This window comes from Papaver somniferum, chromosome 9, assembly GCF_003573695.1.
Source record: "Papaver somniferum cultivar HN1 chromosome 9, ASM357369v1, whole genome shotgun sequence".
In the NCBI taxonomy this organism is placed as follows: Eukaryota; Viridiplantae; Streptophyta; class Magnoliopsida; order Ranunculales; family Papaveraceae; genus Papaver; species Papaver somniferum.
This window is the reverse complement of record NC_039366.1, coordinates 139,048,715-139,120,803: the sequence shown is the minus strand read 5'-3', so window position 1 is coordinate 139,120,803 and position 72,089 is coordinate 139,048,715. Positions and strand designations below refer to the sequence as shown.

Here is a 72,089-nt window from a genome sequence, read left to right as displayed (position 1 = left end):
TCTCAATTATTGGAATGAGAGTTTAGATTACATAACCATGTATTCCTAAATCCGAAGTTTTCGAACTTTGTTGATTGAGAGAAACCGGAGGAATTGGATTTGCCAAGTCCGCGAACCCAGTCCGTGAACTGACGGAAGTTCTCTTACCGAGAATTTCTGCTGGGATTTTCCAAAAACTCGTTTGCGTGTTTAGTCCGCGAACTCAGTCCGCGAACTGGCGGAAGTCTCTTTGCCAAGAATTTGTGCTGAGTTTGGAAAACTCTGTTTGTTGCCTTAAGTCCGCGAACTTGTTTGTCTGCTTAAGTGGTTATGAACTAAAGATGTGCTCTGAACATGAAACTGAAATTACTAAGGATTGCTTTATGCAAACCGTGGCTATAAAGTTCATGAGTCGATTCATCGAATCGAATCATCTTTGTTCCAATTGTGTCTTGCGTAGTTACATAAGATCTCATAGCAATTGAACAACTCTCTAACTAGTTCATTTGAGTCAATTGAACTAGTTATGGTGAAGAATAACTAGGTTAATATGAATTGCTCATATGGTTAACCTTTTGGGTTACTATGTTGAACCAACATACACGTACACGTTTGGGCATGGTTTTCCCAAACCCAGTAAACGTCTACCCAAGTGTGTGTGACAAGCTAAGTTTTTGATCTAACGGTTGAGAAATATTAGCTTGAATCTAAATCAGGTTTTCATCTAACGGTGAATATGGATTGCTTTGTAACTAAGGCAAAACCCTGATTTGAAGGCTATATAAAGGAGACATCTAGAATTGTGCAAAACTAATCCCCACACGTATGTGTGATACTAGTGCGCTCGCTAGAGTCGATTCTCCTTTAACCTTTGGTTTTCTTCTCTAAAACCAGGTTAACAACTTAAAGACTTCATTGGGATTGTGAAGACAGACCGATACTACTTTTATCGTAGTTGGGTGATCTGATCTTGCATCTTCTATCGTACGAGTACAATCTTTGATTGGCTTGAGACCGTGAGAGTTCTCCGATAGGCAAGATAAAGAAGTCACAAACATATTCGTCTCACTTTTTGTGATTCCTCGACAAACCGCTTGTGTAGTCAAGAAGGATTGTTGAGAGGTGATTGATTAATCTAGGCTGTTCTTCGGGAATATAATACCAGATTATCAATTGGTTCCTGTTCACCTTGATTTTATATCTTAAGACGGAACAAAACCTAGGGTTTTTCTGTGGGAGACAGATTTATCCTTTGATAGACTTTTCTGTGTGAGACAGATTTGTTTATTATCAAGTCTGTGATTTTGGGTTACAACAACTCTTGGTTGTGGGTGAGATCAGCTAAGGGAATCAAGTGCATAGTATCCTGCTGGGATCAGAGGCGTAGGAGTACAACTGTACCTTGGATCGGTGGGAGACTGAACGGGGTTCAACTATAGTCCAGTCCGAAGTTAGATTGTAGTAGGCTAGTGTCTGTAGCGGCTTAATACAGTGTGTATTCAATCTGGACTAGGTCCCGGGGTTTTTCTGCATTTGCGGTTTCCTCGTTAACAAAACTTCTGGTGTCTGTGTTATTTCTTTTCCGCATTATATTTTATATAATTTAAATAATACAGGTTGTGCGTTAAGATCATCAATTAGAAATCCAACCTTTGGTTGTTGATTGATATTGATTGATCCTTGGATATTGGTCTTTGGTACCGTCCAAGTTATTCCTTGTGTTTGATTAAAGACTCGCTATTGTTTTAGCTTGAGTAAATCAAAACAAGTGAGAGATATTGACTCCTTGAGATACTTTTGTCTAGATTTAGTCTGACTGTCTAGTTGATTCTCTAGAAAAGTATTTCGGAGTTAGTCCATACAGATTGCTAAGCGAAATATTGGGTGGTGGTATTAGACCCCCGCTTTTTCTATAACCTTTCCAACTTTTCTTATTACTCTGGCATACATTTAAAGTCAATAATCAACTTATAATCGTCATTCTTGGGAGATATTTGCATCGTTGTGCATCATCACGATGTGGCTTGGAGTTGTTTTTTCTTAGACGCCTAAGATATATCAAATTATCTTATAATGCGTCTCATCTGCTGTCAATATTATTCCACGCATCATATGCTCCTTGCGCCACTTGCTTTACTCAACAGAATAATAGACAGTAGTGATGCATCTGTCTGTGCCGCTAATCTTGTGTGCTCCGTCCATGATTTGGTCAGGCCTTGGACCAATGCATAGGCCATCTCATGACCTTTTTCATGCACTTATATCGTCCTTGATCTGCGATAACTCTAATTTTAGGACATGCCTTAATGCACCATCTCATGTTGCATATATCATGCCACTGACTAGCTGGTTAATACTTAGCCTCCATATATAGGATGTGGATTTCGCTGTCCCATTAGATAGGCATATATAATCCGATTTCCAAGATAAATTATTTCACGCATACCCTTATTTATAATGTATGGATTGTTATAAACTAAGTTTATTTACTAAGATTCCCTTCGTGTCTAAGTTTAGGGTTTACATATCTTGGACACCAAGTCTTCTATCTATATAAATAGAGGCTTAAACATTGTATTTTATACACACATGAATAAGAATCACTCTCTCTTTTCTCCCTAATTTATGTCTCCTTTTACAAGACGTTATCACGCACGTCGCTCTACTAGCTAATCACACGTTATATCGAACTACTCTTTAAATCAAGAATATACAACCTAAATCGATCAAATGGGTTAAGCTTTCTTCATGGGTTAAGCTTTCTTCGAAACTGCAACACATCACAGAGAAACATCACAGAGAGATATACCTTAACCTTTGCTCTTAAATTTATTTTATACGTGTTAATCCACCGTTTGGTTTTCGATATGCTTATAGTCTTTTGCATACACCCATATGAAATTTATTTTTGATTAACATCAATATTGATGTGCGTACAACACACCATCTACATATAAAGCGTGACTTTGTTATACAAAGGAGTTTCCTTTCTTCTTTCCATCTTTGCATCTTTCACTGTTTGATTAACTACTTGATTTATTTTGTATTATTTCCATCTAACGATTATATTAATTATGGCCAATGACGTCTTCTTTTTCTATGGTTGTTTTTGTGTCTTGGGTGTAATTAAACTCTTTTAGTTTAATCCTAAGACGGGATCATAATTATGGAGCCTTGGTGACGGATTTTTCCAAGCAAGTTGCATTATCTTTCTCTAATTATTTTTATATAGAGAAAACTAATAAATAATCACCAAAATTGGTATTGTCGCAATTTAATTATCTTTACGGTATATAATCACATGCATGGTTGAAAAACCTATGGCCAACTAAATTTGGTATTCTTGTCCGTTAGACAAGAATCATGTGATTTTCCATATGCGATGACTAATGCGACATTCTTTTTGCTTTTTGTCGATGTAATTTTTGTGTGCCGTATAGACCAATCAGTATTGGTTTTTCTCCATCATTTTTATAAGATGAGAGAACATAGACTGACAAATTTTCTAAAATTTTGCCAATAATGGGTTGATTTTTTCGTATTCTGGAAGATTGATCGTTCAAACAATTTTTTTACGATCAAATATGTATGATTTTATCTAATAATAAACCATTGGTTTCCATTTTCATTTACATGAAACCATTCATCAACTAGAAAGAGCGGATTTTATCTCTTCAAAGAAAAATAACGATAATGATTTCTTCTTTATATTCTTAAAAAGAAACATATAATTCAGTCAGAATTTATTTCATCTATATCGATCCCTAAATGACGAAATATCGTTATTACGGTGGTATAAGCCAATCGTTAAATACCGATGAACGAGAATTTGCTGGATTCTTTAAAGATATTGAGCAATTTCAATTTATTTTTATTTATTTCTGTTTTTCTCGGTAATAATCTCCAATATTCAGATTTGTTCCACTTATAGTTGGATTATGGTCGGACATTAAAGATCAATGGGTGCGCACCCGGCATGTTAGCCAATATTATTAGTCCTTGTAGTGACTATGTTGATCTTAATTTAATTTTCTTTTGATAAAGAAAGTCCATAATTTTATTCTGAAAAACTTAACTTTTGGAGATTTATTTGCGTATTCTATATGTTTTAATTGCTACTACCAGCAAAATCCATGATGGATGGTAAATGTATAATGACTATTCAAAAGTATATGTCTTCAAAATATTATAAGTATATGTCTTCGAATTAATCGGATAATACTTTACGAAACTTGTTTTCGTTTTATGAGATGAAAATATTTTCGCCACAATCAGGGGGAGACTATACACTACCAACAAAAGTTGGTGTTAATTAACTTCAATATTATATCAGTTTCTCTCCCATCATGACTAAATCAAAAAAGGCTGCTATTAACTAGGCGTAAAATGTCTCATTTGTTTTTATATAAGCGTTTGCCTCTTTAAGAGGAAAATCCAGTCACATCTCTTAAAATAAGTAGCGCTCCATGAGAGGCTACTGGTAGTGCTCTGATAGACGCATTTATGTGTCTAATATAGCTCATTTGTATATATTGTTAGTACTCAATATTGTACTTATTCGGTTATTTTATGTATTTGTAGGTGTTTTTGGAAGAATAAAGCTTTTGCGGCGAAATTGGCTAAAAAATGGTTTTTGCGCCCGTGGGAGAAAATTACTATACGGACTCTCATTTTGGATAAGGGGTAACCTAATTACTAAGGGGTGACCCATTTCCAGGCATCTGCTAAAGGGAGACCGGAACTGGATAGGGGGAGGTCATCTTCAAAGTTTCAAAACTGGATTTTGGAGGGAAAAAAGGCAGCAGCGTCAACAGTTTTGGATCAAGGATTTGAGCGACCTAGCAGGCGATTCAATGGGCAAATTTGGTACCCACTGACTCTACAAGACATAAGGGACCTGTTAGAAGCGATTAGACCCATCTAATTGGGCTGGATAAGTCAGAAAATACACACAAAGTCAAGACAGTGCACACGGTCCCTGTGTCGCTATTTACAGCACTTTAGTTCTATCGTTTCTTCTCAGCACTTACAAATGGGTCTAATCGCTTCTAACAGGGACCGTGTGCACTGTCTTGACTTTGTGTGGATTTTCTGACTTATCCAGCCCAATTAGATGGGTCTAATCGCTTCTAACAGGTCCCTTATGTCTTGTAGAGTCCGTGGGTACCAAATTTGCCCATTGAATCGCCTGCTAGGTCGCTCAAATCCTTGATCCAAAAATGTTGACGCTGCTGCCTTTTTTCCCGCCAAAATCCAGTTTTGAAACTTTGAAGATGACCTCCCCCTATCCAGTTCCGGTCTCCCTTTAGCAGATGCCTGGAAATGGGTCACCCCTTAGTAATTAGGTTACCCCTTATCCAAAATGAGAGTCTGTATAGTAATTTTCTCCCACGGGCGCAAAAACCATTTTTTAGCCAATTTCGCCGCAAAAGCTTTATTCTTCCAAAAACACTTACAAATACATAAAATAACCGAATAAGTACAATATCGAGTACTAACAATATATACAAATGAGCTATATTAGACACATAAATGCGTCTATCAAATACCCCCAAACTTATTATTTGCTAGTCCCGAGCAAATCAAAACTACAAAATAAAATCCTAACTCACTGTCGCAGGCATCGTCGATTGCATTTAGCGTATGCAATAAGCCTTTAAACCCCTAGGTGGCCCTAGTGGCCGAGTTATAGTCTCGGGAGGGCTTACCAGAGATATACCCACAAAACCTGTACTCCAGACCTTAGCTATCTACGCAGAACCTTGGAAGGCACTAAAGAATCTCCTTGGTTGGCATACTTATTGACTACAGGAAGAAGTACCCTGATGCGAAATTCCAATTGATGTACACGAGTTTGCACTCAAGCATACTAAAATTCATATAAAGTGACAGAGCTCTACTCAGATAGTTGCACTATGGACATCATATTCGGAGTCAAAACTAATCACATGGATAGATCAAGAAGATGGATATAGAAAAACATGTATGGTTTTGATGTTTACTAAGTGAACGGCGTTTCCCATATCTGTCTGAAGGCCTCCGCCAAAATGAACCTATCCTAATGGATTGAGATACTAGTCTGACTAATATCAACACACTGGCATATACAAGGGTACCAGTGGTCGATAACCTAACTCTAGGTCAACACAACTGGCATATACAAGGGTACCAGTGGTCGACTTTATTGAATTTATTCCTTTTGGTCAAATGGTCTGGTCTCAATTTTTTTTTTTTTTTTTTTTTTTTTTTTTTTTTTTTTTTTTTTTTTATTTTTTTTTATGGTATCTCAATCACTCTAATTCACCCTAGCATTGGTAACAACTTGAATCGTGGGCCCCACCTATCACTTAGAGAAACATAGTTTAAAAACAAAATAAAATAAAATAGAAGTGAAAAGGACTCAACGAGATATGGTGAAACTATCATGTTATTTCTAACACCTGAGCTCTGTGCTTTTATGAATAGACTCTTTAGATGTTTCCATCTAATCAGATTGGTTCCTCAACTCCTACAACCAAAATGCTTCCATCCACTTAGATTAGTTAGTGCAATCCTCAATAGCATAAATTTCTAGGCTCTGGAGTTTATTTATTGCAACTAAAAGCTAACAAAAAGTTTCTTCCCCACCCCCAAACTTAAATCTAACATTGTCCTCAATGTTTCTCATGAAAGAACAGTACCAAAATATAAGTAACATGAGGAAATAGTAAAGAGAGAGTTCGGAAAGATAGTACCTGAGTGAAGTGAAACCAAAAACTGAATACAAAAATTATACAACATACAAATCGCCTCGATGGTCAATCAAGGGTAAACAGGGTCCTCCAGAGGGACCTCCTCAACATCACCTGTAGGAAAAGGCTCTAAAAAGGGCTTCAATCGCTGACCGTTAACCTTTGAAGAACTACTACCATCCAGTGTCTCGATCTCAACAGCTCCATGAGGAAAAACAGTACGGACCACAAAAGGACCGGTCCACCGAGAGCGCAGTTTCCCGGGGAATAGATGCAAACGAGTGTCATACAGAAGAACTTTTTGACCTGGAGAAAATGACTTCCGTAATATGTTTCTATCATGCACAAGTTTCATTTTGTTCTTATACTCCTTCGCACTATCGTAAGCATCTATACGAATCTCGTCCAACTCATTGAGCTGGAGTTTCCTATGGGCTCCTGCCTTGTCAAGTGAAAAATTTAGCTGCTTAACAGCCCAATAAGCTCTGTGTTCTAACTCAACAGGTAAGTGACATGCCTTGCCATAAACAAGCCGATAAGGCGACATTCCAATGGGGTCTTAAACGCAGTACGGTAAGCCCATAAGGCATCAGTAAGCCTAGACGACCAGTCTTTCCGATTAGGATTAACTGTTTTCTCTAATATACGTTTTATCTCCCTATTGGAAACCTCTACCTGACCACTAGTCTGTGGATGATACGGGGTAGCTACCTTATGTGTAATACCATATTTCTTCATCAGAAGTCTAAAAGTCCCATTACAAAAGTGCGACCCTCCATCACTAATTATAGCTCGCGGTGTACCAAAACGTGTAAGTATATTATTTTTCAAGAACTCAATCACAACCCTATGGTCATTGGTTTTACACGCAACCGCCTCAATCCACTTAGAGACATAGTCTACGGCGACAAGGATGTATAGGTTACCAAAAGAATTAGGAAACGGACCCATAAAGTCAATACCCCACACATCAAAGACCTCAACAATTAAAATAGGGTTCAAGGGCATCATGTTCCTACGGGAAATGGTTCCTAATTTCTGGCATCGTTCACAAGTAACGCAGTAACTGTGGGAGTCTTTAAAAACGAAGGCCAATAGAATCCACACTGCAATATCTTAGCAGCAGTTTTCTTAGCACTAAAGTGACCCCCACAAGCATGATCATGACAAAAGGAAATAATACTGGACTGGTCACTCTCAGGTATACATCTCCTAATAATCTGGTCTGGCAATACTTAAACAAATAAGGATCATCCCAAAAAAGTGCTTAACCTCAGCTAAAAATCTAGAACGATCTTGTTTACCCCAATGTTGGGGCATTCGACCAGTAACAAGATAGTTCACTATATTCGCATACCAAGGTAATTGGGTAACAAAGAACAATTGTTCATCAGGAAAGCTATCCCTTATAGGAAGGGAATCATCTGGGGAACTAACAACTAGCCTAGACAAGTGATCTGCTACAACATTTTCGGCACCCTTTTTGTCTCTAATGTCTGGAGAAAACTCTTGCAACAACAGAATCCACCTAATCAATCTAGGTTTAGTATCCTTCTTAGACAAAAGATATTTTAAAGCAGCATGATCAGTATATATGATGATCTTAGAACCTAAGAGATAGGGTCTAAACTTGTCTAAGGCAAACACAATGGCTAATAGTTCCTTCTCGGTAGTGGTATAGTTCAACTGGGCATCATTCAGAGTTTTGCTAGCATAGTAAATCACATGAAGTAACTTATTTTCTCGCTGACCTAGCACAACACCAATAGCATAATCTGAAGCATCACACATGATCTCAAAGGGTAGGTTCCAGTTGGGTGCCTGGACTATGGGGGCGGTAGTGAGTAATGACTTAAGCTTCTCAAAAGCCTCTAAACAAGCATCATCAAAACAAACTTAACATCTTTTGCAAGCAAATTGCAAAGAGGTCTAGACATCAAGCTAAAATCCTTAATGAAACGACGATAAAAACCAGCATGTCCTAAGAATGACCTAATATCTCTTACGGTTTTTGGGACCGGTAAAGTTTTAATAAGGTCAACTTTGCTCTATCCACCTCTATACCCTTTGAAGATACAATATGCCCTAGAACAATTCCTGAACGAACCATAAAGTGACATTTCTCCCAATTAAGCACTAAATTCTTTTCCTTACACCTAGTCAAAACTAATGACAAATGATGCAAGCACTCATCGAAAGACGAACCAAACACTGAAAAATCATCCATAAAGACCTCTAAAAACCGTTCTACCATGTCAGAAAATATGCTCATCATGCAACGCTGAAAAGTCGCAGGGGCATTACATAGCCCGAAAGGCATGCGTCTATACGCAAAGGTACCAAAGGGACAGGTAAAAGTGGTTTTCTCCTGGTCTTCTGGGGAAATAACGATCTGATTATATCCAGAGTAGCCATCTAAAAAGCAGTAGTGACTATGTCCAGCTAATCTCTCTAGCATCTGGTCAATGAAGGGAAGGGGAAAGTGGTCCTTCCTAGTGACCTTGTTCAATTTCCTATAGTCAATACAAACACGCCAACCCGTGGTCATTCGGGTCGGGATTAACTCATTGTTATTATTCTGGACTACAGTAATACCAGATTTCTTGGGAACAACCTGAACGGGGCTGACCCACTTACTGTCTGAAATAGGGTAGATAATTCCTGCATCTAATAGCTTAAGAACCTCAGTTCGAACTACTTCTTTCATATTGGGGTTTAGTCGACGTTGCATCTCCCTAGAAGGTTTGGTGTCTTCCTCTAAATAGATCTGATGCATACAAACAGTAGGACTTATACCCTTAATGTCTGCTATGGTCCACCCTAAAGCTTCCTTGTTGTTTTGAATGACGGTTACTAGCCTACTTTCTTGATCTCTATCCAAGTCGGAAGAAACAATCACAGGTAAAGTCTCAGACGGGCCTAAAAACACATACTTCAGGGTATCTGGCAATGGTTTTAGGTCCAACTTAGGAGGATTTTCTAAAGAAGGAACTAGGGTAGACTTAGAAACTGGTAGTGGTTCGAACTTAGGTTTCCATCCATTACTAGTATCTAACAAAGGGCTTGAATCTAACAAAGCATTCACCTCATTAATTACATTATCATCATCAAAATCAATCCCAAAGTGAGCTAGGCATTTTTCTAATGGATCTTCTAACAAAGTGTTTGGTAATGACTCCTCGACTAATGTTCCTATCATGTTCACCTCTTCTATATTCGAGTCATCTAGTTCAGAGGGTAGCTTACTAATATTAAAAATATTCAGCTCAATAGTCATATTACCAAAAGACAAATTCATAATACCATTTCGACAGTTAATGATCGCATTGGATGTAGCTAAAAACGGGCGACCTAAAATCACTGGTATTTGGTTCTCTGGGTCAGGGACAGGTTGGGTATCTAGGATAACAAAATCCACTGGATAAATAAACTTGTCAACCTCTATGAGAACATCCTCGATCACACCACGAGGAATTTTAACGGACCTATCAGCTAACTGAAGTGTTATCTGGGTAGGTTTCATCTCACCAAGTCCTAGCTTAAGGTACACATGATATGGAAGTAAATTCACACTGGCTCCTAAGTCAAGCAAAGCTTTCTCAACACGGTACTTACCTATTGTACAAGCAATGGTAGGGGACCCTGGGTCTTTATACTTAGGATTAGTGTATTCTGAATAATAGAACTCACATGACTAGCTATGAAGGCTTTCTTCTGGACACTGAGCTTACGCTTTCGCGTACACAAGTCCTTAAGGAACTTGGCATAAGAGGGAATCTGCCTAATTGCATCTAATAATGGAAGGTTGATATTAACCTGCTTAAAAAACTCCAATATATCGTTAAAGTTGGACTCCCTCTTAGTCGGAACTAGCAGCTGGGGAAACGGGGCTCTGGGAACAAAGCCGGGCTCAACAGGACCCTCATTGGTCTCCTTGGAGACTCTATCAGTCTCCTCATTTTCTGGCTCAGCAGGGTGAACTACAACATGTTCACTATCAGGCATGGCAACCTTGTTGTCAACTTTCTTTCCACTCCTAAGGGTTGTGACAGCATTCACATGATTGTACGATTTGTCTCCTTTTGGGTTAGGATCAGTACGACTAGGGAACCTTCCATCTTCTCTCTCATTGATAAACTTAGCTATTTGGCCGACTTGAAGCTCTAATTTAGCAAAAAACTGGGCACTATTCTTAAAATTCTGTTTGGTTTCCTCTTGAAAATTACCCTGGCTTTTTACTAACATTTCCTGGCTTTGTGATAGCATCTCCTGGCTCTTCCTTAATATATTAAGGGTTTCCTCTAAGCTAGCTATTCTATTCTCAGATGGGTTCTGGGTCTGACCTGAAGAGTTCTTAGTATAACCAAAACCTGGGGGAGGCTGAGAATTACTAGACTGACCTTGATTCTGGCCTTTAGACCAAGAGAAATTAGGATGGTTTCTCCAACCAGGGTTGTAGGTTTCTGAGTATGGGTCAAACTTCTGACGGTTCTCAAACCTAGAGTTGTTATAGACAGCATGGGCTTGTTCTTCACTAACTTGACCTTCCCAAAATGAATTATCGGGCTCTATTCCACAACTAGAGACTTGAGAGGCTCTATTAGGTTCAACAAGGGACCTATTTTTAGACTGACCCATTTCTAAAGCTTCTAACCTTCTGGACAAAGCAGCAAACTTAGCATCTGACGCAAAACTCGTATCTACCATATTGGTGCTACTCCTATTGACCAAGAGTCTTTTAGGGGGTTCAACACAAGATTCCCACTGTTGGGATTTTTCAGCGATAGCTCCTAAGAAGGTAAAAGCATCATCAGCATTTTTACTAGTGAACTCACCAGCGCACATAGACTCAACCATGGCTTTGGTCGAATAGTCTAAACCATCATAAATAATCTGTACAAGTTTCATATTATCAAATCCATGGTGAGGACACTGAGATAGGAGATCATTGAATCGCTCTAAAAACCTATAAAGAGACTCTCCCTCTTGTTGTACACTAGCACTAATTTTCTGCCTAATGGTGTGGCAATGGAAAACACACAGAAAAAGCTTGCAAGTATACAAGGCCAAGTTATGATATAGAAGGTAAGCAGGGGAAAGTCCACAGGGAGTGGGAGCAAACTAGAGAGAAACCTAAGCTAACAATGGAGACAGGGCACTATGGCAGTGAGCAAAGCAAGGTAATGTGGCAGATTCAAAGAACTAAAACAGTTACACAACAAAGCAGCACAGTAGAATAACAATAGCAGGGAACCAAGGCTATAAGCCAAGGGCAAGGTGAGGATTGTGCACTGATTTCAGTGCACAACAGCTACAAATTGCAGGAATTTAAACAAGAAAAACAGGCAAGGAGAATAACTGATCAGGAAGCAAAATAGAACTGAATAGAGGTGACTGCAAAGGGATTGGTGGTTAAGCCAAGGCTTAGGATCCACCTTGTGTCCTAATCAAATGACATGTTTCTAGGTTGAGTTTGATCCTATGCATACATCTAGAAATAGAAGAATACTAAATTGCTCAATAGTTTGCCCCTAGCATTGGCTGTCTTTTGACAGCACAGCCAATCACAGGCACTATGAGCATTGGTATCTCCCATTTGCTCAAGCAAAACAGTGCATGGAAGTAACTATCCTAGCTTCTAGTCACTTGACAGTGCACAAGGCTTCAGCTGAGCCTTGGCCTGATGCTGTTTAGCTCATGCTAACCATGGATAAAGCAATAACATTCATCATATGTGATAATTTAGACACAATTAACAACATTTAAGATAACTAAAACATATGCAACTTTCAACTGTCAACAGTGATGCTAAAATCAGAAATTGGAATTGCAAAATTAAAATTGTTCTCAATTCTCTACTGGCTAATCCAGAGAGATACACAGTGTCTTTCACACACACCACATAATACCAATTTATACCCCCCAATTATCAGTTTAGGGTTCACAGCCCCTTTTCCCCAAAAACAGAAAATTAGGTAAATTTGGTTTACCTAATTTTGATGAGATACTCACTCCATCTCGTCGACCCACTCTCCAATTACTTCTTCTCGTTCATCTCCTGCTCCAATTGCTGCTCTAACATCAACTTATATCTTCAATTTCTCACCTAGGGTTTCAGTGATGAGAGATGAGAAATTGAGGAGATTAGTTGATGAAAAAGAGGTAAAACGTGATAGTGATGATGGGTTTTTGGTTATAGGTAGAGTAGAGTGATTTGGTGGCGTAGATGGTGGAGTGATTTGGGGAGAAGATGGTGGTGATGGAGACGGACATGGTGGTACTGTTGCAGAGGGGGGGGGGGGGGAAAGATGGTGTCGATGGGGTTTGAGGAAGGGTGTGTTTGGCAATGGGTATAGGTATTAGGTACTAGGGTGTTGAGCAAGTGTAGAGGATTTTGATGTTTCGCGAAGCTGGACCGATGGATGGGAAGATGGTAGGTGGATCCAATGGCGATACGGAGGTAAGCGTGGAGCGACCGTCGGATGAAGGGATGTAGCAAAACGGACGACCCAAGATGGAGATGGGCGTTGTGATGTAAAGCGGGGGCTTCGGAGTTTGATGTGCGATGATGGAGCGACCGTAGGATGCTGAAATGCTTCGATCTGACGGCTGAAATCCGAGACGGGCTTGGATATAGAAAATGGGTTTGGGTAAGGGTTTTGGGCCTTGGGTATGCCAAGCCCATATCTTCTTTAAGAACAATTCTTCCTTCTTGAGCCCATTCCTAGCTTTTTGGTCTTGTGCGCACCATTCTTTGCGGCTTCCTTGCGTAATTTCTCCGGCTTTTCACACTTCAGCTCTTTTCCGCTCCGCAATCATCCAGACTTTATTTATTACCTAAAAATGCAAAATTAATAATAAAAATATTTATTCTTGAAAACAATGAAAATACAGAATATGGGATAAAATGTAGAATTAATGCAAAAAGATGAGTTAAATGCCAACAAAAAGGGATAAATATATACAATATTTGGCACTCATCAAAATACCCCCAAACCTGAATTTTACTTGTCCTCAAGTAAAACAAAACTAAGGAAATCCTAACTATACCACTGTCGCTGGTCTCTCGAATGCATTTAGCGTATGCACTAAGCCTTTTAAACCACTAAGTGTCCCTAGTGGACGAGTTGAAGTCTCGTGAAGGTTTGCTTAGAACGTACCTACAAAGTTCTAGGTCAAAATATAAGCTCAGATTCCATCAAATGTGACATGTGCAAAACAGTTTAAGCTCACAGCAAAATGGAGATGTCAATCTAGCTATCGAAGGCACAATCCTAGCACTGATAACAAAAAAAGACATGTGATAAGAGTGTAAAGTGTATCTACACATGTGTAAAGAAAGATCTGAAGTTGACTACTAATCACCAAGAGATAGTTTCTCAGGCTAAGAACTGAGGTCGAAATCTAGCTAGCTGTCCGGACTTTACGAGAATTGTGAATGAGTTGGAGGTATTTCACAATTACTCGCGTTGTACATCAATGGCATACACCCTCCTTGCTTATTACAATAAAACACAAAAGATGACTCTTTACATGACTCTTATTTACATTGACTACTCTCTTTTATTTTTGGAACAAGAGAGATGGAATTGATAAATACTTGATTATTTTTTTTTTTTTTTTTTTTTTTTTTTTTGAACAAGGAAACACTTTTGATACATATACAAAAGGAAACAAAAATTACATGACACTTTGCAAGAGGTAGCCCTTTTTGATGCACCCAGTTAAATTCGATGGTTGTCTTTCTTAATGTAACCTCCACCTTCTATCCCAACCAACCAAAGAACAAGCTAGTCAAGTTTCGTTCAGTATTCTAAAGTGATTGGCAATCGTAACTTCCTATCAAACACCTTGAAGATCGAGGCCATACATGTATTGGTAGATCGTGCGCGTGCAAATTTCTTATCACTATGTGAATTGTGCTAGAATCAGGGTGCCTAAATATCTAGACTAAGACTCCTAATAAAAATACATATTTGCACAAGAGTCAACATTTCAAGGTAAATGAGCTCCATTTTTATGATTTTTTTTTTTTATTTTTTTTTTTGAATTTTTTTTTTGATTTTTCAATTTTTTTTGGAATTTTTCAATTTTTTCAAAAAGAAGAGGAGTTCGTTTTCAATTATGCAAATTATCATGGTATCTACTCTATACCCCCAAACCTAAACTAAACATTGTCCTCAATGTTTCAAAATATGGAAAGAATTATAAAACAATATATGAAGAGGAACATGCTGAGTAGAGTAAAAGGAGAGAGAATACCCGATTGTACGGCGAGCTCGATTAAAACTCCGTTATTCAAGGCAAAAATCCATCATATTAGGAGTCACAATGGATGAGCACAAAATATACACAAAAGGAAATTTAACTAACACATTATCTACAAGAAAATTTGGTTTTTAATGGGATTGGACTTTTTGGAAAAAAAATTTGGTTTTTAGGGAAAGATTTGGAAAACTTTTTGGTTATTTAGGGAAAGAGTGGACCAGTTTAGTCCACATAGACTGGGTCCTCCAGGTTGGTTGTTTCAATGTCGGGTGGAAATGGCTCAAGGAATGGCTTTAATCTCTGCCCGTTGACTTTGAAAACGTTCTTGTTGGAGACATCCTCCAGCTCTACAGCTCCATGAGGAAAAACTGTGCGTACTAGGTACGGACCCTTCCATCTGGAACGCAGTTTTCCTGGAAAAAGATGTAATCGGGAGTCATACAGCAAGACTTTCTGACCAGGAGTGAAGGATTTGCGCAGAATACGCTTATCATGAAACATCTTCATCTTCTGCTTTATAACTTGGCACTCATAAGCCTCATTTCTCAATTCTTCCAACTCGTTGAGTTGAAGTTTCCTTGAATTCCAGCTTCGTCCAGAGAAAAGTTCAGCTCTTTGATTGCCCAGTAGGCACGATGTTCTAATTCCACAGGTAGATGGCACGGCTTTCCATACACTAGACGATAGGGGGACATGCCAATTGGTGTCTTATAAGCTGTTCTATAGGCCCACAAAGCATCATTCAATCTCAATGACCAATCTTTCCTGACGGGTTGACCGTCTTCTCCAGAATGTGCTTAATTTCCCTATTAGACACTTCCACTTCCACTCCACTGTCTGAGGGTGGTACGGAGTAGCAACCTTGTGAGTTATGCCATACTTGCGTACTAAAGACTCAAAGTACTTTTACGAAAATGTGAACCGTCACTGATGATAGCTCTAGGGGTACCAAAACGTGAAAATATGTTCCTTTAGAAATGAAAGTACCACCTTGTGGTCATTTGTTCTGGTTGCTATGGCTTCTACCCACTTAGAAACGTAATCAACTGCGACTAGGATGTACAACTTGCTGTCAGACATGGGAAATGGACCCATGAAGTCTATCCCCCAAACATCAAAAATCTCCACAATCAAAATGGGGTTCAATGGCATCATGTTTCTCCTCGAAATGCTTCCTAGCTTTTGACAGCGTTCACAAGCAACACAATAATCATGGCAATCCTTGAACAATGATGGCCAATAGAATCCACACTGCAAGATCTTTGCAGCGGTTTTCTTGGCACTGAAATGGCCTCCACATGCTTGGTCATGACAGAAAGATATCACATCTTTCTGTTCAGTGTTGGGGACACATCTCCTAATGATTTGGTCTGGGCAGTACTTAAACAAATATGGGTCATCCCAAAGGAAATGTTTACTTCAGCCAGGAATTTAGAGCGGTCTTGTCTCGACCAACGTGAGGGCATCCTACCTGTAGCGAGGTAGTTAACAATATCAGCAAACCAAGGAAGGTCTGAGATAGACATCAGCTGTTCATCTGGGAATGATTCTCTAATCAGCTCAATTCATCAATAGACTCTAAAGTTAATCTAGACAAATGATCAGCAACCACATTCTCACAACCTTTCTTATCACGGATTTCGAGATCGAATTCCTGTAATAAGAGTATCCATCGAATAAGGCGAGCTTTAGCATCCTTCTTGGAAAGAAGATACTTCAAAGCCGCATGGTCTGTGTATATGATGATCTTAGACCCTATCAGATAAGATCTAAACTTGTCTAATGCGAAAACGACGGCAAGCAATTCCTTCTCGGTAGTTGAATAATTGAGTTGGGCATCATTAAGGGTTTTGCTAGCATAGTATATCACATATGGTAGTCTATCAACTCGCTGTCCTAAAACAGCACCAACAGCATAATCAGAGGCATCACACATAAGTTCGAACGGAAGCTTCCAATCGGGTGGTCGGACTATAGGAGCGGTGGTGAGAAGGGTTTTTAATTCCTCCCATGCCTTCACACAAGCAGCATCGAAATTGAAGGCAACATCTTTGGAGAGAAGACTGCACAGAGGTCTGGAGATTTTGCTGAAATCTTTGATGAATCGCCGGTAAAAACCAGCATGACCTAGAAATGATCTGATCTCCTTCACAGAGCAAGGTTGTGGTAGATGTTGAATGAGGTCAACTTTAGCTTTATCCACTTCAATTCCTTTTTCTGAGATGATGTGTCCTAGAACTATTCCTGAATTCACCATAAAATGGCATTTTTCCCAATTTAGAACAAGGTTCTTTTCTTTACATCTGGATATCACGAGGGCAAGATGCTTCAAACATTCGTCAAACGAGGAACCAAAAACAGAGAAATCATCCATAAAGATCTCGAGAAAACTATCTATCATGTCAGAAAAAATGCTCATCATGCAACGCTGAAAAGTAGCAGGTGCATTACACAACCCGAAGGGCATACGTCTATAAGCAAACGTCCCAAATGGACACGTGAATGTAGTTTTTTCCTGATCTTCCGGAGCAATGTGAATTTGGTTATAACCGGAAAAGCCATCTAGAAAACAGTAGTGACTGTGTCCAGACACACGTTCTAGCATTTGGTCAATGAAAGGGAGCGGGAAGTGATCCTTCCTTGTTACTGTGTTCAACTTCCTGTAGTCGATGCATACTCGCCATCCTGTGGTTGTACGAGTAGGGACTAATTCATTCTTGTCGTTCTGAACTACAGTAATGCCTGACTTCTTAGGCACAACTTGAATGGGACTAACCCATTTGCTATCGGGAATTGGGTATATGATACCCGCATCAAGTAGTTTCAGGATCTCTCCTTTGACTACATCTCTCATGTTAGGATTAAGTCTCCTTTGCATTTCCCTCGATGGTTTGGCATTCTCTTCAAGGTTAATGTGGTGCATGCAAATGGTGGGACTAATTCCTTTGAGATCTGAGATGGTCCATCCTAAGGCCTCTTTGTGTTCCTTAAGTACTTCTAAAAGCTTACTTTCCTGTTCCGTGTCTAAACATGATGAAATAATGACGGTAAAGTATCAGAAGAACCTAGGAATGCGTACTTCAACGTACTAGGCAATGTTTTCAATTCAAGCTTGGGTGGCTCAACAATGGATGGAATAAGCTTGGAATCAGAGAGTAAGGGTGGTTCCACTTCATATTTCCTTTCAGTGATGTCCATTTGAGGTACAGATTCGAGCAGAGATAGGACGTCACTACAGTATGCATCATCATAGGAATCTGGGTTAAAGTTCTCCATACATGCTTGAAAGGGGTCGACGGATAGAATGTTAGTCAACGAATCTTGCATTAATCCTTCAATCATATTAACTTCATGCACATCATCATCATCAAGATTCACAGGTTGTTGACTAATATCGAACACATTCAATTCTACCGTCATGTTACCAAAAGACAGTTTCAACACTCCATTACGACAATTATGATCGCGTTGGACGTAGCCAAGAAAGGACGTCCTAAGATGACAGGAATGTGACAGTCTGGGTTTTGTACAGGTTGAGTGTCTAAGACAATGAAGTCTACGGGAAAATAGAATTTGTCAACCTTGATCAAAACGTCTTCGACCACTCCACGAGGAATCTTGACAGATCGGTCTGCCAGTTGTAGAGTGATAGATGTTGGTTTCAACTCCCCAAGACCTAACTGCTCATAAACAGAATATGGCAGTAGGTTAACACTTGCACCTAGGTCTAATAACGCTTTATTGACCGTGTGTTCTCCTATAGTGCAAGAAATTGTTGGACATCCTGGATCCCTAAACTTGGGTGGAGTTTTGTTCAGAATGATGGAACTCACCTGCTCAGCTAAGAAAGCACGTTTTTGCACATTGAGCTTGCGCTTTTGAGTACACAAGTCTTTGAGGAATTTGGCATAAGCAGGGATTTGCTTGATTGCTTCAAGAAAAGGAATGTTGATGTTGACTCTCTTGAACAGATCTAACATCTCATTGTAATGGGTACTTTTCTGTTGATAGATCAATCTTTGAGGAAATGGGGCAACAGGAGAATGAGTTGGCAAAGGGACATTCACAGCAGTAGAATTGTCAGATTTCCAACTTGCTCAGATTCTTTGGTTTTCTGGGGTTGTGGAGACAGCGTGGAATTTGTATCAGATTCATTAGGTTCGCCCACGTTGTTCTCGATGACTTTACCACTTCGGAGGGTGGTAATGGCATGGATTGATCGGGTGAGGTTTCAGTGCAGGATGTTGTGCCTGTTTGAAATATCCTCTTTGGATTTTGTTGGGGTTGGCTCGGAAGTTTACCCTTTTCTCTCTCACACATTTGATCCATCTTTTGATCTAGATTTTTCTGACTTTGCATCAAACTCTGGAACATTTCCTCTAGGGTGGATAATCTCTTGTCGGTATTGTGTTGAGGATATGATTGTTGTTGAGAGTTTGATTGTTGTTGAGGGTTTCTCGGGTGTTGATAACCTTGATTGTTCTGATATCCCTGATTGTTTTGATAGCTCTGATTGGGTTGAGATGGTCCTCCTGAGTGGGTCCTTTTGACCATGAAAAGTTAGGGTGGTTTCTCCATCCTGGATTGTAGGTCTGTGAATAAGGGTTATGCTCTGGTTTTTGAAACATGGCATGTGCCTGTTCAAGCCTAGACTCCTGGACTGCAAGCAAATCGGGACAATTTTGGAATTGATGGTTGGGGTCGTTACAAGCAGCACAAATGACGAAGCGACATGTTCTCGGAGAGTAGTGGTGGAAGGTTTTGAATTTTTATGTAGTTCTAACTCTTCTAATCTCCTAACTATTGATGCCATGTTTGCTCTTCCCTCAAATCCGCTTCAATCCTAAAAGCCTTTGCTTCGGATGTAGTCTTTCTGGTTTCACGGATGGATTCCCACTGTTGCGTCTTTTCAGCTACTTCAATCAAGAAGTCCCAAGACGCGTCAGCAGTTTTATCTACGAATAGACCATTACACATCGACTCAACCGTTGTTCGGGTGGACACATCTAGACCTTCATACAAAATTTGCACAAGTCTCCATTTTTCAAAACCATGATGGGGACATTGGAGCAATAATTCATTGAATCTCTCCAGGTATCTAGCTAAGGTCTCACCTTCTAATTGCACAAAGCTATTCAGACTTTGACGAATTGTCGCAGTCTTGTGGTTCGGGAAAAACTTTTTGAAAAACTCCTTTATGAGGTCATCCCATGTCATGATGGATTGAGGCTGTAAAGCATAGCCAGGCCTTTGCCTTATCTTTCAGGGAGAAAGGAAAAAGCCTTAACTTTAGGGTTTCGTCGGACATTTGAGTGAAACGCAGAGTTCCACAAATTTCCTCGAATTCTCTCACGTGGTGGTACGGGTTTTCATTCTCAACACCTCTAAAAATAGGAAGCATCTGTATTGTGCTTGATTTCAGCTCATAATGGCCATTAGCCTCGGGTAGCACAATACAAGAAGGTTGACTGGCTCTAGTTGGGTACATATAATCCTTGAGGGTACGGGGTTCTCCCATTGTTTCTGGTTGATCTGGACTGTCTCCCTCAGAACTTAGAATTTCGATAGGTTCGTCTGGGTTAATTCTAACAAGTCTGTTTGTCTGGTCTCTGTAGGTCACAATCATGTCCTAGTAGGTACCTTAACTAACATGTTGGTCAGAGCAATCGGAAACAATTTGGCCCACAAGGGTTATGAAGATTTGGTTTTGAATGGGTGTTGGTAACAAGGGATTTTGGTTTTTTGGTTTAAAATTGGGCTTTGGAAAATTTTTGAACTAAACCTAGCATAAATTAGCACAACTCATAAAAGAAAATAAAAACAATAATAATAATTAAGACAAGCCCATAAAAGAAAAAGAAAAATAAAAGAAAAATAAAAAAAACAAAAAAAAAAAACAGTCCCAAATATAAAAAAAAAAAAAAAGAAATAAATAAAAATTATTACAATCCCAAATAAATAATTAAATTAATTATTACAAGCCCGAATTTGAATTTAAATGAGGCCCAAGTGGGTTAACTCATGGGTTAGGCTTACTTGTTTTTTGGAGGGAAGCCCAAAAATAGGCTTTTAGTCCCCTTTTAGTTGCAAAGCCCAGTTGGGCTTTATGATCGTCCTAAGCAGCTCACGCTCAAGCCCAGCAGCAATTGAAGTGACTCAGCAACACAAGCCCAGCAGAATCTGCAGCGAAGCCCAGCAGAGAATGAGGTTACTAAGCCCAGCTCAGTTGGTTCAAGCCCAGCAACAAAGGTTGGATCAGAGCCCAGCAGCAGAGGGTGCACAAGCCCAGTTGACAGCTTCAGTTGGCAACCCAGTTGGCTTGGCAGCAGGCTTGGCAGCAGCAACAACAGCAGAAGCAACACAGAGAAGGCAACAGCAACAGCAGCAGCAGCAGCTTGGCAGAGAAAGCACCAACAGCAGCAGCAACAGAGAAAGCACAAGCACCAGCAACAACAACAGCAGGCTTTGGCTTTGGCTTTGGCTTGGCAGCAGCACCAGCAGCAGCAACAGCAGCAGCAGCAGCTCAGGTAACAGCAGATGGCAGCACCACTCCCCGGCAGCGGCGCCAAAAACTTGGTGTGGCAATGGAAAACACACAGAAAAAGCTTGCAAGTATACAAGGCCAAGTTATGATATAGAAGGTAAGCAGGGGAAAGTCCACAAGGAGTGGGAGCAAACTAGAGAGAAACCTAAGCTAACAATGGAGACAGGGCACTATGGCAGTGAGCAAAGCAAGGTAATGTGGCAGATTCAAAGAACTAAAACAGTTACACAACAAAGCAGCACAGCAGAATAACAATAGCAGGGAACCAAGGCTATAAGCCAAGGGCAAGGTGAGGATTGTGCACTGATTTCAGTACACAACAGCTACAAATTGCAGGAATTTAAACAAGAAAAACAGGCAAGGAGAATAACTGATCAGGAAGCAAAATAGAACTGAATAGAGGTGACTGCAAAGGGATTGGTGGTTAAGCCAAGGCTTAGGATCCACCTTGTGTCCTAATCAAATGACATGTTTCTAGGTTGAGTTTGATCCTATGCATACATCTAGAAATAGAAGAATACTAAATTGCTCAATAGTTTGCCCCTAGCATTGGCTGTCTTTTGACAGCACAGCCAATCACAGGCACTATGAGCATTGGTATCTCCCATTTGCTCAAGCAAAACAGTGCATGGAAGTAACTATCCTAGCTTCTAGTCACTTGACAGTGCACAAGGCTTCAGCTGAGCCTTGGCCTGATGCTGTTTAGCTCATGCTAACCATGGATAAAGCAATAACATTCATCATATGTGATAATTTAGACACAATTAACAACATTTAAGATAACTAAAACATATGCAACTTTCAACTGTCAACAGTGATGCTAAAATCAGAAATTGGAATTGCAAAATTAAAATTGTTCTCAATTCTCTACTGGCTAATCCAGAGAGATACACAGTGTCTTTCACACACACCACATAATACCAATTTATACCCCCCAATTATCAGTTTAGGGTTCACAGCCCCTTTTCCCCAAAAACAGAAAATTAGGTAAATTTGGTTTACCTAATTTTGATGAGATACTCACTCCATCTCGTCGACCCACTCTCCAATTACTTCTTCTCGTTCATCTCCTGCTCCAATTGCTGCTCTAACATCAACTTATATCTTCAATTTCTCACCTAGGGTTTCAGTGATGAGAGATGAGAAATTGAGGAGATTAGTTGATGAAAAAGAGGTAAAACGTGATAGTGATGATGGGTTTTTGGTTATAGGTAGAGTAGAGTGATTTGGTGGCGTAGATGGTGGAGTGATTTGGGGAGAAGATGGTGGTGATGGAGACGGACATGGTGGTACTGTTGCAGAGAGGGGGGGGGGGAAAGATGGTGTCGATGGGGTTTGAGGAAGGGTGTGTTTGGCAATGGGTATAGGTATTAGGTACTAGGGTGTTGAGCAAGTGTAGAGGATTTTGATGTTTCGCGAGCTGGACCCATGGATGGGAAGATGGTAGGTGGATCCAATGGCGATACGGAGGTAAGCGTGGAGCGACCGTCGGATGAAGGGATGTAGCAAAACGGACGACCCAAGATGGAGATGGGCGTTGTGATGTAAAGCGGGGGCTTCGGAGTTTGATGTGCGATGATGGAGCGACCGTAGGATGCTGAAATGCTTCGATCTGACGGCTGAAATCCGAGACGGGCTTGGATATAGAAAATGGGTTTGGGTAAGGGTTTTGGGCCTTGGGTATGCCAAGCCCATATCTTCTTTAAGAACAATTCTTCCTTCTTGAGCCCATTCCTAGCTTTTTGGTCTTGTGCGCACCATTCTTTGCGGCTTCCTTGCGTAATTTCTTCCGGCTTTTCACCACTCTTCAGCTCTTTTCCGCTCCGCAAGTCATCCAGACTTTATTTATTACCTAAAAATGCAAAATTAATTAATAAAAATATTTATTCTTGAAAACAATGAAAATACAGAATATGGGATAAAATGTAGAATTAATGCATAAAAGATGAGTTAAATGCCAACAAAAAGGGATAAATATATACAATATTTGGCACTCATCACCTAACAGCTGCAGTTTTATGCTTAGGGTAGAATTTCATATAGAAGGCAGCGATAAGTTCCTGCCATGTTTCTATGGATTCAGACGGTAGGTTGTTCAGCCAGGTCTTAAAATGTCTCATTTGTTTTTATATAAGCGTTTGCCTCTTTAAGAGGAAAATCCAGTCACATCTCTTAAAATAAGTAGCGCTCCATGAGAGGCTACTGGTAGTGCTCCAATTGAGTGTATCAAAACACCATTCACATTCTCAAAATTAATATCTTATCCCTTCATGCTGATGAGATCATAACACCCGTGGGCGCTGGTACCAGTAAATTTTGAATTTTTCAAAATATGCATATACTTGAGAATTGTGTGGGATCGTGGTAAATAAAAATGTTTGTCGAATATTCATTTAAAGTAGCTACTGAAATAAATGATGGTGGTTTTGAACCCCTCTGCAGAGGAATATCGACATATGTGATTGGTTGGAATATAATCCAAATTATGTTGGGTTAATTTCTCGATTGACGCAATTTTGGATCCAAAACTTAAACATGTTAAAAATGCCAAGCCTATTAATTACAGGTTGGTGTAGTCATATTGCGTCGTTATACGAGAAATGTATTCGTTGTAAAAACGATTTAAGGGTTTCATTTTTGCTCAGACCCTATGATTGATTCATTAATTGTTCTCTTTATAGAATGCACTTGGCGTGGTAGTCTTTGAAGGATTCATATTGCATTGACACAAGAAATCTGGTCGAAGAACATATTGAATTTGTAATCTTTTGAGGATTCAAATTTTATTCATGCAGCCACCTTATTTGCTTACATAAGGTTTAACAATCCTTTATGTGTTTTTAGAAATTTGGTACACAACCACAAATCCGGATTAATTAGTTGATGATTTCAACTTATAGGTCTCTTGAGGAGTCCTTAAAAATACTAAAATCCACGCTTTGGCGGCATAAATTCTATTATTTTTCTTTCTTAAATCAGCAGTTAGAATTATGCTGAACTCGTCTTTGAGGTAGACTAGAGTTACGATTTTGATGCTCCTTTTCTGTAATACTCATCTAGTTGAGTTAGCATCCATAAATCGTCAAAAGTTGTACTTTTTTTCCTTCGTTTCAGGTTTTGTCCCATGTGGTTTTCCTGACAAGGTTTTAACGAGGCAACATCTTTGTTGACATATTTAATTATTTTATTTTATTTAAAATATTGATATTTGTGCTCTTTTTTCTTCGTCCAATTTTTTTTTCCTCCATTGGGTTTTATTGGCAAGGTTTTTAGTCCGGCAATTTAACTCAACATGGTGGTCATCCAAGGGGGAGTTGTATAATTTCGGTTATTTGGTGGATTCCCACCATTAACTAGGTCATTTTGTTAGGCCAAATCAACATAACAAGACCTTACTAATTTGGATGTCATGCCAATCCACATAAGGTATGACCATAAATTCAGTTTTGTTCACTTATGTTAATTTATCTACATCTTGGCTCCATGTTGAAGAAACTACATCAACAACTTCTGCAAATCATCTCGGGAAGCTAGCAATCCATGATATAAGTTCTCAATGTGTTGAAGAAGAATATAGACTCCGGAAAGTATTAATCGAAGACAATCTTGCTTGTGCAACACAAAAGAAGACTTCATCAGCTATCCGACATCTTCATGAAAGCACAATAGTCTTCTACATTCAAGAATTTCGTTCTTCAAATTGGAAAGTCTCGACTGAAAGATTTGCACGCCAAGATTTGACCGAAGTATTTATGAGGGGAGCGCCATCATCAAATTAAGGTGCATTCACCGGACTTTATCGCGTTGTACTCTTTTTCCTTAGTCAAGGTTTTGTCCCACTGGGTTTTTCCTTGTCAAGGTTTTAATGAGGCAACATTTGCGTGTCCAACACTGTTTCGAGTCTTTACATGTTATGCAATTTCAGGTTTTTCTCATTTGAGTTTTCCTGATATATTTGTAATGACTTATCCACAGTGGTCATCAGGGGGAGTGTTATAAAGTAAGTTTATTTACTAAGATGCCCTTCGTGTCTAAGTTTAGGGTTTACATATCTTGGACACCAAGTCTTCTATCTATATAAATAGAGGCTTAAACATTGTATTCTATACACAAATGAATAAGAATCACTCTCTCTTTTCTCCCTATTTTATGTCTCCTTTTACAAGATGGACAATTGTATTAGGGATAAGATAAAGGGTAAAACATGAAAGGCAAAAAAAAAACATGAAAAATTATGACTCCAAAGTAATTTTCTTAATCTAAGAGATCTGACTGCCTCTGCCTATATATGTGGGACATATGAAGTATATATTTATCTCATGGATGAGGTTTTGGAATTGAATGAATTTTTAGTGCTTGTTGTAAGGACTTGGCCATGGTACTTTTCACATATTTGTTATTGTTGTTGTTGTGTATGTTTTATAAGGATTCAAGTCATTTTTATTAGTTTTGTTTCCCTTCTTAAAATATAAATTATAAAAAGAAAAAAAAACTTTCATCATCCGTTTTTTTTTCTTCTTTTTTTTGATAATAAACCTCCATAACATTAATAGTACACCGTGATTACAATGAAGTTAAGTACATCTAGTACCAATTGAAGAACATGAAGAACATACCGTAAAAAGTACATGGCGACAAGGGAAAGAGAAGGAATACCGGAATTTGACAAATTACAAATATGCAAGAGACGATTAAATCGGAAAGAGATGGTCTTCTAGATATAGTATGACCATTTGATAGAGTCTTCTTTGAAAAGAGATACTCTCTTGAAACAAGAGTGTTTTGCCCGATTTCTGACCGGAGAACTTCCAAAGTCGGTGACTAGAGTTTGTCTTCGGAGTACTTTAACCACCAAGTAACCACAAAATAATAACTATTAAAGCTAGGAAGAAACGTTATGAAAACGCAGAAAGAAACGCCATGAAGACGTAGCCAAACTGTCGGACGGCAGGAAGAAATCATCGCTGAAAAACAACTAAACTTAACTAAATCCTAACCCTAATCTGCTAATCTATGAAAACTTGTAAATAAACACTAAAAATTTCCCAGATCTACTCCAAGGGGAACAGCTCTGAGCAGTAAACACTTGCTGGAGAAAGCTTTACCCTCGCTGAAAATCGCCTGGTTCTAAAGAGGAAGAAGGAGAGAGAAGATAGTTGGGTCAAATCATCCGCATCAAATCCATCAATCTACATACCCAATATATGCAAATCCATCATATGTTAGATCGGATGTAGATGTAGAATTTGAAATCTGTCGTGTATCGGATTGGATAAGGATGATGCTAAAACCGGTCCAATCCAGACCCCGCTCACCTCTTACAACTAGGGGTGAGCAAAAAGTCTGGAACCGCGGATTTCATCTGTATCCGTCCGTAAAATTGCTGGTGAAATCCAATCCGCAAGATTTATGGACCGGACACGGGTGGGATTTTCAAATCCGCGCTTTTAACGGTTTGATTGCGGCTTGACTTTAAAATCCGCGAATTCACCCACACCGTAGGATTATGGAGTTTATGATGTTAGTGATGAATGATGATGCTGAGATGATGACTAAAAGTTAAAAAAACTTAAAACCATTCTTTCTGTCCCCCGACAACACACTTCAATAGTTACAGGAAAAGAAGAAAATAGGAAAAGAGCTCAACCAAACTGAATTGACAAATGCTAATTAGTCCTCCAATTCATTAATTAAACCAAAATACCAAACACGTACGACTGAAAATGAAAACATAAAGAAATTTTACACTCTCCCTCTAGTCCTCCTCTCACCGATAAATCTGAAAGAAAAAGAGATTGATGAGATTGATTGACCAAACCCTAAGCCTTCCCTCTCTAGTGTTTAGCACATCTTAAGAAAAAAAAAAAAAACTTTCTTCTTTCTTGTATCTTTTCTTACTCCCCTCCGCCTCTCTCTTGTCTATTATAAAACCATCTAACCGTCCCACTTATTCCTCAGCTTGGCGTTCTCCCTTCTCAGAGAACAACAAGCGTCCACTCTTCTCCCCTTTTTTTCACGCTTCAATCCGAACATAAAACAATTTCAGATGATAATACTATTATAGAGTTTATCCTCGTTTGAGACATGTTTTTTTTTCTTTTTTTTTTTTTATTAAATCCGCAGTTAATCCGTATCCGGTCCGTATCACCCGCTGATTTACGGATGTTAAATCCGCGGGTGATTAGGCCAGATATGATTGGATTTTTCAAATCCGCAATTTTGACGGTTTGGACACGGATGACCCCTAATCCGCGTCTATCCGCCCGTTACATACGAATAAAAAGACTTGCCTTGTTGGGCCAAAAAACAAGGTATAACCAACAGGGCTCGTATGGGCTTTGTACCCCAAGCATAACCTGCCTTGCAGATCGATCACGGGTGTGTAACGGACGGACGGATGCGGATTAAGGGTTACCCACATCCAATCCGTTAAAGTTGTGGATTTGAAAAATCCAACCGTGTCCGGCCTAATCACCCGCGGATTTGACATCTGCGGATCAACGAATGATACAGACCGGATGCGGATTAACCACGAATTTAGTAAATAAAATAAAATTAAAGAAAAAAACAAACAAAAAAAACAACAGAATAGTGGGTTCTGATGCATAAATTTTGAGTCAAAAAAAAAAAAAAAGTGGGTTCTGATGCATAAATTTAAGTATTGACATACCGAAAACATGCTCAGAACGTTACTTTACCTTTGGACATGTACTTGTATAATGCCCTGCTTTCTTGCATGTACTGCACTTCCTATTTCGCTTCATCACGTGTTTAGCTCTTAACTTTTCTTTCACTGATGCCTGCGGGGCTTTTGTTTTGATCGGTTGGGGTTTACTAGAGGTGGTATCAATTAACTTTTCCCCTTATCGCTACAACCATCCAAATCTTCAGGATGTAAATCATTAGTTGAGGCGTTAACAAGAGAAATAATTTTTAGACCCTCTTCAATTATGTTTAGGGTATAATACTTTTATTAATTTTCCTTATTGCCCTACGGTGCGGGTGGATCTGCGGATTTCAAACTCCACCCGCAACCAAACCGATAAAAGTGCGGATTTGAGAATCCCACCCGTATCCGGCCCGTAAATCTTACAGATTGGGTTTCACCCGCAATTTTACGGACGGATACGGACGAAATCCGCGGTTCCGGACTTTTTGCTCACCCCTAAGATTCACGGTGATGGAAAATTTTGGTGCCGGAAGAATACACGCACCTCAACTAGGGTTCTTATTTTGGATGCAAACTCAAAGCAGGATCAGTAAGGAATGCAGAGGAGGCGGAAAGTCTAGCATTACTAGAGGTTGTGACATGGGCAAAAGCTAAAGGCCTAGAGAAATTTTGCTTTATTAGTGATGTTAAAACAGTTATAGATAATTTTAATTCCACTAGCAACCAATTATTTTGGTATAATAAATCAGTCTTAGAAGACTGTAAAACAATCAGTTCTTGCTTTCATTTGGTTAAGTTTGAATTTCTTAAGAGAAACAATACTCCCTCCGTCCCACTAATAAGTGACCTAGTTATTTTTAGATTTTGTCCCACCATTAAGTAACCTATATCACTAAACAATGAGATATTTCTAAAATTATCATTTTAATTGATTATAAGAAATATGCATAATTTGATAGTCATGTTTATATTCGTGGCGTATGTGTTTTAAAATGCTTTTCAAAGTTACGAAGTTTGCGAACATCCGTGGTATAGTTTGAGAGATAAATCATTTCAAAATTTCACTATTTATTATACATAAGGGTATAATTGTAAAAAGTGCTTAAAAATATGTTTCCCCTTGCTTGCCTTAAAATTTGTGCAAACTTGAACTAGGTCACTTAATAGTGGGACGGAGGGAGTATTATTCTAGCTGATCAAGCAGCTAAGTTCACTAGAAGGTCTAGAACCTCTGGAGAATGGATGGGAAATGCCCCTGACTTTCTCAACTCTGACATGTAATTATCTTTTAATAAAATTCTTTTTCTTTGAAATAATAAAATAATAAAAAAAACTAGGGTTCTTATCTACCGCTGGCAGCCGGAACGAAGCCTGTCTATACGCTTCAAAATCAAACGGGCGGAAAATGCAGAAACCAAAAATGAATCTTAAATATAATTTGTCGTCGTTTACAAACTCAATCAATGTTCTTGTATACAATACCTATCTCCTTAAATTTTTGTTTTCTTACAAACAAGTAGATATAGAACGGATTTGAATGTCTTCAATTTGATTATTGCGAGATAGAAGCTTGTACCCTCTGTTTTACATGTGTGATTCCGAGAATGTTTCGGTCACTCGCATTTTCTACAATTGTGGAGACTGTTCATCAGTAAGATGCTGCAATGGTTGCGCGAGTCTTGGTCCTCTCAAGATGCTGCAATGGTCCTCTCATATGCGCGAGTCTGGACACATGTTGACAATGTCACGCCTAATTTTATTTGGACAATGTCGAAATTCTGAAATCCAAGGATTTGATGAAATGTGAAACTGATTAAACTTCATATACATCCCAGAATTAATCTTTGTCTTTCGGTTTGATTGAATTGGTTTTTTGAATATGATACATCACTGTTGGATTATTTTCGGCTTAGTTGTTTATATTGCAGGTTGTAATTCGTTAGTCGAAGTTTTGGTCCTGGAGGAAAACCATGTATCATGCCAAGGATCCATCCAACTCCGGTGAGATTGCTAAATGAGAATTACAAGCCATGCTCATATTTTTTATGGTTCTAAAGGTATACTATCTCTTTCAATCTGTCAATTAAACTGAAAGTTAGACGGGCGATGAATGTATAGGGGGACGAGGTTAATGAATGATTTAATATTAAGAATTTAATCAAGTCAAGAGTCGTTGTTTATTATAATTAGCACTAAGTTGATTACTTAGGTGTCCTCTACATTATTTCGAAGAAATTTCAATTGTTGGAGTAGTTAGATACCTGGTAATATCCGATCTCTTTCGTTTTTTATATAATGCTTCCTTAGTTCTATTGTCAGAGTTGATCCTAATTAAAATTTTCAGCTATGTGTTTAGAAAATCTTGTTCGTTGCATTACTGGATCGTCGTCAGACGGGCTAGGAATTAACAGAACAGGTTATCACTTTCAGTCACCGAAAAACTGGATTAACGGTAAGCTATGATTAAATTCTGCTTTGTTCGGTAGCTAGCGCTTATTATTATCTGTCGTTTGTTTCATTTGGTTTAACAAGTACAAAATGGACTACAGGCTTTAGAATGAGCTAGTTTCACTATATGTTATCTAAACTAGTTGTATTGCATTTTCTTTTCCATATTGTACTAGTAAAACCTCATTTACATGTACAATCTTGTTATGATTTATAACAGTGATATCCTAAGATATTTCCTTATTTTTTCTTACTTGGATGGCATTCAAATCTCTACAACGACCAATTGGCAGACCCAAATGGTAAGTTACCTGATGCACATAAACAATCTTTCTTTAGTTCCAAGGGCTACAATGTTGTTCTTAAATATATCGTATTGTCTTCGATTTGAAACAGGACCTATGTATTATAATGGTATCTACCATCTTTTCTACCAGTACAACCCGAATAGTGCTGAATGGGGAGATATTGTTTGGGCTCATTCGGTATCGAAAGATATGGTCAATTGGTTCCACGTCGATATTGCATTGCACCCTACAGATCCATTTGATATTAAAGGGTGCTGGTCAGGGTCTACCACCATCCTTCCTGGTAAGGGACCTGTGATCTTTTACACCGGTGGTGATACAGAAAACCGACAAGTTCAGAACATTGCTGTACCAAAGGATTTATCAGATCCCTTACTTGTGGAATGGAAAAAGCTGGACCAGAACCCAGTTATCTCCACTCCAGATGGCATTAAACCCGATAAGTTTCGGGACCCAAGTACTGGATGGTTGGGTGAAGATGGGTATTGGAGAGTTATAATAGGGAGCGAGAAAAGCAGATTAGGGATGGCATTGTTGTTTAAAAGCAAGGATTTCTTGACATGGACACAATCTGAAAATACATTTCACTCTGCTTCAACCGCTTCAGCCGAAAACGGTATGTGGGAATGCGTAGATTTTTTCCCTGTGGCACTGAAAGGGGAAGCAGCATTAGACACCTCCGCAAGAGGAGACAATATTAAGTATGTATTTAAGGTGAGTGATCAAGATACGTTCTCTGATTTCTATACCGTGGGGGATTATCTTCTGAACAACGGTGAGTATTATACACCGGATAACACTGTAGGTGATCCTTATTCGCCTGTTACTGCTCTAAGATTAGATTATGGCAAATTCTATGCATCTAAAACATTCTTAGATGAGGCAAAAAACAGAAGGATATTGTGGGCATGGGTCAATGAGCCTGATTCCAATGCTGATGCCATTGAAAGAAGATGGGCTGGTATTCAGGTTTGTTTATTACACTATCACAGTTTATAGTTTTATTCTTTTGAATATAACGACTAACTATAGCCTCGATTGAATCTAATAGTCAATACCGAGGACACTGTGGCTGGATAAAAATGAAAAACAGCTCCTGCAATGGCCCGTTGAGGAACTCGCAACCTTAAGAACAGATGAAGTTGGATGCACTAATGAACCTCTGACCACGGGAAGACCTCTTTTTGAAGTTCAAGGAATAACAGCTGCACAGGTACGTTTGAAAAATCCGAAGTTAAAAAGGTATTGTGCAGTCTTGGTTTTCAGATATGTATACTTACTATATTATTTTCACAGGCCGATATCGAAGTTACATTTCGTATACCAAGTTTAGAAAATGCAGAAGTTTTTGATCCTTCATGGGTTGACGCCCAACAACTCTGTGGTGAAAAAGGTGCTGCTGTTCAAGGTGGCATTGGACCATTTGGATTGTTAACCTTAGCTTCAAAGGAGTTAGAAGAATACACAGCAGTTTTCTTTAGAGTTTTCAAAGCTCAAGACAAGTATGTGGTGCTTATGGGTTCTGGTGGTGGCAGGTTAGTGACTATCACAACAAAAAAAAAATCATAAACAGAAACGTTTTTGAAGCTGCCAATTATAACCAAACGAACTTGATGTCTTGCAAATAACATAGGTCATCCTTAAGAGGAGAAGGACTAAGTAAACCCTCATATGGGGCATTTGTGGATGTTGATTTGGTTGATGGGGAAATTTCTCTAAGATGCCTGGTAATAATTTCTTTCTTCTTTTATAGTTTTCTTCTGTAGCATTGATCATTGTGTAGGGGTTAGAATGTGATTAAATGGTTATTTTTGCTGTGCATATTTGAGTGAGGTGACACGTTGTTAGCTTGAATTAGTTCAACTGTGGTTGCAGATCGATCACTCAGTGGTGGAAAGCTTCGGTGCCGGAGGAAAAGCTTGTATCACAACTAGGACCTACCCGACGCTTGCAGTAGGAAAAGAAGCCCATCTATTTGCATTCAACTACGGATCAGAGACTGTTGAGATTGCAAAACTAAATGCCTGGACCATGAAAACTCCTGAAATGAACCTCAGCGATGGGGTAACCTTGCTGCGTGCAGCTTAAACATTACGTCCGTGAGCATTGGCTTTAGAGTTCTTGAACTCTTGGTTTGGCTAACTTAAGCTTGTTCTGGTATGGTGGTGATTGGTGGACTTGTGGTTGTCTTTTTTATTTTCCCGAGTCTATTTGGTTTATGTTGTGTTGGCCCTGTTGGATATCTAAGTCTCTTTGTTGGCCTTTGGGGTCTTCCTTTGTTCTTTATCTTAAGAATTTGTATGATACATTAACGTCAATTTATAAACCTCGATTAGATATTGTAAAGGCTATGTTATTCCAGTGTCTTATTTGAACATTCTTTGTTCTTTGCCAATAAAACATTTCCCGAAAAGAATAGGCAAAGAACAATAACATTGTTTGCTAACGCATATTATGAACTCATACGAGTCGACTTAACTGAATACATAGTGACGATACCAACTTAACTACTTTAAGTGATTCTAGTTATCATTCCACAATTTTAAATCCATTAACCAAATTTTTCAAGCACAATGCACGACTCTGAGCATGTTTCCAAAACTCTGGTAATGTAAAACTCCTGTAACAAGGAGGATATTCTTGGGATAAAAGCTCCGGCAGAGGTCCGTAGGAAGTTGGATTATCATCTTCATTGTTGGTTAAGCCGGCTGGGTGGAAGAACAATGGAATAGAAACTCTTGATTTCTGGGAACTATTAGCCAACACACAATGCTCCCCGCTCTTGTACTTATCATTCGAAATTATCTGTAATGAAAAAGTTTGTAACAATATTACACAAGAATTACTTCGAAAAGAAATCATATTTACCTGCAAAAATTACTTTGACAAGAAATAAAATTTACCTGGAAAAAGTCTCCGACATTGACCGTAATAACACCTTGAATAGGTTTGACACTGATCCACTGGTCTTCATACTTGACCTGTAGCCCACCGATTTGATCTTGAAGCAAAAGTGTTATAATGCTGTGATCAGTATGTGGAACAAGCCCTAGTGTCAATTCAGGTTGTGGGCAATACGGATAGTATTGGCCAAGGAGTATCTTCGATTCGCTGCATCTCATTTCTTTCAATCTTTCTGGTCTAACACCTAAGCCTTCGCACATCAGCTCCATCAATATCTCGCCGAGTATTGTTGCATGGTGAGCCCATTCCATTAGTTCATTCCTACAAACCTCCGGCAACTTCTCCGTCGCCGGCGGTTCTGGTCCCACTACTACTTTCAACGTGTCCCTCCAGCTGGCTGCCTCTGATTTATAAAGATCTGAATTGCTCATGAAACAAACGTCTTGGGCACGGCCATAATACTTGTTCTTGATCTCAATTGGTTGTTCATGGAAAGATCTAACGGATGATAGTGCATCGTCTATCACGGTCTGTGAGATTCCGTGATTGATTATTTGGAAAAATCCGTAGGTAGAAGAAGCTTCTCTAATCTGGTTAACGATTTCTGACCTTCGGTCGCCGGAATTGGTCAAACCACAGAAATTAATAACCGGAATTTCCCAATCGGTCGTTGAATGAGGTGACAATGATTTCTTGTTTGGAACTTGATCAGGTGGGTGAACAAAAATTAGAGGAATTGAAGTGATACCTGAATCAAGAAGACCCTTGACTCCGATCCCAGACTCATCGAATTCCTTGACTTGTTTCATTCGAGCGTCGGTATTGCAGAGCTTCATTTCGCTGTGGATAAGGCTAAACAATTTGAGTTCCGTGCTCATCAAATATAGTCGCACTTTCATAGTAATGGTTCATGATATCACCTTGGTGTTGTGTCCCAAATGTGACGTCAAATATTTTAGTTTTAGTTTTAGTTTAGCGATGCGCTGTGCATAACCAACCGACTATCCATTTTCATTTGTCCGCCAGCTATAACTTAAAGGTGTCACTATCTATCCACAAAAAACTCATCAAAACAAAAGTAACACAAAAGCCCCAACAAAACAAAAATAACTCTGGTTGATGAAACCAAAATTTGATTTCATCATAAAATTTGGTGAAATCCCAAAGAATTTGATAAAACCAATTTTAAAATTTAGGGTTTTCGTATCAAGTTTTAAAAATTTGGGGTTTTTGTATCAATTTTGTTTAAGATGGAGTTTTAATAGATCCCAACATTAGAATGAGTTTTTGTACCACAAATTTGGTTACCATGAATTTTTATGACTAGTTTTGTTTCCGTTAAGAAAAATAAGACGGCGGACCCAACTTACTAACATAACTCATGTAGCCTGGGACAATAACCGTGATGCGCTATTGTAAACGTAATTATTCAGCTAGATTGTCATGCAATTCGCTTGGTTTGCCACTGCTTCTTGGCAAGTATAATGATAACAAAAACGACCATACGACAGACTTTATTTCCGAGATAAACCAACAGTCATGAGAACGCTCACATCCAAAAGATGATGGAAGGGGCATTATTTATTTATTTAATATGCCAAAACAATATATACCTAAAACTCCTGGTTTGTTAGGTTAGATATCCATGTGTAGTGCAAACAGAAATTAGGACAAACATTCTTCAGATGGTTTCACAAATTTGGCAGGCAATTCAGTGGAAGAAGAAAGGGATTCCGAGCAGAAGAAAAACAGAAATATGCCTATTCAAATGTCATTAAGATATCCAGGGTAACAACAAAGTTTAACAAACTTGAAACCATCAAAAATGAGTAACTTGAGTCGTCTCTTGCTACAGTTTCTAAACCAAGTCACTGCTCACACAAACTACATATCTAGTTCCCCAATTAATAAAGATAAGTCTCAAACCCAATTTGTAGAACCAGCATTGCCACCAGTATAGATGATGAGAAAGCTGGGTCTGAACAAAGGACTGCAAACCTACAACCTCCTTCCTCTTCTTCCTCCCTTTCTACGAGTGCTGTCGGTGGGAATAGGAGTGACATCCTCTGAAAATAAGTTGACCCACAAGAAAAAAGATAAGCCAACATCATTAAGAAACTTTTGTTTTTCAATTAAAACATTGAATCTAAAAATTGCAATTGTCTTACCAATACGACCAATTCTCATTCCAGAGCGAGCAAGGGCTCTCAATGCAGACTGGGCACCAGGTCCAGGAGTCTTAGTTTTGTTACCTCCAGTAGCACGAAGCTTGATATGCAATGCAGTAACACCAAGTTCCTGAACAAGATAAACATTAGTGGGGATACTCAAATTCAAGTTGAACAAGATAAACATTAGTGGGGATACTCAAATTCAAGTTGAACAAGATAAACATTAGTGGGGATACTCAAGTTGAACAAGATAAACACTAGTTTTGATACACAATCCTGTAATCAGCTGACCAACATTAAGTAAACAATAAAACCAAATACCTTGCACCGTGCAGCAACATCTTGGGCTGCAAGCATAGCAGCATAAGGTGAGGACTCATCTCTATCAGCTTTGACCTTCATTCCACCTGCAAGAGAGAGAGAGAGAGAGACAAAAGTTAAAAGACAGATCAGGTGTCCGTCCCAAGTCTATGCAACCAAGTAAGCTAAAAGAAGACCCAACACTGCAGACAGCAATACAATACGGTACCCTTACAGTTTTACTTTTGTAAACCAAAGAATTAGCCACCTTGACGGATGAAAACTAATAAGTGTACCAAACATGGGCACTAGCATTTGTGTAGAAATTTATCATCAAATAACTTACTACAATCAACTTGATAGTAACAATGAATCACTAAATTGGAAACCATAACAATCATGAAACCTACATATATTTTACTAATGATCTAATGCTAGAAGCTTAGAACAATCTGAAGTATTCAATCAGCATTAGTGTCAGGAGTTTTATCATGTGAGGTAAGGCTCTAACATCACTGAGTGTACATACTTTCCATAATAACAGCAGAAACATAACCATATAACACTGACAGCAACTAGGTAAATCAAGCAAAACTGTGAAATAATAAGCTATACAAACAAATTCATACCGGTAATACGAACCAAAGTTTCCCTTCCTGACAAATCAGTCACATGCTGCAAACCAAATTGAAACAATCTAGAGGTCAATACAGCTTCCACAACACAAGACATACAATATCAACAACGAAATAAAAACCCATAAATTTGAAACTTACAATAAAGGTATCATTGAATGATGCAAAGATGTGAGCAACACCAAAAACAAACTCTCCATCACGTACAGCAGGTCCAAGGGTAACATTCTCTTCCTTGGGCTCTCTAACCTTCCTCCTCGACTACAAAAATCAACACATAAAGAAAATCACATAAACTACTAAATCTTCATCTTCATCAGCAAATAAAATCAACATCATGTGACCAAAGTTCACCCCATGGACTTAGATCCTAACCAATCTATTCATTATCAAATGTTACACAAACAATATTCTGCGACAAATCATTTTGATGATAATTTCGTCTAACCGGATCTAAGCATATGAAGCAAATGTTGAGAAGAAGAAGAAGAAAATAGGAAAAAATCAGACAGCTTACCATGGCTACTACTTCGAATAGATGAAACGGATGTTGGGTTTAGCGGCTAGGGTTAGAGAGGGCTGTGTTCTTCGCTGATCTTAAGAAGAAGTGAAAAACTTATCCATCTTTCGCTTATATATGAGGACTTGTTAGGGTTTTAGATGAGAAAATGTTTAAAACACCCCTTATTCTTCTTTTAATTCTTTAAAGAACCCGTATAATCTGGATATACAAGCCCATATTTAACATAAACGGGCCAGCCCATGAGGCCAGCCCATGATACGAAGCCTACATTTAACCTCCATGGAACTTTCAGCAACCGATGGTTGGGTGCGGATTTGGTATCACCCGCGTCCAATCTATGTCACTGACGACTTAGAAATTTTTATCCATGTTCACTTGGTCACTCGTCGATTTTGACATCCACAGGATAGTAGATGAGCGGACTGAATCCGCGCAGATTTGCATATTTTATTTATGCTCTCTGATCAAAGCTTGCTTTTTGCCAAAGTAGGAACACAAAATGAATGATTGTAAGTAATCTTGATGAGGTCTCTAATACCTAATAATGGTGGTTAGTTTTAGAATCACGAAGGTTAATCTGTGAATCATTTTTTTTTGCTTGATGTTAATTCATAGAACTAATATTTATTTATAAATTTTGAGCGTTCTGTCATAATCATTTTCCTTTGACTCATGCGGGAAAACTCTATATACCTTTGAAACTTAGCGTGTTTACTCACCTAGGCATGTTTGTCTAGATACATAAATGTGGACCTGTCCAATAAGATTGTCATTCAACATGAATCTAGTAATTCTGTAAAAACCTTCATATATATGTATATAATACCAACATTAACCATGGGATCGGGTGTCCAATGGCTGGATAAATTTACACTCACGTCCAATATGTAAAAAGAGAGCTTTTAAAAATATTTTTGCGTCTAATCCGCCGAGAGACAAATCAGGTGTTCACCCGTCAAAATAGGGATTTGGTTGGGTAAAATTCGCAAATTTGGGTGTTTTTCCCACCCCTATGTGAAAGTAAGGTTGAGCATTTAGTACCTAATCATTAATCTGAACTGGCCTTCCATATTTTTTTGCTAGAAGATGTCTGATATGTGCTCCGATTGACTGGATGCGGGTGTAATTTTGGAATCCACTGGATTTTTGGTTAGGTGGAGGTGTTGTTTATAAATCTGTTAGACACCCACGCTCGTTTAATTAAGTGTATCTATGGGAAATTCATAGAATATGGTGCTAGTTCAGTACTTATAAAACCCATGTATATTCATTTTATTTTTTCTAAATTACTTTCATCGAGGTTCTAACACTTGAACTTGAGGAGCAAAAAGGAAACGGGTAATAATTGTACTTTGAAATTGTGATATTGTTGTGTTATTTACGTGGTTATGGTTGTTGAATTTCTAAATTTAAATGTTTTCATGTTGGTAGGGTTCGTTGCTTTTCTTTGACTATTAGAATGTAAAAAAAAATTATCGGTCACCATTTGAGTTTATAAATCTTGGTTTTCATCCATAATTGTTTAAATGTTTAAAAATAGTGTTTGTCTTCTTTCCAAACAAAATAATCTTTTTCTTATAAAATAGGGTTTTATACCAATTTTATGTGTTGAGTGGTGTACTCTATAACCATATGTGTGTGTTGAATAGAGTATTTTATGACCAACTTTAAGCATAGATATTATATGGAATATACTTGTATTAAGTTGGAAGCAGTTAAAAGATATGAGCAAGCCTTCAACCTATTTAATTTAAGGAAACAAGGTATGTATGCAAATGGCTTTTTTCATCCTCTTGCACTTTGTATATTACAGCTAGTTCATTTGTAGATATATAGTTGAAAAAGTTTATTAGTAGTGATGATAATTTATTGAGTAACATGTTTGATTTTAGGGTATTGAAGTATGAAAAATATTGGTAAGTGGATAAAATTCTTCGTTAGACTTTAAGGATCCATAAATGTTTCGACTAGTGTTATATGATGCATAAGTTGTGACTAACCTTAAAGGTCTGTCTGAAGACTTTAAATTTAACAGTCTATGAGAGGCACCCCATATGCTCATGGTACACGAATATATATAGTAATATTTTTCCCAAAAATTTCCCTTGATGTCTACATTTACTCTTTGTCTATGCTTTCATTTGTTTATCTTTATAGTTGGAATATCGAGCACTGTGTTTAATTTAGGTTTAGGAGTAACGAAAAACTTTCAGTTGTACCAAACTCCAAATATTTGTGAACTATTTAGGAAGATAAAAACAAAATTCTTGGTTGTATGAATTGGCTTGTCATGAACGGTTTATTCATAATTGAAATTATAAATTAAATGATTATCATTCAATAATTAGGAAACTTGTGCACCATACCTGGAGATCGATCATAACCGTATCACTTTCTGCTTTCATTTTTGTGATTTATGTGTTTCTCTAAGTAATTTGATGGGGCCATAGTTTCGCAGCTTGGATGAATTAGAGCGACCTAGATCAAGCCCCACTAGTATTTCTCACTGAAATGACGAGGGTACCGAGATCAAACACCACAATCCTTTCAATATCAACATATACAAAGTTTATAAACATACCTTATATAATCTTACAGAAACAATAACTGCCAAAAAATTATTTCAACAAGGTGTAACTTGGTATGTAGTTAAAATTAAAGACCGAGCTAACTATGGTGAAAAAGATAGGGTAACTAGTACCCCACCAAATTTTTCGTCCGAACCTATATTGACAATCCTTGTACAATCTATACGTTCGGTTACCAAACTGTACGCAAGATTGTTTTAACAAAGTAAACCTAGTATGTACCCGAACTGTACACGATATAGTGATAGTTGTTTTGATTCTCTATTTGAAAATAACTTTCTCTTCGGTTGCTTCTAAAATCTAATCCGTTACTTGTGAGAACTAATGGTACAAATCCAAAAGTTGCAAGGTTCACAAAATATAAGATTTTATTTCTCATAGTGATAAAAAAAACATACACAATGAGACTTGGAAGCAATTGAGGAGACATTACATAACTCATTCAAATCAACATTACGTTTTGAATTGAATTGATTACTTTGTTTGACCATTTCAGCAGCAAAAAGAATCTTTGGGTTGTCTCCTATATTTAAGAGAAAGTTTCTTGGGATACAACTAGTTTACATCCAGCTTCCAAAAGGTTCCTGGAATGAGAGTTTCACATTCTTCATTCGTGTCTTCCACCATGAGAGATTGAATCCATCTAATCTTGATGGTACGTTAACTGAATCAATTATAGGTTCCCATAAAACCATTTTAGATTCAAGTCTTATAGGTTGGATCGCACCAAACACAGATTGTTAGATCTTTTCGTGTTTGCCTGCTCTGATACCAATTGAAATTGCGAGAGTACCCAAATACGCCACGCTTTTTCGTTTCAACTTATAAGTTTGATATCAAGTGTGATCGCCTACGGACAAAGTCGAGACAATACAACAACTAGGTATTCGCTCGACAATAGTTAAGGTACAAGACCGATTGACTATAAGATCAATGTCAAGTGATTCAGATTTAATGCACTAGTGTATTTACTTTTAAATATAATAAAACAATTACAATTGTGAAAAGTAAAATTAAATTACACAACAAGATTTTGTGAACGAGGAAACCGCAAATGCAGTAAAACCCCGGGACTTAGTCCAGTTTTGAATATTCTCAAAATTAAGACACTGTACAAATAACAAAACCAACTTTGTATGGTTGAGACCAAGTAATCTACTCCTAATTACTTAGTTCCCTCAGTATCCCTGCATTTACGACTGTCTGGTCACGCACTTGAATCCCAAGACAGAGAATCACTATCTTGAGTTGTTTTACCTATATAAAGTCTTAAGCACTCATCTTATCTTCCAAATAGTAAAGGAAAAGGTTGTTTGGTAAATAATCCAATAATTTTTTAGAAAAAGATTTATTGAGTACCTAATTTTGGTTTTTCATATTTCCAACTAATATCCAACCTGTAATTCTGAAATCTCTCACTAGAAAAATTTTGTTATTAATTTACCACTTAACTAATATAACTTTCCAAGAGATATATTTTTGATTTGCTAGAAAATTAAAAACATATAATAGTAAATCTTAGTTCAAAGATTCTCAATATTTAGGATCGGGATCACCTTGAGTGTTAAGGAATATCCTTAGACAATAAAAGATAAGAATTATATTCATGTCCAAATTATGTCGATATCCAGAACTTTCATATTTAGCAAACCCTAATTTCAAACTCACACAAAACCGTAAAGTAATATGTGAATATAGAGGATCGGTTTTGCTCTTGGGACCGGTTCTACCATGACTCCTAACATAGGTTAAGATCGGTTTGACCAAGTCTCCAAATATAGGTAGGGATCGGTTCTACCATGACTCCCAACAAAACCTAGGATAAGTTTTATCATGATTCCCAATATAGGTAAGGATCGGTTCTACCAAGACTCTCAACATAAGTTAAGATCGGTTCTACCCTAAATCTCAAATGAGGTAAAGATCGATTCTACCATAACTCTCAACATAAGTCAAGATCGGTTCTAACAAAGTTATTACCTAGGTTCGAATTGGTCATCCAGTAGATCTTCAATGAAAACTGGACCAAATCGCCTATTGATTTCCTTTCGATTATGACAAAAGTTTCGTATATGTACATCCTTTAAACATATATAATTAAACAAACTTTCTTGGGATGAAATCACACTTATATCCAATACACAATCAAGTAACAAGTTACATAGATTATGTCGATGTAACATTTACGAAGTTCAAAAGATAAACGTTATACTTCGTAATCAAATATTCATCCTTGACACTTTGATCATAATAAAATGACGAAGTCTAATACTAAAGTATTAAATATAACATCACATATTACGTTTTCAATCTTAAACGACTTGAAAGCAACAGTAGGAATGAAAACAAGTCAAGTCAACATCACTATACCTCAAGTGGAAGGATGATGTGTTCATTGTAGTCGATTCGTCTTCACGATCTTCAGGTTTTCATGGTAATACTTGTATGTTTTAACATTCCTAGACTTTCTAGACTAACCTAAATGAAGTTGACTCTAGTATATCCAATCAAGCAACTCTAATCGAGTTTTGATACTAAAATCTGACAACCAAACTTGACATACCAACGCTTGGTGGGTTTAACCGAGCAAAACTCTAACACAACTTAAGATATTTCTTAACCAGTTGAAACGTTCCTAAAAGTTGTGATGAGGTTGATCCGATTTCCAATGTCAAAAAACCGTTCCTAATACCGTTCTTATATTTCCAACTTAAGACCTTTTCATGGCACAACTTTCACATTTTATATTGACATTTTTTGAATGAATTAACGAATGGATAGGTATTATGAGTAATGGCTTGATTTTGATTGATTATTTTATGTATTAATGATATCCTTACGGGAACATGAGTTATTAGTACCATTTTTAGGTGACCAAGTGATGGGAAATTAATAGATTATACCACCAAGTATACGATGATATTTCTATATTAGAAGTAGTTCCTAGACACTTAGCAAGCTCATCGAGAATACCTAACAGATTTGGTCGGGGAGATGCAATTACTCTTGCTCAAATGGAAAGATTTCTTCCATAGGACAGAACAATTCTTAAAACTTTCTAGTGCATTCTCTGTATGCATTGCAGGGATGATCATTCTTAAATTGTCCTTTTTATCCATTTTATAAATTATAAGAAAACTAATCAAAAATAGTAAAGAGAAGATGTGAACCCCTAATAAGCATAATTGACGCGAGCAGATACCTAAATTAGATTAGAAATGATCAAATGAATATTTCTGGAAACGGTCGTTCTGTCCCATATACAACTGTGTTGTACTAGTTCATCAAATTTTATTACTTTTTCATGCCTCACAGGTATCCGTTGTGTTGGGTCAAGTTGGGATGCAATATATTGGTGTTATTGAAGGTGATTTTGGCGGAAGCTTGGTATTTTATGATTAGTTTTTCTGTTTGAAGACTAATTTATTGACGCGGATTCATTTTTGCAGTAAATTAAGGTTTATTCATGTGGTGTGTAGACGTGTAATAGTGAAACTTGGGGAGTCTTTCCCGCATGATGCAGATATATAGTTGGGTCCTGCTATTATCAATTAATTTACACAGTGTGGGATACAACACTTAACAACAAAATTTGAAAAATACAAATATCATTGGGAAGGGTATTCATGTGTCATTGCAGTTATTTTAAACTTTATAATATTAGTTATGAAATGCATTTGAGCAATAGTTGCTTCTTATTTATAGTATTTCACGCATCCGTAGATCCTCTTCCAAAGAAAGTGATGCTTGCTGCTTATTTTTAGTAGTTCACGCATCTATAGGCTCTAAAGTTATGAACTAACTTTATAAGAATGTTAGTTCAATAAGTAGGCTCTAATAAGAATGTTAGTTCAATATGTAGGCCCTAATATATGTATAGTCGGCTCATATGCACGACTACAAAAGAAGTAATCGACAAATACTGGAATATCGAACCTAGGTTTATACATACAATATGGATGGGTGTACTAAATGAAGACCATGTTTGAAAATAGGTTTCAAGTCTTCGATGGTTTTTCTAGCACAAATAATTGAGTCGTGTATATTCCAGCACAAATGTGGTTTTTCAGGTCTTTAGTGGTGAGAAGTTCACCAACATGAATGAGTTATATTTTGCACCTTTTGAAGGCATTCAAAAAAATAAACTAGGTAAGCGTGCATAATTAACTATATAACACAATCACCCTATCAGTTTCATTGACAAATCTGTTCGATATGCCCATTGCAAAAAATTCGACGAATGTGAAAGCCATTAACACGCAACATATATAAATGGCACAAATTCCCACTTTTTGTGAGGTGATGAATGACATAAAAATTAAAAGTGGTCTGATAGTTCTTAAGCTTCCTTCCATAAGGGAAGTTGGGGATCAAACCTCTGATATAAGCATAAAAATCCTAAATAAATCATTTAGGAGTAGTACTAGGGACCACAATCCTTTATAATAAAAAAATGAATTTTTAACACTGATCTATAAATCGGAATTTCTTTTAATATGGCGTAGATCAGATATGTTGAGAAGCTAACTTTCAACAATAAGAGAACAAATCAGCGCCTGTGCCATTACGACACATGTCATAACCTAATAACTTATAAGATTAGTTGCCAAAATTTTAAAATAGGACAAGCTTAGAAATCCAGGAAGTAATATGGCGGGAAAGTTGTATATGAAAACTGGATAAATAAATTTATTGATGCCGAAAAAAGGTTGTACAAAACTAATTAAGATTTCACATTTTGCAGCACAGTTAGAGATGGCGTATGCCTTGCAAATACTTGGTTACAGACTTACAATTAACCAAATATATTTGAGTTTTGTGCAACAATTTATTGTTCTTAATTATGTCAGAAATGACAGTGATAAAAAAAAACCATAATTGTGAAGTTATAAACTGATAAAGTTTGTCTATAACATTTTAGTGAAGTTGCGGCATAGAGAATTATTACCATAAGGGCTTCACAAGTACAATCTGAAACTTGCCAGCCATGATCTTGATCAGAGTCCACGCTCCTTTACTGATGTGACGATACATACTTCGAAAATCACCAGATGGATTATCTTTAACCTCCATTCATGTAAACACAGAACCAGTCGAGAAAAAATGTAAATTTTGTGTCATTGTGTATGAAGCAAGAAAAAATATAGGTTTGATTCAAGCTTTGGACAGACAGAAATATATATAAAATCTTTTGGGCCATTTATATTTACTATCATACAAAGACTTAAGGTCAAACCTGTGACACTTTTAAGAAATGGTGTCCCTTATTGAGGACAGGACCTATTTCACTAATAAGATCGTCACTTGCTAGAAGTGCATGAAGTGCAAAACTAGCAGCTCATATCTGACTTCCGATATTCTGAAGGAAAAAAATATTGACGAAAACAGAACTAATATCCAATTAGTTACTTCTACCAATACACAAAACAAGTATTAATTGTAATTTCAACTTTGGAAATATGAACATGGACCCATATATATATAACCTGCATGCGAAGTCCATCTTCGACGACCCAAATGTAATCTTGTACTCTAGCAAGATGTTTCTTAAAAGCATTTGAATTTGAATCCTCCACCCAACAAGCAAGCATGCATAAAGACTGTCGAGCAATGAATTTTTTTTTTTTTGAAATTGCCCATTGTAGTATAAATATAAATAAAGGATTCAAACTGTAGATGTTCTTCCAAGTGACCCATAATGATAACAAAGTACAAGTATGCATACCTTTTCTATAGCAGCCATGGTGATGTAGCGATTGTTTTCCTCTTCACAATGAATGTGTTTTATTTTCCAACTCAGAGCCTTCTCTCTGACCAACTTAGAAAATGGCCACCTAGTATTATTTAAGGAGGAACACTAGTTTTTGGAGTGGTTTTTATGTGTTTCATTAACTATTCCAAATATTATCATCTTGCATAGTTAAAGTTTATTGATTAAATTTTATTTTGGAAGATGACTTGTAATAGCTAATTTTCATGGTAATATATATATATATATATATATATACGTATATGTATATATGTATTGCTTATTTTGTTAGATTTTTTCTTTGCTATCATTATTGGTGATTAGAACATATATCTCATATTTTCTCATAGATTAAGCTCTTTAACTCTTGTAAAAGAGGAGTAAACTATTTTAAGAATGACTGTTTTGATCTCTACAATTACACTTTTTGTGAATAAACTGCTACAAGATTCCGTAAGATGTTCTTTAGGGATCGACTTACTTCCTTGTTTGTGTCTCCACCAGGGAAAAAGTGGTGAACTTTAATCTCTACGTTCGTACATGGCTAGAGAAATTATAATTCTTATATTGATTCATATACTAATTGTTCTCTTGTTCGTAGCTGGTGTAGAGAATAAATTGTGTTGATGATTTTTTTCACTAAAATATTGTATCTTAGAGCCTCTAACATTAAGATGTTATTTTAACTTCTTTGTTCGTAACTGGCGAGAAGAGGAAAAATATTGGATACAAATTTAATTTGTTCGTAATTGGCCTATTAAATTTAAAATCCAAGAAAACCCTTCTCTTGTGACTAGAGTAAGGTTGCTCATGTCATTTTTTTAAGAATGACATAAATGGGGAGAGTTCTTTTTGAACTTGTGCTTAATGGTAATATATTTGTGGGGAGTGCCGATGTGGAATTATAGGAGATGCTTGTGCCTTATGTCTCCTTGACGCAAACCGAGATTTCTTCGTTGAAATCGTCTAAACTAAAAGTTGGTATGTGTTCTATAGTCTTGAAACTCTTTTGATTAATTCATGATTATCCCGATTTTTCACCTTTGCCAATTTTGTTGACAAAAAGGGGGAGAATTATTAAGTAGTATCTACTTTATACATATGGCTTTATGAAACATCATGTAAGGGGGGTGAATATATATATGTTTTACCTAATTTGCAAAAGTAGTATATATTGACTAAGGGGGGAACATATCACCGTAGTATTGCTTCAAAATTGTGGTGCAATTTAATTTTGAGGAAGGTAACAATATTAAGTTTCTGTATAACGACTAATGAGTAGAGTGTGTTTATCTCATTCTATAAAAGATCTAACGAATATTCTCATAAGTTGTTATCGCTTCGGATCTTCAATAACAAAGTGTTGAACGAACACATGCAGAACATTAGAAGAACTTGAAGTACGAAGAATTTAAGAAGTGTGTTGAAGAATCAAGGAAATCAAGCATAGTGGGTTGAGTTGAAAAGTTTATTTATTGTATCCATATGTATTGGATAGTTTTATCACTAAAATTGACAAAGGGGGAGATTGTTAGTGCATTTCCTGACTAAACCCACAAGTTTTGCTATCTCAAGTTGTCAATATTAGGTGATCAAAACTATATCTTGATTTCTAGTCTACTAAGTCAAGTTTCAGATATGTTAGAAGTATAATTGAGTATCAGAGATCACCCTTGAAGACCGAAGATCGACAAAGACATTTGGAGATTTTCTGTATCAGGTATGTGAAGATTGAACCATTCTATTTTACTTATTATACCATCATTCTATCTATTGAGACTATGTCGTATGACTAGTAGATTCACAAAGAAGATGTTCCGAGTCAAGCTTGTCTTGTGAAAAATCTCAAAATATGATTTAGTGATTAGATGTTCAAAGGTCCTTAGCAATATTAGTTCTATGAATTAATTTGTGAATCAATTGAAAATTTCCCATGCAAATGATTATATCACTTGGGGATGTTTCAAACATCATAAGAAAGAAATATGAACTTACTCGAATTTCTACTCAGGGTAGGTTGGCGAAATCAGTTTGCACACCATAAATATCTGAGATATATAAATACGGGAAGGTTGGCTAACCAATTCGCAAAACACAAGTTCAGTTGGCAACAGTTCATGAACCCGGTTGGCGAACAATGTTGAACTGATTTTATAAGTTGGATGAATTGGCCAGCAGTTGGCGAACCCGGTTCACGAACCGTGGTCAACTGAGTTCGGTAGTCCACTAGGGTTGGCGAACCCGGTTCATGAATCGTAACACCCTGAATCGTGAATTAAGCCTTACGGTTGGCAAACCTTTGTACCAACTGTCTCGACAATATTTAGTAGATGCTTAAAGACTTATTGTTTTAATTGATTTATAACTGCTAGAACTCTCTTAAACACTTTTAAGACTTCATTGATCACTTAAACACTTGTGGGTGTGAATCGTGATTAATTTCTTAAGTGTTTAAATGAACATCAAATAGCTTATAGTTCTTTGGTTAAGTTGCCAAACCGAACAATCATTATACACGGTTCAATAACCGAACCTATGTGTATTGTCTTTTATTATAGTTTGAAGACCTAATTTGTTTGCTTGATTCTCAAGTTACCTTAGCTTGAATTCTAAGCTAACCCTAGTCTTTGAAACTATAAATAGAGCATCTCTGTAAACTGGGAAATTCAATCTCTGACACCTTGTGTCATAGTTGATTCTAGAATCATCTTTATTGACCTTTTTAGGTCTATGACTACAAAGACTTCGCTTTCGGGATTCGTGAAGCTAGGTCCGACTCTTTACCTTGATAATTCATGTATCCTGATCTTTCTTTTCTGTTATTGAGGTTTTCGTAATCACTTTCAGGCAAGATAGATAGTAATCGCAAAGTTCTACTCGTCTCAAACTTTGTGATTCCAGTCCGAAGTCTGATAGTAAGCTAGTGTCTCTAGCGGCTTAATATAATGTGATGTTCAATCTGGACGAGGTCTCGGGATTTTTATACTATTGCGGTTTCCTCGTTAACAAATTTTTTGGTGTCGTGTGTTTTCCTGTTATTGGATTTACACGGGTTTGTACGTATTCAATCTAAGTAGATACGTCCTCTTAATTGTAATTGATTAAGAGACTAGTTTCTTGTAGAATTCGTATCTTAAATGATAGATAACAATTTTTTGAAGGAAAAGCATCAAATTCATTGTCCTAAAAAACAATTTTTCAAATCAACTGAAACAAATTCATTGTTTCATTTGTTAGTGACCGTTGTCTCTACGAGATTGAGAAATATCTTAATTTCTTAGAGAATGAAAGACTGGAAAGTTGTGTAGAAATATGTCATCATACAATTCGTCTCTCGTCTTCTTCAAAAGTGAATGTTTCCAGCTTGCTTGATGGAGTATCGAAACTAATCGGAAAATAGAAGCTGAAAGAAATCGTCTAGACTCATATGAACATCTATAAGTTTGGCGATGAAGAACTTATCAAATCACATTAAGAAACTTTCAGAAATTCTTAATCACCACAAGTATGTTCTGATATTTCTTAATTTATTAAATGGGAATGTTGCAAGAGACATCAAGAAGACTCTTGCATGAAAAACAAAATAGAGAAGAAGACATAAGATTAAGTTCTTATTTAGGAATATACTATTCAAATTGTTGATTTAGTTCGATATTTTGTATAAGGTCTATTCGAATAAAACTATCAATTATTATGAATGAATAAATTTTATTTTATAATCTTTGTTTCATTATTTTATAGTTATGATTGCATAAGCTTGCTTTGAATGGTTATATTTTTATGCTATTGCTTTCGGTTTATGAGATGTTAGTTTCATTTTTTTTAACCTAATTATTCGATATCATATTGTGATATCCCTTATGGTTTATCTGGCTTTTTGATTTAGCGGGATTAAGTTCTAGCCTTTTTAGGTAGGCTTTATCAAAGGATCATAAGGTGATACGATTAAAACTCATGTGCAAAAAGTCACAATAATGTTGATATCAATTTATGTTTATATAAGTTGTGGGTTTAAACTTTTGCTATTGGCACGCATTAGTTATAACCGATTCAAACTTTCTCTGGTAAAGGTTGCTTTTGTTTTTTTTCTTCTGTTCTCGCGAGAGGATGACAACAAACAAGGGGAGAGTCCTTTTTGAACTTGTGTTTAAATGATATATCTTTCTAGGGAGTAGTGGCTGCAGAAATCAAGGTAACGATTCTTATTGTTAGTTAATCGTTTTTCCTGTTTAAGAAAAGCTTGATTTTATTTCATAAACATGGGCACGAGTTTTCCCGGGTTAGTTTGGATTATTTATGGGAATTACGTGGAGGAAGAAAGGGAAATATCTTCCATGTTGAATTTCAGTTTATATTTGGAGAGTCTTGAATAGCTTAGACATTGTTATTTACGCGGAAAAAAGAAATAAAAAAAAGGAATTTTCGCAACTTGGAGAAAAGGGGAAAATAAGATATTCAGATGAGATCCAAGGACCCTGTGATGTATAAATAGCATTGGTTCGAGTCCCAGAGGAGGCAACGAGGGTTTGGGGACCTAACATAGGTAAAAAAAAAACGAGTTGCAGGAGTTGTCGTTGCTGCTGCTGTTGAAGAACATGGAGAACATTGGACGCATCAGAACAGTCGTTAGTTTTACGATTCTTCTCTTTTATCTTTTTCTATAACAATGTGTTTGCAACACTAATAATCTTTGCAAATCTCCGTGTTAGCGCTTTTTACCTCATTTTGTCCACTTTTAAGCTATGGACCATTATTTTGAGTAAGCGATTAATATGAGGAGCTAAACCTCTTAGTTGAGGCGATGGAGGTAGCCATTGTTCCAAGAAAAGTGGTATATTTCTATTTTTAATGATTTTTTAATTTATTTAATGTATGATTATTTACCTTGAATAAAAACTGTTTTAAGGATTATAATTGAGAAGTTGTGATTTCTTTTGATAGAGCATGCTTAGCCTAGGATTTTTGATGTTCAATGCTTTGGATTTACAATTGTTACTTTGAAAAATCTACTTTTGCGCCATATTAGAATCACTTTAAACGTAAAGAATTGCATAAATATTAATTAGATTAGATCACTTTAATTGGTTAATGGTGGAATCCTAAGTCTTGGTGCTTTTTTTTAATCTTGATAACAACTTCGTCTTGAGTTTTATATTCTAATTTAAGTGCATATAAAACGAATCTTCACAAGTATGAGTTGAATGAATCTTATTACCACTTTACAACAACTTTCAAAATCACATCAATGCCATATCCAACAATCGTAAGAAGCCACCGCTTCCAGAACAACATTTGGTTTTGAGTAGTAACTCTTGTATTGTCCTTGGCAAGCATAAGGACATCCATGTCACACCTAATGCATGCAATCAAGGCTACCTAGCATTTCGAAAAATCCTTTCTTCGCATTTTCAATTAGCAATTGGTCTATGTCATCTTGTGTTGGTTGACGGAAAAAACGTGGACCAAAATGGTTGACTACAGTTTCGCAAATATACCGAGATTTCGTACGCTGTTGTTTTGCTATACAAATGCACTTATCACAGGCATCCGTTGGCATACCATAACCTAAAATTGTTAGGGTTGATGTGACCTTTTGTTCAGGTTTATGTCACATATATATTTCATGCACCAGATTGATGGTTGAATTTAGGGGTTATCCAAAAAAGTTCTCCGATAGGCCTAACAACCAAGTGCTTCTGCATGCGAATTTTTGACTGAAAATTTTCATCGGAATAAACACATCCGTTGGTAACATAATCATGCATCATTTGTTGATGTCCTTCATCTCGAAATCTCCACGTATATCTTATTGCCAATGTTGATCTCGGTTATGGAGCTCGTTATACTTGACTCGTATATAATTATATCATGATATTTGTTGTTGCATCTTCGTATGAATCTTCATCCATTTGATCCAGTTGAATCATCTGTTTTTGTTGGACATATAAAAATTGAACTGTCCGTGTTTCTTCATTCTCCAAATTATGATCTATAGAGAAATTATTTTCTTTTAATTGAATCGACTAAAATAAGGAATATATTGATGAAAGAAATTTGATAGAAAACTTGATGAATTTTCTATGAAAATCGCTAGATCGGTGGATGGAAAATGATTTATATAAGTATAACAGGCATATAACTGTTGGATTTAAAGGTTAAAAATGTATCCGCTATCATCTGAGATGGTGAGGACAGTCGACTCGACCTTCATCGGTATTTATTTTTCCTAATGTGAGGAACTTGGTTTGTCTATCTACATGGACCCTCAAATAAACATATTTGAGCATTTCCACTTGAATTCCCCTTAAATTCCAATAATAACTAGTTATATTGGTATAACAATTCCAATTTAAACTACTATAAAACCTATTAGACATTGTGCGTCTGCGTGACTGAATCGTATGGCAAGTCAATGAGTCGATATTCACTTGACCTCTGTAATGTTTTTTGTGTCGTGTTATTACCTATTTAAGGATTGTCTGAAAGTCTTTGTAACCAGCGTTTTTGATAATAAAAGATTTACAGCTTTCTCATGGTATCATTCGGTTAATCCTGAGCCAAAATATCCAATCTCTGTAAACATCTTTTTCTATAATTTTTCAAGCAGAAACACCAAAATCCAACAATCTTTCAAATACCTTTTTATGATTCAATATCTTTTTTACACAATTTCCCCTGATTTTCAATCAGATTCAAATCAAGATCTGTTTCTTGACACTATTACTTCAACAAATTTTTACGGATCAAGTTCATGTCATCTGCAACGATTGTCTATCAAAGAAGAAAGAATATGGATTCAACTTCCGCTGCTAAAATGGGTAATTCTTCTGATTTTACTTTTCCCTCCACCAACATCTCAAATTTTGTTTCTACAAAATTAGGTCCAAATAATTTCTTACTATGGCGTGACCAGATGGAATCTATATTTGTATCAACCGAATTATATGGGTATGTGAATAGTGATATACAAGAACCAGTTAAGCAAATTGACATAGATAGAGTTTTAAAGTTTAATTCACAATGGGTTTTATGGAGAAAAATTGATTATTTTGTCACAAGTTGCATGAAATCAACTTTTACTGACTCTATATCTGGAGATGTTTTGGGACTTTCGATTTCTAATGGGTTGGGAAGAGAGTATGATAATTTTTTTGTTGCTTCTCAGAATAAAGAGGTTACATTTACTTTTGCAGAGATTAAACCTATATTACTTAATCATGAGAAATGACTCATTAAACAACAACAAGATTCTACTACTGTTTTTGATGAACAACATCCAACTTCCTTGTATAGTACAAATGGTAATTATAGTAACAACTTTGTTGGTAATGGTAGAGGCAAATCAAAGAATAATTCTGGTTATAATCAAAGAAGTGGTAATTAATTTTGGTTATAATAATGGATAAGGGTACAATTCTGGTTCAACAAATGGTGGTCATAGTTCTTATGGTCAAGCTAATGGTGGAAAAAGGGATTTTTCGCAGATAGAATGTCAAATTTTCAGAAAGAAAGGACGTTATTCCAGTAGACGTCATTTTAGATAATTTCCTCCTAGTACTGCTTATACTTCAACTAATGTTGTTGGAAATGTTGGTCAACAACAGGCTTTTACTTCTTTAAGTGAAGATCAAACTTTTGATGGCCCTTTTACTTCTGACACTCCACAATGGCTAGCAGATTCAGAAGCAAAAACTCGTATGACTGGAAATGAGGGTCTTTTGAAATACTTCTAGCTTCAAAGGAAAAGAAAAAGTGCAAGTGGGTAATGTTAAGTATTTGAACATTACTTCCACTGAGTTTTCTCTTATACATACGCCTAAAACTAGTTTTAGGCTCGACATTGTTCCTTTTATTCTTGACATGAAGCATGATTTAGTATCTGTTGCTAGGTTTACAAAAGATAATTCTTGTTATTTTAAACTAGATCCTAATGGCTATGAGATTAGGAACTTATACTCAGATGCTTTGCTTGCGCATGGTACAGTGGTTAATAATTTTATATCCAATTCAATATAAAGATTCTCATTCCATTATTCCATGTGCTTTTTCAACAACTTTGTATGCTTTATCAAAGATTTGGTATGATAGACTAGGTCATCCTTCTAATAAAATTATTCAAAAGTTACATTCCACAAAAAAAATTACTCTCACTACATCTCAATCTTCTAGTTAATTTCATCCTTGTCACTTAACAAAAAGCAAAAAGTTACCTTTTCAACTTTCATCTTCTCATGCTGATAAACCACTTTCATTAATTCACTGTGATGTATGGGGACCAACTGTTCCATCTTTAAATGGTTATAGGTATTACATTCTTTTTGTGGATGACTTTAGTAGATTTCATTGGATTTATTAAATGAAATTGAAGTCTGATGCTACTAAATATTTTTCACATTTCAAAACTCAGACAAAAATCAGTTTTCTACAAAAATTATGGCCTTTCAAGTAGATGGTGCTGCTGAACTTATCAAAGGTCCATTTAAAACTTTGCCGGATTCTAGTGGCATTCTTATCAAAATTTCTTATCCTAAAACCCCAGAACATAATGGCCTTGCAGAGAGAAAGCATATGCACAATACTGAAATGGGTAATTCTCTTTTTTTTTAATGCATCTTGTCCAAAAGAAATGTGGTATGATGCTTTCCTTACTACCACATACTTAATCAATAGGACACCAACAAAAATTTTGAATTTTAAATCTCCTTTTGAAATATTGTTTGGTGTTAGTCCAGATTATTCATTTTTTATTTTTTTGGCACTATATGTTATCCTAATCTTGCTCACTCAAGAGCAAATAAGCTTTCTCCAAAATATGTGAAATGTATTTTTCTTGGTTACATTCCTTTACATAAGGGGTACAAATGTTACAATCCTATTTTAAATAAATCTTATGTTTCCAAACATGTAGTATTTGATGAAACTCAATTTTATTTTCATCCTTTTATATCTGAGTCAACTTCAGATTCTCTATTACCTACAATTCTTTCTTCATCTGAATCTTCTTCTTCTCCTAGTGGTATTGTCACTAGAGCTCAAAAAGGTTGTTAGAGCACTACTCGGTCGAACTCCCAAGCATTGCTATCTCAAGCTTGTTTGTCAAGTTTAGTTGTCAAAATTATAAGTCTTGATTTGTAGTCTACTTATAGTCGTGTCTCGGATTAGGATAAAATGTGTAGTTGAGCTTTAGACTTCACGGCGTTCATCGATTGAATATGAAGAACTACTAAAAGGAGCTTGTGGAACTTCATCAACAAAAGGTATGTGGAGACTTGAACTCATCTATCACTCAGAAGTCTATTTATATTCTATCTCCTATTGAGACAAAATTCGTATACCTATATAGACTTTACATTATACAAATTTGATATTTCGAGCTGAGTTTAACTCACTTATATTTCTTGAAAGATGTGTTGGTAAGCTTTTGCTTTAGCCAAGTTCATCTTTTATTGTTGACGAAAGTCAAAAGATGATCATGTGAAAATCGCCTGGTAACATCTTACATGATTTGTGTGAGACAGTCATTTGATTCTCGTAATGTTTCGTATTAATCATTCGATCACTTGAAAATTGCTTTGAAACTAATAGTTTTTGTGAGACAGCTATTCTCGTCTTCTAAGAATGTTTCAATGATTGAAATGGGAGTTTAGAACGATTAACGATTGATTGGATATAGCACAGTATGCGTACTTGTATGCTAACTGTTGCAAGTGTATTCCAAGTCCGAGAATTTAGTATGCATACTGAAAAAGCGGGGGTCTAACAACCACACCCAATATTTTGCTTAGCAATCTGTATGGACTAACTCCGATATACTTTCAAGAGAATCAACTAGACAGTCAGACTCAATCTTAAGAAAAGTATATCCAAGAGTTATATCTCTATTTCTCAATTCAATCTGTAGATCAAACAAATAGGAATTTGCGAGCCCGATTGAATATAAGAAATAACTTGGACGATATCAAAAACCAATATCCAAGTGTCAATCAATTTAATCGACAACCAAATTTGGATTCACAATTGATTGGAATTACACACAACCTGTGATATTTCAATTATATAGAAAATATAATGCGGAAAAGAAATAACACAGACACCAGAAATTTTTTTAACGAGGAAACCGCAAATGCAAAAAAACCCCGGGACCTAGTCCATATTTGAACACCACACTGTATTAAGCCGCTACAGACACTAGCCTACTCCAAGTTAACTTCAAACTGGAATGTAGTTGAGCCCTGACCAGTATCACACTGACCAAGGTACAGTCGTGTTCCTTACGCCTCTAGAACCACGTCGGATTCTTCACACTTGATTCCCTTATCCGATCTCACCCACAACAAAAAGTTGCTACGACACAAAGATCGAAGAATTGATAAACCAATTTGTCTCACACAAAAAAGTCTATTGAATAGATAAATTTGTCTCCCACAGAATATCTACAAGTTTTGTTCTGCCTTTTGATAAATCAAGGTGAACAGGAACCAATTGATACACCGGACTTATATTTCCGAAGAAAATCCTAGTAATATCAATCACCTCACAATAATCTTAATCGTAAGGTAGCGAAACAAGATATTGTGGAATCACAAACGATGAGATGAAGATGTTTGTGACTACTTTTTATCTTGCCAATCGGAGATTAAATCTCAAGCAAATCTTAGAGAAGATAGTACTCAATACGATAAAATACAGCAAGACCAGAACATGCAATTACAGAGAAAATAGTTGGGTCTGGATTCATAATCCCAATGAAGTCTTTAGTCGTTAACCTACAGGGTTTTGGAAAAAACTATGGTTAAAGGAGAATGGACTCTAGTCGCAACTAGTATCACACATGAGGTGTGGGAATTAGGTTTCCCAGTTGCGAGAGTTCTCCCTTATATAGTCTTCAAATCAGGGTTTGCAATCAATGTTACTTTGGTAACAAAACATTCAATATTCACCGTTAGATGAAAACCTGATTAGACTCAAGATAATATCTTTCAACCGTTAGATCGAACTTAGCTTGTTACACATAAATGAAAAGTGACTTCATTTATATATGAATAACCGTATCTAAATGTGTACACCTTTGTTAGCTCAACAATAGTTAACCGAAGTTAGCCATATGAACACTTTCATATCAACCATATTCATATTAACCATAACTAGTTCAAATAACTCAAATGAAACTAGTTCTAGAGTTGTTCAATTTTGTATATTCTCATAGAAGTATACAAGACACAATTGAAGCAAAATCGATTTTGATTCACTCGAATCAATTCATGAACATTATAGCCACGACTTGCAAAAGATTGCATTCCTTATTATATAAATGTATTAGTTCATGAACAAAACGATTTTAGAACATAACCTACTCAAGTATGCAAACGGGTACACACCTTAGTGGCTGGACTAAGTTTGGGTTCGCCAGCATGCGAACGGGTACGCATACCTTCCAAACTCAGTTGAATTTCCAGAACTTGGAACTCATGCCAGTATGCATACCGTTTTGCATACTAAGTTCCCGGACTTTAATTAACCAACCAGTACGCATATGGGTATGCATAATATGGTTCCCGGACTTGGAATAACTTGCAACAATTAGCAAACAAGTACGCATACTGTTCTATATCCAATCATGGTTATTTGTTCTAAACTCCAATTTCAATCATTGAACCATTCTTAGAGGACGACAATAGCAGTATGACACAAACTATTAGCTTCAAAGCATTTTTCAAGTGATCGAATGATCAATACGAAACATTCAGAGTCTAGATCAAATGACTGTCTCACACAAATCATGTAAGATGTTACAAGGCGATTTTCACATGATCATTTTTGACTTTCGTCAAGAATATAAGATGAACTTGGTTAAAATGAAAGCTTGCCAACACATATTTCGAGAATTATGTAAGCGAGTTAAACTCATCTCGAAATATCAAATGTGTATAATTGAAGTCTATATAGCTATACGACTTTTATCTTAAATAGGAGATAGAGTAGATAAACTTTTGAGTGATAGATGAGTTCAAGTCTCCACATACCATTTGTTGATGAAGTTCCAAAAGCTCCCCTTAGTAGTTCTTCGTCTTCAACCGATGAATGCCATGAAGTCTAATGCTCAATTACACTTTCTATCCTAATCCAAGACTTAGATATAAGTAGACTAGAAATCAAGACTTATAGTTTTAGCAGTTAAACTTGACAAACAAGCTTGATATAGCAACGGTTGCGAGTTCGACCGAGCAGTGCTCTAACAATCTCCCCCTTTATCAATTTCAGTGATAAAAATATCAATACATATGGATTACAAAATAAATAAACTTTGTAGCTTCTCATCCAAATGCTTGATTTCCTTGGTTCTTCAACATTACTTGAAATCTTCGTCACTTCCGAGTACTCCAGTGATTCTGGATGTGTTCAACTCAGCATCATAGTTGTTGAAGATCCGTAGATATAACAATGAGAAAACAATAGCTCTCAATCATTGTTATACAATGTCATAGTATTATTACACAACATCAAAGTCCAATTGTGTCACAACTTTGACAACAATACTATGGTAATATGTATCACTCCCCCTTAGTCAATACTTCATCTCATATGAAAACCTCTCCCCCTTACATAATGATCCGTAAACCATATGTGTTTGTAGTGTGAACTACACATTAATTCTCCCCCTTTTTGTCAATATAAATTGGCAAAGGTACGAAAACTAGTGGGATCATAATGAAATTCTCATAGAGATACTTCATGACTAAAAGAGAACATTTCAACTTTGTTTCAATGATTTCACATAGTCGAAACTTAGTGTATTCATCAAGGAGTTTATAAAGATACAAGAAAACTCCTATAGTATTCCACAACCGCACTCCCCACAAAGATTTGGCAATTAAGCACAAGTTCAATTAAGAACTCTCCCCCATAAAATGTCACTCCCGAACGAACAACAAGAGCGACCTTACTTTTACAAGAAAAGAAGGATTTCTTTGGACATTAACAAATTACATGAAACATGAATTCGTATCCAAAAAACTCTATTTAACCACAAGAGAACCCATGATTAATTTAATCGGAAATGCTCAACATAAGAGAACTTACGGAGCCGCATAGTACTTTCACATAGAAGTGGATCAGGGAAAGATCAATACTGCGGAATATTCAAAGATTCATTCTAATTTTATCAGTATTTGCATAATGATATCATAGACTTAATCTTTGTAATCAAAAAGTTCATCCTACCTTCCATCAATATTTGCATAAGGACATAATAGGCTTAACTTTTGACGAATATGGGACAATTATAGTTCATGGACGTAAACACACATATCACATAACAATTTTTTGCAATATATAAAATTAATAAAGATTAATACTCCAAAATCATCTTCCAAGTAAACTTTAGAATTTAAATAAATAAATCTAAAAACATTGCAAGATGAAAATTGTTGGCAATATCTATGTATACTCACAATAATTGTTATTCCAAACCCTAGTCATCCTTCTTAAAATACAATAATAAATTCTCATAAGAAGTTTCCTAGACAAAATAAAGACAACAAGCAAAACTCAAAAGACTCCTAAACCAACAAAACCGATCATGAACGGAAATCAAAAATCACTTCCGGAACCCCCACGAGTCTTGAGTCCTTTGAGCTTGTGATTGACAACATTCACTGCTTCTTCTGAGAAGATATCCTCATTGAGAAGATCCTTAACATGTGTCTTCATGAGATCAAGATATGAATTAACCTTTTTCAACTCAGTTCTTAACACATCAATACCCTTCATGGTATCAACGAGTTGCAGTTTTGCTTCCTCAAAGTATTTAAGAAAATCATGAACCGCTTCAGCAGAAACCATATCCTCATTCTCAACATCCTGATGAGTATAGGCATAGTAGCATGAGGCATTAGGATTTTGATCACCATCTTCTACTAGGGTTCTTTTCTTCCTCCCTTTGGACTCGAAACCAATACCTTTATTAAGAAAACCTCTTACAAAACCACCAATGCGAGAAGGTGAAGACATTCTTGACAAAAAGACAATAAACTAGAGTATGCGTACGTGATCAATAGGTTTGGTATTTAAATGGTTTCTTAGAGACGGTAACTTTTCGGGTTTCTAAAGACAGTTCGTGACAAGTAAGTCATGGGTACCCGTACGAACACAATCCGAACCCAAAAGAAAAACAAAACCAAAACGAGACGTACCTTTTTACAAGGTAAGGAAAAAAAGTTTAATTTTGCTACGTGAAGATTTTATTTCAAAAAATTTTTGGCTCAATATATTTTATATCTCCCCAGAAAAAAATTTAGAGCACAAGAGTAGCAGGCAACTTAGTTTTTTTTTTTTTTTTTTGCTAAATCACAATTTTATTGATTTTAACTAACATATGAATTACAGAATTTGAGAAACAAAAAGAAAGCTAAAAAAGCTTAGTTACACATAAGAGAGAAATTGTTTTAATAACTAACATAATCTGTAGTACTTTCTTCCTGGTATTTCAACATGAGATAGAGATGAAGGCTTCCCATTTATAACTGCCACAGACCCCTGAGGTAGTCTTGCACCTTGTTTAGCAAGCTCAATTGTTGAAAAATTCACTTCTTTATAACATTGTTCATAGATAATTTCAGTAATTTCCTTTTTGGCTTTCATCCATCTTGATTGTAAACACCAAGGCGTCACACCTTTTTTAGCATCTTCCATTACTGTCAGAGAGTGAGATATGATGAGGATTTTGGTACATTGTAACTTTACTGCCCATTCTACAGCCCACACAATAGCTAAATCATCAGCTATATAAGTAGTAACTACACCAGTTCCACCTGAGACAGTGCCAATAACCTGACTTTCATGACATCTAGCAATTACACCAAAACCAGCCACACATGGATTACCAACTGCCATTCCAGCACAACAAAATAAAACATATCCTTCATTTGGATTGAACCACTGACATTCTTGGATTTTTTTGAACTTCGTTTCTCTGGCCAAGGTTAAAAAAATGAATAACTTCAGAATCATAATCCTGCCCCCATCTTGTACCTGTCATTCTGTAACCTCCATAGAAAACCAGGCTCATGATTCTTCTTTTAAAATTTTCCAAATCTGGAGGAATGTTTTCATGAATAAGTTTATTTTTTTGAAACCACAGTTCCCTCATTGCTGCACATGCTACAGTTATCCATGCTTGCTTGATAATTGAGCTCTTATGTTTTGCAAAATTGAGAATATCAGAAAAGGAAGTAGGTATTTGGAATTGAAAAACGGTGACTAACCATTGCCATATATGCTTGCTGAAACTGCAAGACCACAGGAGATGCTCCATACTATCTTGATTTTGCTGACAGATACAACATTTAGAAGCAAGAGAATAGCCTTTCTTGATTAGCTTTTCATCATCAGTGTACACCCCTTGTTGAATTTTCCATACATTACTAGCAATGCTTGGATGTAGAAATCTTTTCCAAATTTGATCAGGCCAATGTAATTTTGGTTCCTTGTTTCTGATTTTCTCAACTGCAGATGATGTAGAAAAGGAACCTTTCATATTTCCACTTCATATAAGCTTGTCTTGTTCTCCACTTATAATTAGTAATGAACCTGGAATGAACTCTTGCACAGCACATGGAATACTCCATTCACCATTTTCCACTATATCACTTACAGTCATATGCAACATGTCTTTTATTCTGTCAGTGCAGCTCACAATCTCAATTAAAGGTTTGTCACCTATCCAAGTATCAAACCACAATTATATTTTTTTCACCATTACCTACATTCTATCTCACGTTTGATTTCAAATCTTTCCAAGCCCATTTCAAAACTGGCCATACTGTAGATAGTTTTCATTGAGTGCTCCATTGACCATATTTATCCTTATACCTATCAGCAAAAAATTTAGAGCATTCATTACTTGATTTTATAAATTTCCACATCATTTTCATTAACAAAGATTTATTGATTTCCTCCAGTCTCCTAATCCCCAGGCCTCCTTCATTGAAAGGTGCACAAACTTTACTCCAGCCAAGAGTATCATGCTTCCTAGCTTCACTGTCACCAGTCCATATGAAGTTTCTTATGATTTTTTCACAGATTTTGATTACTGAACTTGGCCATTTGTAAACTGCTATATTATAGATAGGAACACTGCATAGGACAGTTTTGATGAGCACCAGCCTATCATGAAATGACAGCATTTTACCCTTCCAAGCTGCTAAGTAACCTTGCATCATTTCCACCATTGGCCACACAGTAGCAGATTTAACTCTCTCGGGCTTCAATATGACACCTAAGTATTTGTCAGGGAATGTTGTAAGTTCCATTTGCATTAAACTAGCAATCTGATTTCTTCTTGATGGAGTACAACCTTCTACAAAACATTTACTTTTATGTTTGTTGATTATCTGACCAGAACTATCTTGATAAGTCTTGAGCAGAGTGATGACAGCTTCTAAACTTTTCTTTGAACCATTACTGAAGATGAATACATCATCTGCAAAAAATAGGTGAGTTGGGTACACACCCTTCCTAATAACCATAGGTTGCAGCTTCTTCAGTTCTACCAACTTGGTTAAATTTCTACTCAATACTTCTTCCATAAGAACAAACATCAAGGGAGATAAGGGATCACCCTGTTTTAATCCTCTCTCCATTGAGAGAAAACCTTGAGGTCTTCCATTTATCATGACAGAGATTTTAGCAGATGCAAACAATACTTTTAACCACTCACACCAAGCTGCAGAAAATCCATATTTTTGAAGTACTTTAAACATAAAATTCCAATTCACTGAGTCATATGCTTGTGATATGTCCAGTTTCAAACCAACATTTCCTCCTCTTCTTATATGCTTCATTTCATTAACCAACTCAGAAATGAAATAGCGGGGGTCTAACAATACCACCCAATATTACAGTTAGCAATCTGTATGGACTAACTCCGAAACACTTACTAGAGAATCAACTAGACAGTCAGACTCAATCTAGATAAAAGTATCTCAAGGAGTTAATATCTCTCTCTTGTTTTGATTCACTCAATGTAATAGAAATCAGCGAGTCTATAATCAAACACAAGGAATAACTTGGACGGTACCAAAGACCAATGTCCAAGGATCAATCAATATCAATCAACAAGCAAAGGTCGGATTTCCAATTGATTGATTCAAACGCACAACATGTATTATTTCAATTATATAAACAAATATAATGCGGAAATAAAAATAACACAGACACCAGAATTTTGTTAACGACGAAACCGCAAATGCAGGAAAACCCCGGGACCTAGTCCAGATTGAATACACACTGTATTAAGCCGCTACAGATACTAGCCTACTCCAAGCTAACTTCAGACTGGACTATAGTTGAACCCCAATCAGTCTCCCACTGATCCAAGGTACAGTTGTACTCCCTACGCCTCTGATCCCAGCAGGATACCGCGCACTTGATTCCCTTAGTTGATCTCACCCACAACTAAGAGTTGCTACGACACAAAATCGCAGGCTTTAACAATAAACAAATTTGTCTCACACAGACAAGTCTATCAAAGGATCAATCTGTCTCCCACAGAAAAACCCTAAAAGTTTTTGTTCCGTCTTTTGATAATAATCAAGGTGAACAGGAACCAATTGATAATCCGGTCTTATATTCCCGAAGAATGGCCTAGATTAATCAATCACCTCACAACAATCTTAATCGTATAATAGCGAAACAAGATGTCGTGGAATCACAAATGATGAGACGAAGGTGTTTGTAATTACATTTTATATCTTGCCTATCGGAGAACTCTCACGATCTCAAGCCAATCAATATGATTGTACTCGTACGATAGAAGATGCAAGATCAGATCACACAACTATAATAAAAGTAGTATCGGTCTTGCTTCACAATCCCAATGAAGTCTTTAAGTCGTTAACCTGGTTTTAGAAGAAGAAAACCAAAAGTTAAAGGAGAAACAACTCTAGCAGAGAAACTAGTATCACACGGACGTGTGGGGATTAGTTTTCTCAATGTTAAATGTCTCCTTTATATAGTCTTCAAATCAGGGTTTTGCTTTAGTTGCAAAGCAATCAATATTCACCATTAGATGAAAACCGGATTTAGATTCAAGCTAATATTTCTCAACCGTTAGATCGAAAACTTAGCTTGTCATACACAAATAACTGTACGCTTCTAGGTTTGTTAACCACACCCAAACGTGTACATTGTTGGTTCAACAATAGTCTACCCAAAGAGGTCAACCATATGAGCATTTCATACCAATCATGGTCTTCTTCACCATAACTAGTTCAACTGACTCAAATGAACTAGTTAAGAGAGTTGTTCAATTGCAAGGAAATCTTAAGTAACTACATAAGACACAATTGAAGCAAAGATGATTTGATTCACTCGAATCGGTTCATGAACTTTAATAGCCACGGTTTGCAAATGCATTCCTTAGTCTTTTAAGATTAAGTTCAGAAATCATCTTTAGATATATATCCTTCTCAAGTTCGCAAACTAGGTTCGCGGACTCAAGACACCGGATAGAGTTTACAAACTCCAGCAGAAATTCTCAGGTTCGAGAACTACGCCGGTTCGCGGACTGGGTTCGGCAACTTGGATCACACAAGTAGTTTGTCAACTCCAGCAGAAATTCTCGGGTTTGAGAACTTCGGAAGTTCGCGGACTTGGCACTTGCCATACTTCCGGTTCTCTTGATCAACAAAGTTCGAAAACTTTGGTTCAAGGAATCCATTGGTTATGTAATCTAAACTCTCATTCCAATCATTGAAACATTCTTAGAGGACGTTATAAAGTTGTTACACTATTTCTCGTCAAAGCAATTTTCAAAGTTATTGAAACATTCATGACTTTCGTCACTAGGTAAATAAAAACTTGGTCGAAGCGAAAAGCTTACCAACACATATTTAGAGATATAGATAGGCGAGGTATACTCAGCTCGAAATACCAAATGTGTATGATCTAGTCTATATATATAGCACACGACTTTTGTCTCAAAGAGTAGGAGATAGAATATATATACTCTTGAGTGACAGATAAGTTCAAGTCTCCACATACCTTTTTGTCGAGAAGTTCCACCGGTTCCTTGAGTAGATCTTCTAATTGTATGATGAATCGCCATGAAGTCCTTGAGCTCAACTACACTTACTATCCTAGTCCGAGACTTAGCTATAAGAGACTAGAAATCAACACTTATAGTTTTGATCACTAACATTGACAAACATGCTTGAGATAGCAACGCATGCGAATTTGACCTAGCAGTGCTCTAACAATCTCCCCCTTTGTCAATTTTAGTGACAAAACTATCAATACATATGGAATATAAAAAAAAATGAAACTTTAGTAGCTCTTATTCCACATGTCTAATCTTCAACATTCCTCGAAATATTCGTCACTTCCAAGTACTCCAATGATCCCAAAGGTTGTAAGTTTAGCATCACCGTTGTTAAAGATTCGTAGCTATAACAATGAGAAAGCATTGGTCTCGATCATTGTTATACAGTGTCATAGTATTATTACATAGTGTCAAAGTCCAATTGTATCACAACTTCAACAATAATACTATGGTGATATGTATCACTCCCCCTTAGTCAATACTCCATCTCACATGAAAACCACTCCCCCTTACACAATGATCCGAAAACCATATGTATTTGTAGTGTGAACTACATATTAATTCTCCCCCTTTTTGTCAATAAAATTGGCAAAGGTAAAAGAATGAGATCATAGTGAAATTTCCGTAAGAGACATTTCATGACTGAGAGAAAGAAACACACATCATCTTATTTAGATGCAATCATATAGCCGAAGCTAACATCATTCATCAAGGAGTTTAAAGATACAAGATAACCCCTAAAATTCCACAGCCGCACACCCATCAAGATACGACCATTAAGCACAAGTTCAAAAGAACTCTCCCCCATTTGATGTCATTCCCAAGGGAACAACAACGAGCAACCTTAATTTCAAGAGAAACGAAGGATTTTATTGGACACCAAAACCATAAGAATGATTTTTATATCCAAAACTCAATCAAATTATTCATAAGTAAACCCATGAATAATCTAATCGGAATACATAATCAAATTAACTACAAAAGTGATCAATTTAATTCATTGTGCTCAACATAAGTAGACTTATGGAGCAACGACTAAGTTAATCATACAAGAGAGTGATTGGCTTAATCGTTCATGTACTCAACACAAGAGAACTTGTGGAGTAATAACTAAATAACCAAGAAGATGATTAATTTAGTTCTAAATGCTCAACATAACGTACCTTACGGAACAACCAACCAAGCTAATCAAAAATAATCAACTTAACTGTATCGTGCTCAACATAAGACACATTATGGAGCCTCACGGTAATACAAAAAGATGGATCAATGAAGATCTATACCGTGGAATACACAAGCATTCATTCTTTTGCACAAGCATATACAATATCAATAATCCTTGGATACAAAAGATTTTAACCTATCTTCCGTCAAGGGTTGACAATATAGGCTTAACTTTTGTATATGTCAAAAGTATATTCATTCTTAAACTAATACGAATACCGATCATGAACGACTTTACTTTTGACAAAAACATGGGACAACATAGTTCACGGAGGTAAACATCAAAATATCCCATAATAAGTTGTAATATAACAAAATCAAAAAATATTGCAAAACATCATCCTCCAAATAGTTTTAGAATTTTAAACCAAAAAACCTAAAAACAAGAAGATGAAAATAATAGCTATGTGTAGTCACAATCATCGTTATTCAAAGCACTAGTTATTCTTCCAACTAAGCCAAAAAGAAGACTTACTAGGCAACTATGATAAACTCCTATGATGCATTTCACTTACTTTGAAGGTTCTTCTCGTATTTCCTAAATTCGTCAAGCTCATCTTCGATTAGATCAATCCTAGATTCAAGATTATCCATCTTTGTTTCAAGTCTTTTGGAGGAAGCTTCGAGTTCGCTTTTCAGGCCACATACTTGTTCCAAAACGAGATTCATGGTTAAAGAGAGCTTATCAAATTGTGAGACAGAAGGAATTTCATCAGAGGATGAGATACTATTGTCACAACACATTTCGTTATCAGAAGAATCAAACCGAATCTTCTTAGAAGAAAATAGAACAGTCCATACATCACTTTCTTTGTTAGAAAGGCTAGAGCAGGACATGATAGAGAAGATAAATGAAATGATCCTTCAGAAAGGAGAAACTTAATTTTAAAGGAGTGAAGATGGAAAGATTCCAAAAACGACCTTTAACCAAACCCTAACAGAATTTGGTTATCTTCAGAAAAGGTCTTTTAAAGAGTCAGAAACCGTACATGAACAATCAACAGTACTAGGAAGAATAAACTAGAGAATAACAAACACATTCCATTACAACCCTCTTGAAAATCATGATTCTTGCTTGAGAGGAACAGACGAGAGAATCATTAGAAACAAGGTTACAGATCATTCCAATCCAATAAGACTGGGATATTTCTCATGAATAAGGAAATTGTTTGTTAAATCAAGTTTATGCTTACTCTTTAAAGAAGAGTTATGCACATCATTCTTCTCCCTTTTAATCACAGTTTTGAAGAACTTGAATGTTGAATTGCGCAAGCCTTGCACAGTTCTAGATATCAATTTTTGAGAGAAAAAGGATTTCATAGAAGGTTTCTTCTTCCCTTTTTGCACACAACGTTTAGCAGAGGAGGACTACATTTGACTATTTGTGCTAAGATGATCCTAATTTTGACACACGGAACCCGAAAGATTTGGTAGCAACTTGTGTCTTTCTGTATCACTCTTGTTGTCAATATGACTAGAGAGTGATACAAATCCAGGTGAAATTTGCTGACACAACTTATGAGACATGGACGGAATAAATCGGCATGTCGTATAAGGATCACGATTGTGATTTTCAGCAAAGAGATTAAAAGAACATTCATGGTTTTCATCCTCAGGTTCATAATCAAGAGTATTCATCCATGCTTTAGTTATCTTATTCTCCTTAAAATATGGATCATTGAGAGTATGAATACATTTACAGCACAAGAGACTAGTTTCGCTAGTGCAGTTTTTCTAAACTCTCTTATCCCTCTTTTTGATTAATTGAACCTCTTTTTGAGACTTTCTTTTACTTCGTCTAAGAATTTTCTTAAGCTGTTGTATAAGCAGAGACAGCGTAGAAATAAAATAATTCTCATTTTTTTTATCAATCAGATGAGGGCGATGAGATTTTCCATCAGTAGTAGTAATATGATTACTAGACCCGTGATGTTTATCTTTAAGTTCTCGATCGAAAATTTTAAGCTTACCAACAAGCGTATTTCGCGAAAGAGTATCAAGGTTATTTCCCTCAACGATGGCATGTTTTTTATATTCGTATTTAGATGGCAGCGATCTGAGAATCTTCATCACAATTTCCCTTTTCAGGAATAGTCCTACCCAATGCACAGGATGCATTAACAATTTCAGACATTTTGTAGTAAAATTCATCAAATGAATCTTCTTCTGCCATACGAAGGTTCTCCCATTCAGAATTAAGGTTTTGAAGCCTATCTTCCTTTTCACTGGTGTTACCTTCAAATACAGTTTCTAAAGTATCCCAAGCATCTTTAGACGTGGAGCAAGAAGCCACATGGTGTCGAAGATCTGGGGTAATGGGATGCATGATGGCATTCAAACCGTCGTAGTTTTGCTTTGCTACAAGAGACTCAGCAGCATTATATGTACCAATGTTTTTAGGCATGATAGCATCCTCCACTATAATAACGGGAACCTCATATCCATTTACAACATAAACCCATGATTGGAAATCACGCGATTGAAGAAAAGTACGCATAACAATTTTTCACCATAGGTAGTTTGAGCCATCGAAGACTGGTGGTACCTTAACTGAGATAACACAGGTGTCCATAGAGTCAGATCGCTATAAACACAGACTTTTGAGGTCTTAAACGTGTTTGCCCGCTCTGATACCAATTGAAAAAGCGGGGGTCTAACAACACCACCCAATATTTCGATTAGCAATATGTATGTACTAACTCCGAAACAATTACTAGAGAATCAACTAGACAGTCAGACTCAATCTAGATAAAAGTATCTCAAGGAGTTAATATCTCTCTCTTGTTTTGATTCACTCAAGCTAACAGAAATCAGCGAGTCTATAATCAAACACAAGGAATAACTTGGACGGTACCAAAGAACAATGTCCAAGGATCAATCAATATCAATCAAAAACCAAAGGTCAGATTTCCAAATGATTGATTCAAACGCACAACCTGTATTATTTCAATTATATAAACAAATATAATGCGGAAATATAAATAACACATACACCAGAATTTTGTTAACGAGGAAACCGCAAATGCAGAAAAACCCCGGGACCTAGTTCAGATTGAATACACACTATAGTAAGCCGCTACATACACTAGCCTACTCCAAGCTAACTTCGGACTGGACTATAGTTGAACCCCAATCAGTCTACCACTGATCCAAGGTACAGTTGTACTCCCTACGCCTCTGATCCCAGCAGGATAGTGCGCACTTGATTCCCTTAGCTGATCTCACCCACAACTAAGAGTTGCTACGACCCAAAATCGTAGGCTTTAACAATAAACAAATCTGTCTCACACAGACAAGTCTATCAAAGGATCAATCTGTCTCCCACAGAAAAACCCTAAAAGTTTTTGTTCCGTCTTTTGATAATAATCAAGGTGAACAGGAACCAATTGATAATCCGGTCTTATATTCCCGAAGAACAACCTAGATTAATCAATCACCTCACAACAATCTTAATCGTATGGTAGCGAAACAAGATGTCGTGGAATCACAAACGACGAGACGAAGGTGTTTGTAATTACTTTTTATATCTTGCCTTTCGGAGAACTCTCACAATCTCAAGCCAATCAATATGATTGCACTCGTACGATAGAAGATGCAAGATCATATCACACAACTACAATAAAAGTAGTATCGGTCTGGCTTCACAATCCCAATGAAGTTTTTAAGTCGTTAACCTGGTTTTAGAAGAAGAAAACCAAAGGTTAAAGGAGAAACGACTCTAGCAGAGAAACTAGTATTACACGGACGTGTGGGGATTAGTTTTCACAATGCTAAATGTCTCCTTTATATAGTCTTCAAATCAGGGTTTTGCTTTAGTTGCAAAGCAATCAATATTCACCGTTAGATGAAAACCTGATTTAGATTCAAGCTAATATTTCTCAACCGTTAGATCGAAAACTTAGCTTGTCATACACAAATGACTTTACGCTTCTAGGTTTGTTAACCACACCCAAACGTGTACATTGTTGGTTCAACAATAGTCTACCCAAAGAGGTTAACCATATGAGTGTTTCATACCAACCATGTTCTTCTTCACTATAACCAGTTCAATTGACTCAAATGAACTAGTTAAGAGAGTTGTTCAATTGCAAGGAAATCTTAAGTAACTACACAAGACACAGTTGAGGCAAAGATGATTTGATTCACTCGAATCGATTCATGAAATTTAATAGCCACGGTTTGCAAATGCATTCCTTAGTCTTTTAAGATTAAGTTCAGAAATCATCTTTTGATATATAACCTTCTCAAGTTCGCAGACTAGGTTCGCGGACTTAAGCCACCGGATAGAGTTTACAAACTCTGTCAAAAATTCTCGGGTTCGAGAACTATGCCGGTTCGCGGACTAGGTTCGCGGACTTGGCTCCCGCAAGTAGTTTGTCAACTCCGGCATAAATTCTCGGGTTTGAGAACTTTGGCAGTTCGCGGATTTGGCACTTGCCATACTTCCGGTTCTCTTAATCAACAAAGTTCGAAAACTTCGGTTCAAGGAATCCATTGGTTATGTAATCTAAACTCCCATTCCAATCATTGAAACATTCTTAGAGGACGTTATATAGTTGTGACACTATTTCTCGCCAAAGAAATTTTCAAAGTGATTGAAACATTCATGACTTCCGTCACTAGGTAAAGATAAACTTTGTCGAAGCGAAAATATTACCAACACATATTTCGAGATATAGATAGGCGAGGTATACTCGGCTCGAAATACCAAATGTGTATGATCTAGTTTATATATATGGCATACGACTTTTGTCTCAAAGAGTAGGAGATAGAATAAAAAGACTTTTGAGTGACAGATAAGTTCAAGTCTCCACACACCTTTTTGTCAAGAAGTTCCACCAGTTCCTTGAGTAGATCTTCTACTTGTATGATGAATCGCCATGAAGTCCTTGAGCTCAACTACACTTACTATCCTAGTCCGAGACTTAGCTATAAGAGACTAGAAATCAAGACTTATAGTTTTGATCACTAACATTGACAAACATGCTTGAGATAGCAACGCATGCGAGTTTGACCGATCAGTGCTCTAACAATCTCCCCCTTTGTCAATTTTAGTGACAAAACTATCAATACATATGGAATACAAAAAAAATAATGAAACTTTAGTAGCTCTTATTCCACATGTCTAATCTTCAACATTCCTCGAAATCTTTGTCACTTCCAAGTACTCCAATGATCCTAAAGGTTGTAAGTTTAGCATCACCGTTGTTGAAGATCCTTATCTATAACAATGAGAAAGCATTGGTCTCGATCATTGTTATACAGTGTCATAGTATTATTACATAGTGTCAAAGTCCAATTGTATCACAACTTCAACAATAATACTATGGTGATATGTATCACTCCCCCTTAGTCAATACTCCATCTCAAATGAAAACCACTCCCCCTTACACAATGATCCGAAAACAATATGTTTTTGTAGTGTGAACTACATATTAATTCTCCCCCTTTTTGTCAATGAAATTGGCAAAGGTACAAGAACGGGATCATAGTGAAATTTCCGTAAGAGACATTTCATGACTGAGAGAAATAAACACGCATCATCTTATTTAGATGCAATCATATAGCCGAAGCTAACATCATTCATCAAGGAGTTTAAAGATACAAGATAACCCCTAAAATTCCACATCCGCACACCCCTCAATATAAGACCATTAAGCACAAGTTCAAAAGAACTCTCCACCATTTGATGTCATTCCCAAGGGAACAACGAGCGACCTTAATTTCAAGAGAAACGAAGGATTTTATTGGACACCAAAACCATAAGAATGATTTTTATATCCAAAACTCAATCAAATTATTCATAAGTAAACCTATGAATAATCTAACCGGAATACATAATCAAATTAACCACAAAAGTGATCAATTTAATTCATTGTGCTCAACATAAGTAGACTTACGGAGCAACGACTAAGTTAATCATACAAGAGAGTGATTGGATTAATCGT

The 72,089-nt window shown here is 36.7% G+C and overlaps 4 protein-coding genes across 8 annotated transcripts; 1 reads left to right on the top strand and 3 right to left on the bottom strand.

The window, feature by feature from the left end:
• Nucleotides 1-29,463: 29,463 nt before the first annotated feature.
• LOC113309564 (beta-fructofuranosidase, insoluble isoenzyme 1-like) lies at nucleotides 29,464-33,299 on the top strand. 5 transcript variants are annotated; one of them, XM_026558006.1, is made up of 8 exons: nucleotides 29,464-30,193; nucleotides 30,549-30,644; nucleotides 30,934-30,942; nucleotides 31,037-31,917; nucleotides 32,000-32,161; nucleotides 32,245-32,483; nucleotides 32,582-32,675; nucleotides 32,824-33,299. In XM_026558006.1, exons 1-8 carry the CDS (start codon nucleotides 30,163-30,165, stop codon nucleotides 33,034-33,036), a joined length of 1,725 nt encoding a protein of 574 aa, XP_026413791.1. In that variant the 5' UTR covers nucleotides 29,464-30,162; the 3' UTR covers nucleotides 33,037-33,299. The 5 variants fall into 5 exon arrangements, with proteins under 5 accessions (XP_026413791.1, XP_026413790.1, XP_026413789.1 ...); XM_026558005.1 differs by having other exon boundaries at nucleotides 30,537-30,644; XM_026558004.1 differs by having other exon boundaries at nucleotides 29,464-30,249.
• A 65-nt stretch (nucleotides 33,300-33,364) lies between these two features.
• LOC113309565 (1-aminocyclopropane-1-carboxylate oxidase homolog 1-like) lies at nucleotides 33,365-34,780 on the bottom strand. The gene is made up of 2 exons (XM_026558008.1): nucleotides 33,852-34,780; nucleotides 33,365-33,753 (listed from the first exon to the last, which is right to left on the bottom strand). Exons 1-2 carry the CDS (start codon nucleotides 34,749-34,751, stop codon nucleotides 33,478-33,480), a joined length of 1,176 nt encoding a protein of 391 aa, XP_026413793.1. The 5' UTR covers nucleotides 34,752-34,780; the 3' UTR covers nucleotides 33,365-33,477.
• An 804-nt stretch (nucleotides 34,781-35,584) lies between these two features.
• LOC113314134 (40S ribosomal protein S14) lies at nucleotides 35,585-37,610 on the bottom strand. Its single transcript, XM_026562901.1, has 6 exons — nucleotides 37,476-37,610; nucleotides 37,100-37,219; nucleotides 36,953-36,998; nucleotides 36,345-36,430; nucleotides 36,021-36,150; nucleotides 35,585-35,918 (listed from the first exon to the last, which is right to left on the bottom strand). Exons 1-6 carry the CDS (start codon nucleotides 37,476-37,478, stop codon nucleotides 35,851-35,853), a joined length of 453 nt encoding a protein of 150 aa, XP_026418686.1. The 5' UTR covers nucleotides 37,479-37,610; the 3' UTR covers nucleotides 35,585-35,850.
• Nucleotides 37,611-60,269: 22,659 nt separating this feature from the next.
• On the bottom strand, nucleotides 60,270-61,353 carry LOC113312632. The gene is made up of 2 exons (XM_026561370.1): nucleotides 60,849-61,353; nucleotides 60,270-60,703 (listed from the first exon to the last, which is right to left on the bottom strand). The coding sequence occupies exons 1-2, from the start codon at nucleotides 61,351-61,353 to the stop codon at nucleotides 60,270-60,272; spliced, it is 939 nt and encodes a 312-aa protein (XP_026417155.1).
• Between the last annotated feature and the right edge of the window lie 10,736 nt (nucleotides 61,354-72,089).

Excerpts from the sequence above, each read along its gene's own strand:
- LOC113309565 (XM_026558008.1), bottom strand. The coding sequence starts at position 34,751 with ATGAAAGTGCGACTATATTTGATGAGCACGGAACTCAAATTGTTTAGC. Across the intron at positions 33,754-33,851 it reads ATGTCGGAGACTTTTTCCAG|ATAATTTCGAATGATAAGTA; the intron begins GTAAATTTTATT and ends TTTTCATTACAG.
- LOC113309564 (XM_026558002.1), top strand. The coding sequence starts at position 30,207 with ATGAGAATTACAAGCCATGCTCATATTTTTTATGGTTCTAAAG. Across the intron at positions 32,162-32,244 it reads AAGGAATAACAGCTGCACAG|GCCGATATCGAAGTTACATT; the intron begins GTACGTTTGAAA and ends TTATTTTCACAG. Across the intron at positions 32,676-32,823 it reads AAATTTCTCTAAGATGCCTG|ATCGATCACTCAGTGGTGGA; the intron begins GTAATAATTTCT and ends CTGTGGTTGCAG.
- LOC113312632 (XM_026561370.1), bottom strand. The coding sequence starts at position 61,353 with ATGAAAGGTTCCTTTTCTACATCATCTGCAGTTGAGAAAATCAGAAAC. Across the intron at positions 60,704-60,848 it reads TGGAGGTTACAGAATGACAG|TTGGTAATCCATGTGTGGCT; the intron begins GTACAAGATGGG and ends CTGGAATGGCAG.
- LOC113314134 (XM_026562901.1), bottom strand. Across the intron at positions 36,999-37,099 it reads CATTCAATGATACCTTTATT|CATGTGACTGATTTGTCAGG; the intron begins GTAAGTTTCAAA and ends TTTGGTTTGCAG. Across the intron at positions 36,431-36,952 it reads AACTTTGGTTCGTATTACCG|GTGGAATGAAGGTCAAAGCT; the intron begins GTATGAATTTGT and ends TCTCTCTTGCAG.